The 72,089-nt window shown below is 37.0% G+C and overlaps 1 long non-coding RNA gene, 2 other non-coding genes and 1 pseudogene across 3 annotated transcripts; 1 reads left to right on the top strand and 3 right to left on the bottom strand.

Moving 5' to 3' along the window:
- Positions 1-27,822: 27,822 nt before the first annotated feature.
- LOC112740408 (uncharacterized) lies at positions 27,823-29,348 on the bottom strand. The gene is made up of 4 exons (XR_011871807.1): positions 29,131-29,348; positions 28,474-28,553; positions 28,273-28,366; positions 27,823-28,174 (listed from the first exon to the last, which is right to left on the bottom strand). It is a non-coding gene; the product is annotated as an uncharacterized lncRNA (long non-coding RNA).
- A 40-nt stretch (positions 29,349-29,388) lies between these two features.
- On the bottom strand, positions 29,389-30,490 carry LOC112742684 (protein NDL2-like; annotated as a pseudogene).
- Positions 30,491-41,122: 10,632 nt separating this feature from the next.
- LOC112746420 (small nucleolar RNA R71) lies at positions 41,123-41,226 on the top strand. The gene has a single exon (XR_003174306.1). It is a non-coding gene; the product is annotated as a small nucleolar RNA R71 (small nucleolar RNA).
- Positions 41,227-52,050: 10,824 nt separating this feature from the next.
- On the bottom strand, positions 52,051-52,158 carry LOC112746458 (small nucleolar RNA R71). The gene has a single exon (XR_003174341.1). It is a non-coding gene; the product is annotated as a small nucleolar RNA R71 (small nucleolar RNA).
- Positions 52,159-72,089: the final 19,931 nt, after the last annotated feature.

The raw sequence follows: 72,089 nt of genomic DNA, 5'->3' as shown, positions 1-72,089 counted from the left end.
TAGATCTTAATAGGATTTGGCGTGAGACTGCCTCTGAACTCTACAAGAATCACATCTATGGTTTGGGTTTGTTCTTCGCCAGCAGCCTCCATACCTCCACATTGGCGGCTTCATCTATCTCTGCCTCTGCCATTAGTCCTTCCAATCCCGAAGAAGTTGTCAATTTGAGGGGAGGAGGTGCAGAAGCTTACACACGAGCTTCACCAACAAGCTCAATAGGCTGAGAGGTACAAGGAGCTTCTTGCACACGTGGGAGACACTGTTGCCATCAGGGCGGAGCTGACGGAGAAGCTGGAGCGGCTAAAGCATTTGCGAGACCAGATGGCGATGTACAATGAGAAGATGCGCACTAGAGGTAGCGGCGCTGCTGGTGGGCACCGACATCAGTACCTAGTTTGCCGCCTTAGCAGGGGAAGACGACGACGACAAGTACCGAGATCTGTAGGATTTAGGGATTTAATTTATTCTATGTCTATTTCATTGTATTTTACTTCTTTGACATTTTATTATATTTAAGCCATTGATATTTAATAAAATTATTTGTTCATTTCTGATATTTAAAATTTGTGCACTAACTTTGTAAAAAAAAAAAATTAATTTGATTACTAGTTATGCAAAAATAAAAATTAAATACTGTCGGATTTATCGGCGGAATAATCCAACAGTAAATGGGCAGTAAAAAATATAATATGGTGCCAAAATTAGCGTTTAATAACTGCTTATTTTCATTGTATTAATTACAAAATCCAACATAAAATCTGCCGATAATTAGCTCGGACGAAATAATTCGCTAATAAATATTTTTCGGCGTCGTTTATACCATCAAATACTTTTCAACGATAAATCTGACGGTACTCACTATTTTTTTTATAGTGTTTCTTTTTCAAAAAAATCTAGAAAATATAAATTCTCTACAAGATTGCATATGCTGCAAACATTAAATGATTTAAAAGCATATTTAGATTTCAAAAATGTACTTAATACATAGAGTTAAATTGCTTACTCACTAAATCTATTATTTAACTCTTTTAACTAAAAATTTATCACACTAATAAAAATATTAACACATTAGTAATGTTCAACAATAACAACATTCTTTTTACTTGAGCCATTTTAATCTATAAATGGACTAACTGATTATTTTTGTTTTAGTCTAGCCCATACAAATTATAAGTTTATTATATATTTAATTATATATATATACTTTTTAAAAAAAATACTACTTACTACTACTACTAAGATATTGCAATGCACATTATAATTTATACATATTAAATTATTGACATATTAAATTATTGACATATAAATTTTTTTAGTGTCTAATATATCAAAATATATTAATTAATTCATCATATACATATTATATATAATAATGGACATTACAACTAATTTTTTATTAAAAAGAGTGGGTTGGGGGAGAGACCATGGCCCCTTAGTCTCCTTGTAAATTTGCCATTCTTTATAACAAAACTTTATCACGTACAGCGACGGATCTAGAAAATTCTGGTAGTGGAGAAAAAATTTATCTAATATGATAATAATTTTTATAATAAAAATAATATGTGTATATAAAAAATTAAATATTAAATTATTTATTAACCACTATATATCTATGTATAAATACATGTATTATTTAACTTATTTTTAAGGTATATTTTATATTTTAATATATATTTTATACAGATAATTATTTTTTATGTACATATAACATTATTATTGTTATGATTATATTTTGTTATTGTAAAATATGATTAGCCTTCAAAATATCTAATATACAAATTAAAACACTAAAATAGTAATTTAAATAATAATATATAATTTAAAATTCTATTCTTTTAGGTTTTATATTTTTAAAAAATTAAGTAATTTTTTTCTTAACATTACCATCAAAATTTCTCTCTTTCCATATTTATTACTAAACAATTATTTAAAAATTCACTTCCTAATACAATTAGTAGCCGACTCTTATTGATATTCATATTTAAAAAAGTTCTTTCAATTAATATAGTTGCTACGCAAAAATTAAAGCTAATTTGAAAAGAAGATAAATAATATTCTTTTGAGTTGATTTTTAAAAAAGAATACTAATTTCGTTTAAATCTGAGAATTGATCATTCTAACGAATATCTAATATAAAATTTTTAAATTGACGATTAAGTACCAAAAGTTAAGTAAAAAATTATTGTGGGGTCAAATTTAATAATCTAATGGAGGCAAATAAATATTATTATCATATACTACTAAAAAAATTTTCAAATTATAGTGGGGGCGCTTGCCCCCACACCACTCTACTTAGATCCGTCCCTGATCACGTATACTTGAAAGCCTAATTTTTATTTATCTTACTCAAATTATCAACTTTTAACATTTTTTTTTACATCTTTTTCTTTCTCCAACTTAAATAATTATTTATCTTACTCAAATTATCAACTTTTAACATTTTTTTTACATCTTTTTCTTTCTCCAACTTAAATTCTTCTATGTTATTTTGTTTGATTTTTTATAGTTTTTAAAAAAAAATAAGAAGAGGAAGAATAATAAAAAAAAAAAGAAACTAAAGAAAAAAATAAAAAGAAAAAAGAATAAATGAATCCTCCATGCCATCTTTAACTAGCATATTTAGACTAATATTCATGATAAAGTTAATATTGTTGTGATATGGATGCTCATTTAATAATTTATGATTTTTTCGCAACATGAATGATTCAATTTTTTAATGGTAGAAGGTTCAACTTCTCAAGATGAGCTGAACTTAATCAAATTTAAAAAAAAAATGAACTTTGTATATATATAAATAAATAACATGGTCTAAACAGAACACACAATATTAGCACAAAAACGCTTCTCCCTATATATGTACGCTCATCAATATAAGAAAGAGTGAATATATTATTGAGAAATATATATTATCTCAGTTATATTGAGATAATTATATTAGAGAATATTAATACTAGAGTTCTGCATTTACACTTTTCTATTTTATATTTATTTTTTTTTCTATTTATTTATTTATTTTACAACTACTTATCACATATATTAGATGTCAAAATTCATCTTGATTCAATGGATCATGAAGATACCATTAAGGTTGATAATAAAATATCTCAGAAGGATAAAGTTAAAGTCATGATCTTCCTTCATCGTCATCTTGATGAAGGACGACTGAAAAAATGAGTATCTCACGTTAAAAGATTCTTCAAATCTTTGGAAGAACCGTGAAAAAAAGTATAATCATTAAAAGGCAGTGATACTTCCTCAAACCTGATATGAATGGACACATTTGTGTTTACAGGATTTTAAATTCATAAATTAATATAATTTCACAATGTTTCAAATTACCTCACAAATGAAATTATGTGGGAAAAAAATAACTGATAATGATATGTTAGAGAAAACATTCTCGACTTTCAATACCTCGAATGTGCTCATGCACCAGTAGAATCGAGAAAAATTAAAAAAACATTCTGATCTAGTTTCTTACCTTTTTATTGCTAAACAAAGGAATGAATTGCTCTCAAGAAATCATGAAGAGCGTCTAACTAGCACCGCACTATTTTTTGAAGCAAATGTGGTAAATTATAACTCCAAAAGAGGCAAATAACAAGAAATCACTACAAGAAAAAGCCTTTTTTTAGACGCCAAAAATCGACGGCTATTTCTGCCGTCGATAATTTTCGACGGCTTGCTGTCGATATTAACCAAAAAAAAATAAAAATAAAATATTAAAATCGACGATCAGGTCGTCGATATTATTATAAAGTATTAATTTTTTTTCTATTATAGTCACATTATCGACGCGCTTGATGTCGAAAATACTTTTAATTTAAAAACGACGTATATAGTGTCTATTTTATTATTTAAAATATCGACAAAATTTTCGTCGATAATTTAAACGGTTTAGATCATTTTCTAAAATGAAATCAACGGTATAAATTTAATGTATAAAATAGACGATAAGAGCGTTGTTTTTTTTTTAATAAAAATCGACAAACGTGCCGTCGATTTTTATAACTACAAACACCTATACCCGCGTCCCCCTCCCTGCGTCCAAAGTGCAGAAATGCAATTCTCCCAATTTCCCTCGTTCAACCCCAAATTCACACCATTCTTTGCTTCTGTCGTCGCTCCGTCACGGTTGTGCCGCCATCGCTCCTCCTGCTCATGCCGCCGTCGCGCTCTATTGCTACCGTGCCGTTGTTGCTCCTTACATTTGCGCCACCGTCGCTCCTCATGCTCACGCCGCGGTAAGAGGTAAATCATTTGGAGTTTCAATTGACAAGATCAATTAATTTTCTCTTTATTGAAGAAACCTGAAAAGTTCTGTGATTGGTTGGGGTTGAAATTGATGTATTGATTATGTTAAATTTTCTCTTTATAAGGAATGATTTGCAGAAACTTCTGAATTTTGAATCAAATTCTTCAATGTGATCGAATTCGTTAAAATACATATTTGAATTTGTGGAATGGGTAGGTGATAAGCAAGAAGAAGATAATGGGAACGTCGCTGGTTTCGAACGTGAAGCGCGAGGTTTCGATCATGAGCAAGCTCAACCACCCGAACATCGTGAAGCTGCACGAGGTGCTGGCGACGAAGACCAAGATCAATTTCGTGTTGGAGTTCATTAAAGGCGGTGAGTTATTTGCTAAGGTTTCGAAAGGGAGGTTCAGCGAGGATCTCGCCCGCAAGTATTTCCAGCAGCTTATCTCCACCGTAGGGTACTGCCACTCGCGCGGCGTTTTCCACCGTGATTTGAAGCCGGAAAATCTCTTGCTTGATGAGAATGAGAATCTCAAGGTCTCCGATTTTGGACTCAGTGTCGTCAAAGACCAGGTCAGCCCCAAAATACTATAATTTGCATTTACAGCATCATTTTGTTCTTTTTGTTCAGTTAAATTGTTGGAGAATTTGATTTTTCACAAGCAATTTGAACAAAAAAATTTCTGTCAAAATTCTTCCCGTAATCAAATGCTAGAGCTCAAATTAGAGTTCAGGGTAATTAATGTGATAGATGGTGGATTTTAGAGTCCTGTGTTTAGGGTAATCAATGGTGCTGGAGGATTGCTTCTAAATTTATGAATTTAATTAATTTGTTACAAAATTAAATGGTTTATTGAAGAAAAAGTTTATTTGTCCCATCATGGTTTGGATTTGTGGTTGCAATTCTAGCTGCAGTAAAATTTGCAGTTGATGCTGCTGTAATTGTTGTAAAGGGCTACAAAATTGTAACATCAATGTCGTAATCTTGGTTGCAGAGTTTGAAATCATGGCTTGCACATTAATTTAGTAATTTATATTGAGGATAATATATGGGAACAATAATAATGGCTGGTTAAATTAAGATGCCTAGAGTCACAAACTCACAATGCTAATAAACAAAAGATTACATGTAAATGTGTCATAAGAATTAAGATACTGAGATACAAAGATACCGTGAAGGTGATGATGACAAGTCATCCTAGCCTATTTTAGCTAGTCTTTTTCTTTTGTTTTCATTAGAATTATGCACTTTCTTGAGCTACAAGCAAGCTAATTGAGTAGATTTTCATGTTTCCCTTGATTGAACCAACCATATATGAATTTATGCCATTTCATGAGGTTTTATGCTATATTTGTTGCATATTGTGAAAGAATGAATATCTCATGATTTTGAGCATAGCTTTGATAAGTTTGGTTGATTAATGATAGGTGAAGAAAGCTTGGAGAAAGGTTGAAGCAAAGAGGAATGGCTAGAAGTGAAGAGAGGACAATGGAATAAGTGAAATTGAACCAGGAGGCATGAAGTTAGCCCCAACGTTAGCCCCCTAACTTGGAGGCTAACGTTAGGCATGAAGATTACTCCCTGGGCTCCCCACGTTTGAGCCAACGTTAGCCCCCTAACTTGGAGGCTAACGTTGGCAAGAGAAGTTCTCCCCTGGGCACCAACGTTTGCGCCAACGTTAGCCCCCTAACTTGGAGGCTAACGTTGGCACATGAAGACACAAGGGAGGGGCACCAACGTTTGCGCCAACGTTAGCCCCCTAACTTGGAGGCTAACGTTGGCGCCACTAGCACTAAACAAGGCCAACGTTAGGGTCAAAGTTAGACCCCTAACGTTGGCACCAACGTGCATACCAGTAAATTTTGCTTGCTGCTATGAAAAGTTGGAGCCAAAGTTAGACCCCTAACTTTGGCTCAACCGTTAGGTCCAACTATGGCTAACTTCAAAACCGGTTCAATTGGTTCACTTTGGTTCTTCTTCAAACTTCAAGAGCAATCAACCAAGGCCTCTTTCAACCCAATTCCACCAAGAACAAAGGCCCAACTCAAGGCTTGAAGATCATTTTGGAAAGTGTATAAATAGGATAGAATTCAAGTTATTCAGGGAGCTTTTCCTTTTGGAATTTTCATAATAGTTTTCGGAGAGCTTTTGAGTGAACTTTACTTTCTTTATTGCTTTCAATTTCATTTTACATTTGTCTTGGATCTTGGATTGGAGAATTGAAGAAATTCTGTTTCAATCTCAATCTTGGATCTCTCTGTTTCTTTACTGTTAATTGAATTTCATTTCCGGTTAACTGCTCTTCATCTATTCTCTTTGCAATTTACAATTCCCTTCCAATTGTTCTTGTTGGATCTAGGAAGGCATTGAGATCTAGACTTGGTTTTCTAGTCTCTGGGTCCTGAGATCCAAATCCCCAATTTACATTCTGTTTCTTTCCTTTCTATGTTCATTTACTTTTCTGCTTCATATCCGGTTCAATCTCAATTCCCTTTCCCTCTTCTATTTAATGCAATTCAACTTTTCCTTGTTTAAATTCTGCAAATCCATTCCCCAATTCCCTTTACAATTCCAGCTGTTTACATTTCTTGCACTTTAAGATTCCGTAATTTACCTTTCTTGCACTTTAAGTTTCTGCTATTTAATTTCTTGTCCTTTACGTTTTAGCAATTTATTTCTTGTTCTCTTTACTTCAACGCAATTTAATTCTGCAAGTCACAAAACCATCAACCAAATCTTGATTCGCTTGACTAAATCAACCACTAAGCTAAAATTGCTCAATCCTTCAATCCCTGTGGGATCGACCTCACTCCCGTGAGTTTTTATTACTTGATACGACCCGGTACACTTGCCGGTTAGATTTGTGTGTTTTGGGAGAGATTTATTTTTCCTCCAAAATACTCATCAAGTTTTTGGCGCCGTTGCCGGGGATTGATTAGATTGACAATGATTAAGTGAGGTGGTGATCTAGATCAAGCACTTTTTCTTTATTTTTCTCTAATTTTGACTAACCCACTAACTGTTTGAAGTTTTGTCTCAACCGGCTACACTCAATTTTCAAGAGAATCAATGTGTTTTCTATTGATTGATTCATATGTCACAGGAAAGAAGAACATCCCAACATGAAGCCGCAACTCATTGCACTAATAGAGAACAATTGTTCTTATGGTGGAAATCCCTTGGAAGATTCTGAACAGCATCTATCTATTTTTCTGAGGATCTGTGATGTTGACAATAATGATGTCTACAAGCTCTTGCTATTCCCTTTCTCACTAAAGGATGAGGCAGCACAATGGCTTGAAACTCTTCCCCAAGGAAGTATCACTAGTTGGGATGGTCTGGTTGCCAAATTTCTAGCCAAATTCTCTACATCCCGACAAAACATCAAGATGAAAGAGGGAACACATCCATTCATGCAAGGAGAGGAAGAACCATTGCTCAAAGCATGGGAAAGATACAAGAAAGCACATGACAAAGTGGCTTTCCAAGCATTTTATGAAGGATTAACCCCAGAAATGAGAAGAGCAGTAGATCACTCCTCAAATGATTTACTCAAAGCAACAGCAACTAGTCAAGGAACTGCAAGGTTCAACGACAAGAGAACCAACAACCAACACTCATTTGAGACACCACAGAATGCAACTTTGGAGGAAGATACAATGAATTTTGAAGGAGTGAAGGCAGTCATGAATCAAAGCAAACAGCTACATCAACAAACTCAGCAACAATTGGAATCAATGGCCAGACAAATTGATTTTCTCCACTCCACCACAGTGAATGAACAATTTCCACCATGGAAGCCACACTCTTATTTCAGAATGAGAGAACCTCAACATCAGGAACCAAGGAACTTCAACTCCAACAACCAACTCACTAACCAAAATGCCTACCACCCACCACCCACATCTCACAATCCACCACAAGCACCACCTGAACCTCAAAGACTCACCAACTTGGAGGCCATGATAGACAAAATGTTGAAACACCAGGAAATGGTAACCAAGAACCAGGAAGCCTCCCTGAAGAGCCTAGAAAGACAGATGGGGCAACTCTCCAAGCAAGTATCTGTTGAGAGACCTTCAAGCTCACTGCCTAGTGATACAATCCCAAATTTGCAACAACATCACCACACAATCTCACAGAATTCTCAAAGGATCTCCAATCTAGAAAGTGGAGTAGAGAGAATGATGACACATCTAAAGAGGATGAACAAACACTATGAGGACCTACTCGGGGGAATTGGGAAGCAAATAGAACAATTAGCCAAAAACCACACAGAAACAAGTAAGAAGGAAGCAAAGCCTCACTTAGATGGACAATGGGACAAGGAGAAGAAGGCTCAGAATCTGAAATAAGCAAGCACAGAGGATGTCAAGCTAGTGACAATAAAAGAGCGCTTGTTGGGAGGCAACCCAACCTGAGGTAGTTTTCCTTTCATAACTATTTTAATAAAAAGGTTAATTAGTTTATCTACTTTGCAAAGAAGCTAAGTTTGGTGTTACACACCAAAACAATATAAGAGAGAATGAAGGATTCTAAGTTTGGTGTTTCACCAAAATCCCATCATAAAACACATTCTCATTTTCTGCATAATGCTGGCTTCAAGCATGATGGATGAACTAGTTAACTATTCTGCTGTTTCCTAGTTTTCAGTTTTGTCATTTTTGAAAAAGAAAAAGAGTTTTACACATGGTTAATCTGATGCACAAGAACCATTGGCAAGGTACTAAGTTTGGTGTTCTCACACCAAAGTAAGTACAAAGGCCCACAAATAAATCCTGCATGCTAACCATTGTTTCTAAGTGCTTGGGAAACAAGCAACTTTCAATATCATTGCAGAATATCATACAAGCCTTTGGAGAGATTTAGCATCATCAACCAAAGAAGCAAAAGATGAACATAAAGGGCAGCAATGATGATGATGAGAAGGAGGAAAGCAAGTGAACTCCAACAGGTTGTATTGTTAAGTGATTGTTTTACATCAAATATTGCTGTGATTGAAAGTTGGATTGTATCCTGATCTACCCTGCCTGTCTGCATAGCATAGTTTTTTTTAATTACCCCTGCTTGCCTGCATAGCATAGTCTTTCTTTATAATTCAATAAGCAAGGTGTCTGATCATTCACAACATTCTTATCTTCAAAACTTGTTTGCACTCAATTTTCAAGAAATGCATCACATGAAAGTTCTTTGAAAAGAAGGATTGAGGAATCAATCAGTTTTGAGGCAAGCAAAAGATTAGGAGAAGTGGTGGTTCTAGTTGTATGATCATGTATTGAGGTTGCATGCTTGTGAAAACTTACATGGGAGCTCATAGGCGGGACATGAAGTTCAAAGAAGTATTGTGGAGATTCTCAAAAATCTATTGATCCAAGAAGCAGCAAACAAAACAAAAAGAAAGAAAAGAAAATGCAAAAACAAAAAGAACATGGCCCAAGGTTCTGAGCATCAATTACTAGGCAGAAAAGAAAGAAGAAACAATGACTCAAAGAGTTGGTAGCCTAGTAAAATGCTTGTGGTTGAGTTGTGTCAAAGAAAGAGGCTTGAGCAAGTAAATCCTTAGGGGTGCTTTAACACCTAATACCTTAAAACCAACTGGATTAGGAGTATTGATTGAAAGCTTATCTAAAGAGCCGCTTTGAGACATGATACTTAGAGTCGAGGCCAAGGCACAGAAACTATAAGCTGCTTCAAGGTGATTACATATAAAGAGACCTCCATGATACCATTTGGATGGAAATCCTAAGACCTACGACTCTCAATATGTAAGGACTAGTGAGCACTGAAGCCCTTGTATGAGCATATGATTTAGAGTTCACCCCACTGATACTTGATCACTTCACTCACTGCACATTACAATTGTTCCTAAATCCATCTTAATTGAAAAAAAACCTTGGAGGATAAATCTATTTCTTGCTTGAGGACAAGCAAGCTTTAAGTTTGGCGTTGTGATGACAAGTCATCCTAGCCTATTTTAGCTAGTCTTTTTCTTTTGTTTTCATTAGAATTATGCACTTTCTTGAGCTACAAGCAAGCTAATTGAGTAGATTTTCATGTTTTCCTTGATTGAACCAACCATATATGAATTTATGCCATTTCATGAGGTTTTATGCTATATTTGTTGCATATTGTGAAAGAATGAATATCTCATGATTTTGAGCATAGCTTTGATAAGTTTGGTTGATTAATGATAGGTGAAGAAAGCTTGGAGAAAGGTTGAAGCAAAGAGGAATGGCTAGAAGTGAAGAGAGGACAATGGAATAAGTGAAATTGAACCAGGAGGCATGAAGTTAGCCCCAACGTTAGCCCCCTAACTTGGAGGCTAACGTTAGGCATGAAGATTACTCCCTGGGCTCCCCACGTTTGAGCCAACGTTAGCCCCCTAACTTGGAGGCTAACATTGGCAAGAGAAGTTCTCCCCTGGGCACCAACGTTTGCGCCAACGTTAGCCCCCTAACTTGGAGGCTAACGTTGGCACATGAAGACACAAGGGAGGGGCACCAACGTTTGCGCCAACGTTAGCCCCCTAACTTGGAGGCTAACGTTGGCGCCACTAGCACTAAACAAGGCCAACGTTAGGGTCAAAGTTAGACCCCTAACGTTGGCACCAACGTGCATACCAGTAAATTTTGCTTGCTGCTATGAAAAGTTGGAGCCAAAGTTAGACCCCTAACTTTGGCTCAAACGTTAGGTCCAACTATGGCTAACTTCAAAACCGGTTCAATTGGTTCACTTTGGTTCTTCTTCAAACTTCAAGAGCAATCAACCAAGGCCTCTTTCAACCCAATTCCACCAAGAACAAAGGCCCAACTCAAGTCTTGAAGATCATTTTGGAAAGTGTATAAATAGGATAGAATTCAAGTTATTCAGGGAGCTTTTCCTTTTGGAATTTTCATAATAGTTTTCGGAGAGCTTTTGAGTGAACTTTACTTTCTTTATTGCTTTCAATTTCATTTTACATTTGTCTTGGATCTTGGATTGGAGAATTGAAGAAATTCTGTTTCAATCTCAATCTTGGATCTCTCTGTTTCTTTACTGTTAATTGAATTTCATTTCCGGTTAACTGCTCTTCATCTATTCTCTTTGCAATTTACAATTCCCTTGCAATTGTTCTTGTTGGATCTAGGAAGGCATTGAGATCTAGACTTGGTTTTCTAATCTCTGGGTCCTGAGATCCAAATCCCCAATTTACATTCTGTTTCTTTCCTTTCTATGTTCATTTACTTTTCTGCTTCATATCCGGTTCAATCTCAATTCCCTTTCCCTCTTCTATTTAATGCAATTCAACTTTTCCTTGTTTAAATTCTGCAAATCCATTCCCCAATTCCCTTTACAATTCCAGCTGTTTACATTTCTTGCACTTTAAGATTCCGTAATTTACCTTTCTTGCACTTTAAGTTTCTGCTATTTAATTTCTTGTCCTTTACGTTTTAGCAATTTATTTCTTGTTCTCTTTACTTCAACGCAATTTAATTCTGCAAGTCACAAAACCATCAACCAAATCTTAATTCGCTTGACTAAATCAACCACTAAGCTAAAATTGCTCAATCCTTCAATCCCTGTGGGATCGACCTCACTCCCGTGAGTTTTTATTACTTGATACGACCCGGTACACTTGCCGGTTAGATTTGTGTGTTTTGGGAGAGATTTATTTTTCCTCCAAAATACTCATCAAGTTTTTGGCGCCGTTGCCGGGGATTGATTAGATTGACAATGATTAAGTGAGGTGGTGATCTAGATCAAGCACTTTTTCTTTATTTTTCTCTAATTTTGACTAACCCACTAACTGTTTGAAGTTTTGTCTCAACCGGCTACACTCAATTTTCAAGAGAATCAATGTGTTTTCTATTGATTGATTCATATGTCACAGGAAAGAAGAACATCCCAACATGAAGCCGCAACTCATTGCACTAATAGAGAACAATTGTTCTTATGGTGGAAATCCCTTGGAAGATTCTGAACAGCATCTATCTATTTTTCTGAGGATCTGTGATGTTGACAATAATGATGACTACAAGCTCTTGCTATTCCCTTTCTCACTAAAGGATGAGGCAGCACAATGGCTTGAAACTCTTCCACAAGGAAGTATCACTAGTTGGGATGGTCTGGTTGCCAAATTTCTAGCCAAATTCTCTACATCCCGACAAAACATCAAGATGAAAGAGGGAACACATCCATTCATGCAAGGAGAGGAAGAACCATTGCTCAAAGCATGGGAAAGATACAACAAAGCACATGACAAAGTGGCTTTCCAAGCATTTTATGAAGGATTAACCCCAGAAATGAGAAGAGCAGTAGATCACTCCTCAAATGATTTACTCAAAGCAACAGCAACTAGTCAAGGAACTGCAAGGTTCAACGACAAGAGAATCAACAACCAACACTCATTTGAGACACCACAGAATGCAACTTTGGAGGAAGATACAATGAATTTTGAAGGAGTGAAGGCAGTCATGAATCAAAGCAAACAGCTACATCAACAAACTCAGCAACAATTGGAATCAATGGCCAGACAAATTGATTTTCTCCACTCCACCACAGTGAATGAACAATTTCCACCATGGAAGCCACACTCTTATTTCAGAATGAGAGAACCTCAACATTAGAAACCAAGGAACTTCAACTCCAACAACCAACTCACTAACCAAAATGCCTACCACCCACCACCCACATCTCACAATCCACCACAAGCACCACCTGAACCTCAAAGACTCACCAACTAGGAGGCCATGATAGACAAAATGTTGAAACACCAGGAAATGGTAACCAAGAACCAGGAAGCCTCCCTGAAGAGCCTAGAAAGACAGATGGGGCAACTCTCCAAGCAAGTATCTGTTGAGAGACCTTCAAGCTCACTGCCCAGTGATACAATCCCAAATTTGCAACAACATCACCACACAATCTCACAGAATTCTCAAAGGATCTCCAATCTAGAAAGTGGAGTAGAGAGAATGATGACACATCTAAAGAGGATGAACAAACACTATGAGGACCTACTCGGGGGAATTGGGAAGCAAATAGAACAATTAGCCAAAAACCTCACAGAAACAAGTAAGAAGGAAGCAAAGCCTCACTTAGATGGACAATGGGACAAGGAGAAGAAGGCTCAGAATCTGAAATAAGCAAGCACAGAGGATGTCAAGCTAGTGACAATAAAAGAGCGCTTGTTGGGAGGCAACCCAACCTGAGGTAGTTTTCCTTTCATAACTATTTTAATAAAAAGGTTAATTAGTTTATCTACTTTGCAAAGAAGCTAAGTTTGGTGTTACACACCAAAACAATATAAGAGAGAATGAAGGATTCTAAGTTTGGTGTTTCACCAAAATCCCATCATAAAACACATTCTCATTTTCTGCATAATGCTGGCTTCAAGCATGATGGATGAACTAGTTAACTATTCTGCTATTTCCTAGTTTTCAGTTTTGTCATTTTTGAAAAAGAAAAAGAGTTTTACACATGGTTAATCTGATGCACAAGAACCATTGGCAAGGTACTAAGTTTGGTGTTCTCACACCAAAGTAAGTACAAAGGCCCACAAATAAATCCTGCATGCTAACCATTGTTTCTAAGTGCTTGGGGAACAAGCAACTTTCAATATCATTGCAGAATATCATACAAGCCTTTGGAGAGATTTAGCATCATCAACCAAAGAAGCAAAAGATGAACATAAAGGGCAGCAATGATGATGATGAGAAGGAGGAAAGCAAGTGAACTCCAACAGGTTGTATTGTTAAGTGATTGTTTTACATCAAATATTGCTGTGATTGAAAGTTGGATTGTATCCTGATCTACCCTGCCTGTCTGCATAGCATAGTTTTTTTTAATTACCCCTGCTTGCCTGCATAGCATAGTCTTTCTTTATAATTCAATAAGCAAGGTGTCTGATCATTCACAACATTCTTATCTTCAAAACTTGTTTGCACTCAATTTTCAAGAAATGCATCACATGAAAGTTCTTTGAAAAGAAGGATTGAGGAATCAATCAGTTTTGAGGCAAGCAAAAGATTAGGAGAAGTGGTGGTTCTAGTTGTATGATCATGTATTGAGGTTGCATGCTTGTGAAAACTTACATGGGAGCTCATAGGCGGGACATGAAGTTCAAAGAAGTATTGTGGAGATTCTCAAAAATCTATTGATCCAAGAAGCAGCAAACAAAACAAAAAGAAAGAAAAGAGAATGCAAAAACAAAAAGAACATGGCCCAAGGTTCTGAGTATCAATTACTAGGCAGAAAAGAAAGAAGAAACAATGACTCAAAGAGTTGGTAGCCTAGTAAAATGCTTGTGGTTGAGTTGTGTCAAAGAAAGAGGCTTGAGCAAGTAAATCCTTAGGGGTGCTTTAACACCTAATACCTTAAAACCAACTGGATTAGGAGTATTGATTGAAAGCTTATCTAAAGAGCCGCTTTGAGACATGATACTTAGAGTCGAGGCCAAGGCACAGAAACTATAAGCTGCTTCAAGGTGATTACATATAAAGAGACCTCCATGATACCATTTGGATGGAAATCCTAAGATCTACGACTCTCAATATGTAAGGACTAGTGAGCACTGAAGCCCTTGCATGAGCATATGATTTAGAGTTCACCCCACTGATACTTGATCACTTCACTCACTGCACATTACAATTGTTCCTAAATCCATCTTAATTGAAAAAAAACCTTGGAGGATAAATCTATTTCTTGCTTGAGGACAAGCAAGCTTTAAGTTTGGTGTTGTGATGACAAGTCATCCTAGCCTATTTTAGCTAGTCTTTTTCTTTTGTTTTCATTAGAATTATGCACTTTCTTGAGCTACAAGCAAGCTAATTGAGTAGATTTTCATGTTTCCCTTGATTGAACCAACCATATATGAATTTATGCCATTTCATGAGGTTTTATGCTATATTTGTTGCATATTGTGAAAGAATGAATATCTCATGATTTTGAGCATAGCTTTGATAAGTTTGGTTGATTAATGATAGGTGAAGAAAGCTTGGAGAAAGGTTGAAGCAAAGAGGAATGGCTAGAAGTGAAGAGAGGACAATGGAATAAGTGAAATTGAACCAGGAGGCATGAAGTTAGCCCCAACGTTAGCCCCCTAACTTGGAGGCTAACGTTAGGCATGAAGATTACTCCCTGGGCTCCCCACGTTTGAGCCAACGTTAGCCCCCTAACTTGGAGGCTAACGTTGGCAAGAGAAGTTCTCCCCTGGGCACCAACGTTTGCGCCAACGTTAACCCCCTAACTTGGAGGCTAACGTTGGCACATGAAGACACAAGGGAGGGGCACCAACGTTTGCGCCAACGTTAGCCCCCTAACTTGGAGGCTAACGTTGGCGCCACTAGCACTAAACAAGGCCAACGTTAGGGTCAAAGTTAGACCCCTAACGTTGGCACCAACGTGCATACCAGTAAATTTTGCTTGCTGCTATGAAAAGTTGGAGCCAAAGTTAGACCCCTAACTTTGGCTCAAACGTTAGGTCCAACTATGGCTAACTTCAAAACCGGTTCAATTGGTTCACTTTGGTTCTTCTTCAAACTTCAAGAGCAATCAACCAAGGCCTCTTTCAACCCAATTCCACCAAGAACAAAGGCCCAACTCAAGGCTTGAAGATCATTTTGGAAAGTGTATAAATAGGATAGAATTCAAGTTATTCAGGGAGCTTTTCCTTTTGGAATTTTCATAATAGTTTTCGGAGAGCTTTTGAGTGAACTTTACTTTCTTTATTGCTTTCAATTTCATTTTACATTTGTCTTGGATCTTGGATTGGAGAATTGAAGAAATTCTGTTTCAATCTCAATCTTGGATCTCTCTGTTTCTTTACTGTTAATTGAATTTCATTTCCGGTTAACTGCTCTTCATCTATTCTCTTTGCAATTTACAATTCCCTTGCAATTGTTCTTGTTGGATCTAGGAAGGCATTGAGATCTAGACTTGGTTTTCTAGTCTCTGGGTCCTGAGATCCAAATCCCCAATTTACATTCTGTTTCTTTCCTTTCTATGTTCATTTACTTTTCTGCTTCATATCCGGTTCAATCTCAATTCCCTTTCCCTCTTCTATTTAATGCAATTCAACTTTTCCTTGTTTAAATTCTGCAAATCCATTCCCCAATTCCCTTTACAATTCCAGCTGTTTACATTTCTTGCACTTTAAGATTCCGTAATTTACCTTTCTTGCACTTTAAGTTTCTGCTATTTAATTTCTTGTCCTTTACGTTTTAGCAATTTATTTCTTGTTCACTTTACTTCAATGCAATTTAATTCTGCAAGTCACAAAACCATCAACCAAATCTTGATTCGCTTGACTAAATCAACCACTAAGCTAAAATTGCTCAATCCTTCAATCCCTGTGGGATCGACCTCACTCCCGTGAGTTTTTATTACTTGATACGACCCGGTACACTTGCCGGTTAGATTTGTATGTTTTGGGAGAGATTTATTTTTCCTCCAAAATACTCATCAAGTTTTTGGCGCCGTTGCCGGGGATTGATTAGATTGACAATGATTAAGTGAGGTGGTGATCTAGATCAAGCACTTTTTCTTTATTTTTCTCTAATTTTGACTAACCCACTAACTGTTTGAAGTTTTGTCTCAACCGGCTACACTCAATTTTCAAGAGAATCAATGTGTTTTCTATTGATTGATTCATATGTCACAGGAAAGAAGAACATCCCAACATGAAGCCGCAACTCATTGCACTAATAGAGAACAATTGTTCTTATGGTGGAAATCCCTTGGAAGATTCTGAACAGCATCTATCTATTTTTCTGAGGATCTGTGATGTTGACAATAATGATGTCTACAAGATCTTGCTATTCCCTTTCTCACTAAAGGATGAGGCAGCACAATGGCTTGAAACTCTTCCCCAAGGAAGTATCACTAGTTGGGATGGTCTGGTTGCCAAATTTCTAGCCAAATTCTCTACATCCCGACAAAACATCAAGATGAAAGAGGGAACACATCCATTCATGCAAGGAGAGGAAGAACCATTGCTCAAAGCATGGGAAAGATACAAGAAAGCACATGACAAAGTGGCTTTCCAAGCATTTTATGAAGGATTAACCCCAGAAATGAGAAGAGCAGTAGATCACTCCTCAAATGATTTACTCAAAGCAACAGCAACTAGTCAAGGAACTGCAAGGTTCAACGACAAGAGAACCAACAACCAACACTCATTTGAGACACCACAGAATGCAACTTTGGAGGAAGATACAATGAATTTTGAAGGAGTGAAGGCAGTCATGAATCAAAGCAAACAGCTACATCAACAAACTCAGCAACAATTGGAATCAATGGCCAGACAAATTGATTTTCTCCACTCCACCACAGTGAATGAACAATTTCCACCATGGAAGCCACACTCTTATTTCAGAATGAGAGAACCTCAACATCAGGAACCAAGGAACTTCAACTCCAACAACCAACTCACTAACCAAAATGCCTACCACCCACCACCCACATCTCACAATCCACCACAAGCACCACCTGAACCTCAAAGACTCACCAACTTGGAGGCCATGATAGACAAAATGTTGAAACACCAGGAAATGGTAACCAAGAACCAGGAAGCCTCCCTGAAGAGCCTAGAAAGACAGATGGGGCAACTCTCCAAGCAAGTATCTGTTGAGAGACCTTCAAGCTCACTGCCCAGTGATACAATCCCAAATTTGCAACAACATCACCACACAATCTCACAGAATTCTCAAAGGATCTCCAATCTAGAAAGTGGAGTAGAGAGAATGATGACACATCTAAAGAGGATGAACAAACACTATGAGGACCTACTCGGGGGAATTGGGAAGCAAATAGAACAATTAGCCAAAAACCTCACAGAAACAAGTAAGAAGGAAGCAAAGCCTCACTTAGATGGACAATGGGACAAGGAGAAGAAGGCTCAGAATCTGAAATAAGCAAGCACAGAGGATGTCAAGCTAGTGACAATAAAAGAGCGCTTGTTGGGAGGCAACCCAACCTGAGGTAGTTTTCCTTTCATAACTATTTTAATAAAAAGGTTAATTAGTTTATCTACTTTGCAAAGAAGCTAAGTTTGGTGTTACACACCAAAACAATATAAGAGAGAATGAAGGATTCTAAGTTTGGTGTTTCACCAAAATCCCATCATAAAACACATTCTCATTTTCTGCATAATGCTGGCTTCAAGCATGATGGATGAACTAGTTAACTATTCTGCTGTTTCCTAGTTTTCAGTTTTGTCATTTTTGAAAAAGAAAAAGAGTTTTACACATGGTTAATCTGATGCACAAGAACCATTGGCAAGGTACTAAGTTTGGTGTTCTCACACCAAAGTAAGTACAAAGGCCCACAAATAAATCCTGCATGCTAACCATTGTTTCTAAGTGCTTGGGAAACAAGCAACTTTCAATATCATTGCAGAATATCATACAAGCCTTTGGAGAGATTTAGCATCATCAACCAAAGAAGCAAAAGATGAACATAAAGGGCAGCAATGATGATGATGAGAAGGAGGAAAGCAAGTGAACTCCAACAGGTTGTATTGTTAAGTGATTGTTTTACATCAAATATTGCTGTGATTGAAAGTTGGATTGTATCCTGATCTACCCTGCCTGTCTGCATAGCATAGTTTTTTTTAATTACCCCTGCTTGCCTGCATAGCATAGTCTTTCTTTATAATTCAATAAGCAAGGTGTCTGATCATTCACAACATTCTTATCTTCAGAACTTGTTTGCACTCAATTTTCAAGAAATGCATCACATGAAAGTTCTTTGAAAAGAAGGATTGAGGAATCAATCAGTTTTGAGGCAAGCAAAAGATTAGGAGAAGTGGTGGTTCTAGTTGTATGATCATGTATTGAGGTTGCATGCTTGTGAAAACTTACATGGGAGCTCATAGGCAGGACATGAAGTTCAAAGAAGTATTGTGGAGATTCTCAAAAATCTATTGATCCAAGAAGCAGCAAACAAAACAAAAAGAAAGAAAAGAGAATGCAAAAACAAAAAGAACATGGCCCAAGGTTCTGAGCATCAATTACTAGGCAGAAAAGAAAGAAGAAACAATGACTCAAAGAGTTGGTAGCCTAGTAAAATGCTTGTGGTTGAGTTGTGTCAAAGAAAGAGGCTTGAGCAAGTAAATCCTTAGGGGTGCTTTAACACCTAATACCTTAAAACCAACTGGATTAGGAGTATTGATTGAAAGCTTATCTAAAGAGCCGCTTTGAGACATGATACTTAGAGTCGAGGCCAAGGCACAGAAACTATAAGCTGCTTCAAGGTGATTACATATAAAGAGACCTCCATGATACCATTTGGATGGAAATCCTAAGACCTACGACTCTCAATATGTAAGGACTAGTGAGCACTGAAGCCCTTGTATGAGCATATGATTTAGAGTTCACCCCACTGATACTTGATCACTTCACTCACTGCACATTACAATTGTTCCTAAATCCATCTTAATTGAAAAAAAACCTTGGAGGATAAATCTATTTCTTGCTTGAGGACAAGCAAGCTTTAAGTTTGGTGTTGTGATGACAAGTCATCCTAGCCTATTTTAGCTAGTCTTTTTCTTTTGTTTTCATTAGAATTATGCACTTTCTTGAGCTACAAGCAAGCTAATTGAGTAGATTTTCATGTTTCCCTTGATTGAACCAACCATATATGAATTTATGCCATTTCATGAGGTTTTATGCTATATTTGTTGCATATTGTGAAAGAATGAATATCTCATGATTTTGAGCATAGCTTTGATAAGTTTGGTTGATTAATGATAGGTGAAGAAAGCTTGGAGAAAGGTTGAAGCAAAGAGGAATGGCTAGAAGTGAAGAGAGGACAATGGAATAAGTGAAATTGAACCAGGAGGCATGAAGTTAGCCCCAACGTTAGCCCCCTAACTTGGAGGCTAACGTTAGGCATGAAGATTACTCCCTCGGCTCCCCACGTTTGAGCCAACGTTATCCCCCTAACTTGGAGGCTAACGTTGGCACATGAAGACACAAGGGAGGGGCACCAACGTTTGCGCCAACGTTAGCCCCCTAACTTGGAGGCTAACGTTGGCGCCACTAGCACTAAACAAGGCCAACGTTAGGGTCAAAGTTAGACCCCTAACGTTGGCACCAACGTGCATACCAGTAAATTTTGCTTGCTGCTATGAAAAGTTGGAGCCAAAGTTAGACCCCTAACTTTGGCTCAAACGTTAGGTCCAACTATGGCTAACTTCAAAACCGGTTCAATTGGTTCACTTTGGTTCTTCTTCAAACTTCAAGAGCAATCAACCAAGGCCTCTTTCAACCCAATTCCACCAAGAACAAAGGCCCAACTCAAGGCTTGAAGATCATTTTGGAAAGTGTATAAATAGGATAGAATTCAAGTTATTCAGGGAGCTTTTCCTTTTGGAATTTTCATAATAGTTTTCGGAGAGCTTTTGAGTGAACTTTACTTTCTTTATTGCTTTCAATTTCATTTTACATTTGTCTTGGATCTTGGATTGGAGAATTGAAGAAATTCTGTTTCAATCTCAATCTTGGATCTCTCTGTTTCTTTACTGTTAATTGAATTTCATTTCCGATTAACTGCTCTTCATCTATTCTCTTTGCAATTTACAATTCCCTTCCAATTGTTCTTGTTGGATCTAGGAAGGCATTGAGATCTAGACTTGGTTTTCTAGTCTCTGGGTCCTGAGATCCAAATCCCCAATTTACATTCTGTTTCTTTCCTTTCTATGTTCATTTACTTTTCTGCTTCATATCCGGTTCAATCTCAATTCCCTTTCCCTCTTCTATTTAATGCAATTCAACTTTTCCTTGTTTAAATTCTGCAAATCCATTCCCCAATTCCCTTTACAATTCCAGCTGTTTACATTTCTTGCACTTTAAGATTCCGTAATTTACCTTTCTTGCACTTTAAGTTTCTGCTATTTAATTTCTTGTCCTTTACGTTTTAGCAATTTATTTCTTGTTCTCTTTACTTCAACGCAATTTAATTCTGCAAGTCACAAAACCATCAACCAAATCTTGATTCGCTTGACTAAATCAACCACTAAGCTAAAATTGCTCAATCCTTCAATCCCTGTGGGATCAACCTCACTCCCGTGAGTTTTTATTACTTGATACGACCCGGTACACTTGCCGGTTAGATTTGTGTGTTTTGGGAGAGATTTATTTTTCCTCCAAAATACTCATCAGGTGATCAAACTTACAGTGAGAAGCCAGGACATGATTTTGCTTTGAATGCAACCTATGATGATGTGAATGCTTCAAGCTATGATGCTCTACATTAATTTTATTCTCAAATTAGTATGATGTAAACTGTTCGCATTAATTTGTTGACGCTTTAAACACAATTAAATTTGGGACATTTTCCTCTTTCTAGTTTCTACTCTTCGGTTTTTGTTTCTCATGGTGAGGTTGGGTTATGCTGAGTAGTTCTCTGTTAAAACAAAAAAGAGAATTTCTCAAGAAGACCCTATTCTGAATAAATGAATTGGTTAATTAAAAGTTGCTAATACCGTGTACCGTATTTGCAGATGCATACCATATAGATATAAGATTGAGAAGAAAACTTGGTTGGGCAATTTAGATGAATTGGAAGTTCTGGTTATTAGTTCTTAGAAAGTCAGAAAGGCAAAGGAATGCTATTCTCAAAGGTACAGTGCACCCTACCTGTTATTAATTTATTTCTTATTACTCAATAATCCAAATGTTAATTATTTGTGTGGTTTTCAAAATGCTAGGGAGGGTGGGAACTTGATGAATCCAAAAAGGAGGCAGCTTTGCGAGAGACTATAGAGGAAGCTGGGGTGCGAGGCATTGCTGGGGTAAGCCTAAGCCTTAGCCTTTGCTTTTTGACTTTTTCTTTCTTTCTTACACCTTTGTAGTACTAAGTCAAAGTTTGTGTATTGTAGGGTAAATTGGGGAAATGGAGCTTCAAGAGCAAAACCCATGATACCTTCTATGAAGGGTACACTTGAGTTCTGGCCAGAGCAGAACATTCGTCAAAGAACATGGGTAAGTACTTGTGCAATCAATTGAATTGAATGTTTCAATTATTAATGTTTGAAGCTTTCTTGGAGTGTATTATCTGCAAGTCACAAGAAGTTTGTTTAATAGTTAATATACTCAGTAATGGCCTTCTTGGAGTGTATTATCTGCAGAACTTCCACCAAAAAAAAAAAGGAAGAAAAAATAACCATTGCTATTATTTTCAAATTTTGCTGGTTAATTTAACCCTGTCTTTATGTGATGCCATTGTATATTGGGTGCACGCCACAAGTTAACAATGAGGGCTTCTGTTGATGCGACAGGGAAGGAGATGCACTGCATATCCGGTAGTGAAGCTGAATGTGGTGCTGGGAGGAGCAATATGGCTGGAGCCTAACCCCATAAGCCTAAGTTTAGTAGTATTATTAGTTATTTACTTTAATTTGAATTTTTTGTATTATTGGTGGATTACAATTTAAACAAATATAAGTCTAAGTTTAGTTATTTATCTTGTCTTGAGTCTTTATGTTAGAGGATTATTTATTAGTTTGATAAGTTTGTAAACTCATTATCTAATATTTAGTATAAATTTTATTTTTATATTTAAAAGTTTATTTATCTTGTTATCTAATATTCTGTATAAATTTTATTTCTATATTTAAAAGTTTATCTGTATTAATTATTTATTATTTTTCAAATAAAAAATAATTAAAAAATATGGCTATTAAAATCGACGACCGTGTTGTCGCTTTTTAAATTTAAAATAGACAAAATATAGACAACGAATTTGTCGGTATCTAAATAATTAAATCGACGGCAATTGTGTCGATTTTATTGAATCAAATATCGACAGAAAAGCTGTCGATTTTATATAATAATATCGACGGTAAAATTATCGATTTTATTGATTCAAATATCGACAAAAATGGCGTCGATTTTAAATAATAATATCGACGTCCATATTGTCGATTTTAGTAAGGAGACAAAATTTCCAAACTCATATTATAGACGAAAATGCTGTCGATTTAATTAAATTATTATCGACGGCTACAAGAGCCGTCGATTTTATTAGAATTTTAAAAAATCGACAAGCTTAATAGCGACCATCTCAGACGTCTATTTTGCCGTCGATATTTAATATTATCGACGGCCAAGCCGTCGATTTGGCCGTCGATTTTAACAACGTTTCTTGTAGTGAAGAGATAATGGGTATATTTTCATGTTATGATCTTATTATTATTTATTTTTGAATAAAATGACAAGGACATATAATGAATATATTTGTCTTGCAGGTAGTGCAAGTTTGCATATCACTCTCAAAAGTAACATATATTTACTCATCTTATATCAAAAGAAGAATGTATTAATACTACTAGAGTAAAGTATTATTTTTGTCCCCAACGTTTGGGGTAAGTTTCAAAGTCGTCCCTAACGTTTCAATCATCCTATTTAAGTCCCTAACGTTTCAAAATTGGCTCAATGTTGTCCTGCCGTTAGGGATCCGTTAACAGAATTGACGGCGGGACAAAATTGAGACGATTTTGAAACGTTAGTGACTTAAATAAAACGGAAACGTTGGAGACAAAAACGATACATAGAAATAAATTTTAATTTTATCCTTCAATAATATCAATTTTTACTGTATATAATATTCAATTATTTTTAATCACATCTAAGTAAATTACACTTAATCACACTACTTTCATTCTAAATAAATTTTTTATATTATTATATTAATTTATAACTTTAAGTGTAAAATTATAAAACAATAAATTTATTTAGAATGAAAGTAATGTGATTAAGTGTAATTAACTTAGATGTGATTAAAAATAATTAAATACTATGTACAGTAAAAAATTGATATTATTGAAGGATAAAATTAAAATTTGTTTCTATGTATCATTTTTGTCCCCAACGTTTTCGTCCTATTTAAGTCCCTAACGTTTCAAAATCATCTCAATTTTGTCCCGCCGTCAATTCTGTTAACGGATCCCTAACGGCAGGACAACATTGAGTCAATTTTGAAAAGTTAGGGACTTAAATATGACGATTGAAACGTTAGGGATAAGTTTAGGACTTACCCCAAACGTTGGGAACAAAAACGACACTTTACTCATACTATTATTAGCTTAAGCAATGTGATAGAACGCTCCGAAAGAGCTATAATTCTATTTTTCACAGGAACAAAATTCATAATAAGTAATATACTATTGTCTACTAAGTTTCTAAGGAACTTGTTGAGTTCTAAAGATATTCGTCGAAACAGATATGAAATTGAAAAAATAAAAGAGAAAAATCATGAGTATTTATATATCACTAATTCATTATTCAAATAAAAATGTTATATTGAAAAGTTACCCTTATTTTCTTATGGGTTATATTATACTAAAATAAGTACAATAAAATCATATGCCATTATAAACCAGAAGTTTACTAGTCCAAATGAATTCATAATTTAGCATGATTGATTGGGTCATCTTAGAATAACCATGATGCAAAAAAATATTGAAAACTTCCATAAACATTTACTAAAAAACCAAAGGGTTCTTCAATCTAGTGAATTCTTATATGTTACATGTTCTCAAAAAAAGTTAATTGCAAGGCCATCACCAATAAAGATTGGATTTGAGTCTCCTGAATTTCTAGAAATAATTCTAGGAAATATATGTGGACCAATTCATCCACTAAATCTTTTAGATACTTTATGGTCCTAATAGATGTATCTTTGAAATGGTCACATATGTGCTTATTGTCTTCTCGCAACTTGACATTTGCGAGATTACTTGCTCAAATTATTTGATTAAAAGCACACTTTTCAGAAAATCCAATAAAAAAATTTTGTCTTAATAATGCTGGTGAATTTACTTTCTAAGATTTTGATGCTTATTATATGGCTAACGAAAAAAGTGTTGAATATCTAGTATCACATGTTCACATACACAACGGACTAGGAGAATCGTTTATTAAATGCCTCCAATTAATTGCTAGATGCTTATGACAACAAATCTCCCTATTTTTGTTTCGGGCATACGATTTTACATACTGCAACACTTATTCATTTGAGGCGAACAAATTACCACCAATTTTTATCCTACATATAGCTTTTGGCCAACAACCAAATATTTTTTATTTGAGAATATTTGGGTGTGCGATATATGTTCCAATTATTCCATCTTATCGCACTAAAATGGGACTCCAAAGAAAATTAAAAATTTGTGTGGAATATGATTCTTCCTTTATAGTGAAATATCTTGACATACAAATAGGAGATGTGTTTAAAGTTCGATTTTCAGATTGTTATTTTGATGAATCAATGTTTTCAACATTGAGGAGAGAGAATAAGCCACTTGAGAAAGAACTCAATTGGAATGCATCATTGTTGATGCATCTAGACTCATGATTAGGACATTGTGAACTAAAAGTTCAAAATGTTATACATTTGCAAAGAATAATGTAACACCCTAATATTCAAATTCTTATGTTCGAGTCATAAGTCAATGATATTATGGTGGTACGACTCTCAGGTGGATTTTTAATACATAATCATATATATATTGAAAGGAAATATTAAACGAGAAGCCTGAAAAAGAGTAAAAATAAAATCGCGAAGTCGTATCACTCACGTATCGACAACTTAAATATAAAGCGTGAAGTCGAAAGCGATATACAGTTAAAGACATAAAGGAGAGTAAGACAAGGACAGTATATAGATATATATCATAAGTAAATAGCCACTAGTCGTGACCCGCAAAGTTTAGACCGGCTAGGGTACAGTATGAAAGTAGTTGACAACAGTATCTCCTAATCTCTCCCAAAAGAAACATAAGAGCCTCTATAGGCAAGTTTAAAAGAATTCAATACATAAAACAAGCTTTTTCAAAATAAAGGTGGAGAGATTCTAAGCAAAATATAAGGTAGAGAATATAAAGATCTTCGCCATCTCTCAGATGAACCACAGCTCACCTCTGAGCACCTGGACTTGTATCTGAAAAATAAGAGATATATACGGAATGAGAACCTCCGACCCATGGGTTTCCAGTACAGTAAAAGTGCCAAATAAATACAATGCATTGTAATAAAAACTCACTAAGCATCCTAAACTTTCTTTCACCAAATATTCATCATATGTTCTCGCTAATCCATGAATAGGCAAATGTCATAAGGGAATGCTAAATCTAATTCATATTCCTCATGCTTCTCAACTTTCTAACTCTCCGACGATTCACAATCAGAATTATAAACAAAACCATCCCCAACCATTCTGTCTCAGCAATTCTATATCCTCACCTGGAGCAAGTGAAATCACTTCACTGCGTCTACCCAGGGAACTCATGATCTCATTATCAACCTGGAGCAAGTGAATCACTTCACTGCATCTACCCAGGGAACTCAAATTATCTCATTCAATAATCATCATTTTAAATTAATCATATCATTATTCCATTTCAACAAGAACACCCCTCAGTGTCAACCGACACAAGCATGAGAAACCTCTCAATTGAAGAAACACAATCAATATAGACAAGTAATACACAATTAAGGTACAAGTAAAACAGATAGAATATAGTCAGGTAACATAGCATATATGATATATCAATCCAAACAAATAGGCAAACCCAAATAATTCAAACATATACAAATGATGTATGCCTGCTCTATGGCTAATGAGTCTCATCTGTCAGTTATAAAGCTAACCCGAAAAGTCCTGGTAGCTAACCATTGGACTGTCCCTCTGTCGTGCATCCCCAACTCGAGTTAGTCACAAGCATAAACATAATCACACAACACCCACACTGGTGTTTATTCACAGGGGCGAGCTCGTCTGGAACTTTGACAGTGTCCGGCCACACTTATGACATAGGGTCAGCAGAATCTCGGATCTCAACCTGGAGCAAGTGGAGCTGACCTACTGGATCTACCCAAGAAAATCTGAAACTCAGATAATTTCACAAATCTCAAATCATACTCGACTGGGAGCAAGTAGGGGCTAACCACTATTTCACTACAAGAAAAATACCCATTCAGGTACACTTAAAAAGTGTAGCTAAAAGTGAAAAAAAAATGATGCCTTAGGCTACGGCTACGCTTTTTGGGCTACGGCTATGCTTTTTGGGGTGATTCCTATTCGGCCGTTGCCTATTCTCAAAGGCTACGCTTTTCTGCACCAAGGGCTACGCTTTTGGCGTTTGGGAAAAGGCAACGCTTTTCAAGTGATGCTATTTAGGACCAAAGGCTACGCTTTTCAGCTTTCATTCTTCCAGAATAGGCTACGCTTTTCAACGCTACTGCATCACTTGTAAAGCGTAGCCCCATTGTATACCATAGCTACTTTTTATAAGTGTAGCCTTAGGTCCCTCTTTTTTTTTGTATACTATAGCTACTGTATATAAGTGTAGCTTTAGGTCTCTTTTTTTTTCCTCTATACTATAGCTACTGTATATAAGTGTAGCCTTAGATCTCATTATATATATATAGCCTTAGATCTCATTATATATATATATATATATATATATATAATTTTCTAATAATTATTAATACAACATAATAATTAATAATATAATTACATGTATAATAATTTTGTATTTTTATTTAAATAAGTTGAATATTATAAAATAAAAATAAATACCTAATTATACTAAATAATTTATTTAAATAATAAAAATCTCAGTGCAGGACTTATGTAGCAAAAGGCATCCAAGCTTTTCAAATATGACAAAGGTTGCACTCCCTGAGGAATCAATAACTTTCACCTTAATTCTATACCTGTTTTTATAATATATACAAATGAAATAATCAACATAAATAAACCTCATACCAACACTATAACTTCAAGGAAAATAAATCAACATGCTTTGAAGACTTTTCACAATAGTATGACCCAAGCTTCAGAACAACTTCAGTGCCACATCTACATTGAGCAACAAACCAATCAGGTCCACCAATCACTCCCATAATTGTACCATACACAGCATAATCACCATCCTAAAAGAAAAGTAACAATAAAAAGGGCATTAGTATTTTAATTTGGACTTGAATGATGAACATAAAAAGAAAGTGAAAAATAATAAAAAATGACTAACCTCTTTACATTCCTTCAATTCTCCAATTGTCTTCCGAGGTGTAATCTCGAGAAAATCTTTTGCAAGTGAGTAATAGTGATCACGTTTTTTAGCACTATTTGATTTCAAAGATCATATAAAGAAAGCAAAATTTTAGATATTATGTAAAGGAATATAGCAATACTATAGCATAGCCATGAAGCTTTAAAAAAAAGGTTGAACCTCGTATTAACGTTGGAAAGGGGTTTCTGACTAATCAGAAATTTATCAAAGTTTTGTTTATGCTTAACGGTGCTATCAACCTGTTGCAATAATTCGGCACGACAAAAGGGAAATAGAAAATTTAGTTAGCAAAGACAGTAAACTTCAAGATTAAAAGAAATAGAGGAGTGGCGGCAAAGACAGCAGATGCTGGTGGTGCTGGGTGAGCAGTGAGAAGCAGTTAGAAGATGATGGCAACAAAAAAATCATGCAGTATAGAAATCATAGTAACAACCTAAATAGAAAATCATAGTTAAAAAAAATATGGAAAAAGAAAAATAACAAGAACATGAATCAACTAATAGAATCAACCAACAGAATAAAATCACAGTAATAACAAGTTAACTACAATAATTAAAAAAGAAAACTCAAGTAATAACAACATAAATTAGAGATGGATAGCACTCAAGATATAAGCAGAAAGACAGCAAATCAGAAATCTATGGGAATCTGCAGACTGTGTTTATAGAAATCGATAGCACTCAAGATATAAGCATAAACCTTCAAGCCTTGTCCCAATTGAAACTATTTGTGCTGACCTAACTTAGAATTTTAGGAACATGAAGCATAAATCAAAACACATGGAATTAGTTAACAGATAGAGTGAAGAGGAGGTACCTGTCACAAATTTGAACCTATTCCATCATAGATGCCATTCTTTGCTGATCAGCTTCTAGAAGTGATTCAAAACCAGCTAACATGCTCTTATCCATGATTCAACCAGGGATTTTGGAGAAGAAACTCAAACCCAAGGAACGAAATTGAAACCAGTTAACTAATAATAATATAGGATGAAACTAAAGACCAAAAAGAAATAGAAAGCAAATAAAACTTAACTAAAGATGAAGCAAACTTTTGTGTAGAAGATGAAGCCTACTAGTTCTTCTGGGAATTTGTGCAGCTTCCTCTGAATTCATGTTTTCTCTGATAAAATCAACAATGGAATCATCAATTTGGAATCAAAAGTGATCAGAAGCACTAATAAAAATTAAATAAGCACGAGTCACTAGAAGCACTAATAATATGCCTTATAATAAAAAATAATATGCATAATAAACTAAATTCACTAATGAAACCAGCAAGAGTGATCAGAAGCACTAATGAAACAGAAATAATAGAGTTGTTGTACAACAACAAAAAATATTCACTAACCCTTCGGCAAGCTTTAACTATATCTGACTCTGGGAATTGAGCACCACCTCGAATGTCCTATCACCATAAATAAAAGCAAATAACTCAGCCTCACTAAATGGAAGTAGAAAGAGGGAATTCGGATGCACAAAGTATACCTTGCTATAGTTCCGCTTCAGCAACATTTCCTTTGCCACCCCACACATGCCACAAAAATAGAGTAAATTTGACATGACCTGCATATGTTACCAAAATCATAAGAAAGAAGTAACATTTATTTTTACAAGACAACATAGTGTTTTAGGTATAGAAAAAGAACCTTGTTGCACAATCACTCAGTCCAAGATGGTTCTTTGCATAGAGGTGAAACAAGTATCAAACCAAGTACACGTTGTCTATACTTCATCTATTGTAAACAGTAAACACATAAAAACATTAGAAAAATTGAACGATCCATCATTGAAACTCTAATGTAATTTAAAAAGGGGAGAGGCTGCATAGCACCAACATAATAACTTACAGCAAATAAGGTAAGAATGTAAGCCCCGGCAGCTACTCCCATGCACATTACTGCACTAAGACTGCATACAAAAAGAATGTTGGGGTCAGATTGCCTTCTCAAAATGAACAACTACCAATATTCAAAGCCTAATGGAAATTGGTGTAAACTAATTTTCTTTATGTCATTAAATGGAAATCAATTACAGATTAAGCTTGAACTTACTCACCCAAAAAAGTTGAGAACCTCGGCTATTTGATCTGCTAGGTCGTCAACAGAAAGAATTGGATAATCTGGAACAATCTCAGGAGCTCCCAACTGCAACAACTCTTGAACAAAGTACAAGATGATAAGAAAGCAAGAACATAAAATATTATCAATGAAGGAATTTATAACAGTGAGGAGATATATACATCAAGTAACACTGCAAAACAATCAAACACAGCTTTAACATGATGAGCACAAAACAATCAAACACAGCTTAACATGATGGAAGCAGGAAATGAATGCTTAAATTACAAAAAGGTTGAAGAAACTGAGATCAAAGAACTTCAAAATCAAGAGGAGTAACATATTAAACCTTTTTTCTCAACCTTGTGCCTGCCATTCATGGCACTTTCCTGAAACAAAGATCACGAAAATATCAACAAGAGAATTTCAAGTCAGAGAAAATTGAGTAATCCAATGTCAATCATATAACACACGTTGAAGCACCGAAGCAAATCCTTGGCCTGTTCCGCATCATGATCCTCGGCCAGAGTAGTCCGTAAACCAACAACCCCTTAACCCAGCAGCCACAGTACCTGAAAACCTGAAAATAATTGGGAAATATCAAAACCAAAAACAAATTAAAAATAGAACATGATGCTTCTTAATTAAAAAACAAATAATCGCAGAACCTCCCCTAATCAGAACAATAATCAAAACCCCTAATCAGAAGTTCCAATCATCAAAATCCCTAATCAGAACAATAATTATTTACCTGAGTTTGAGCAGAGGTCAAAAAAGAGAAGAAGAAGAAGAAGACTAGCGGCAGAGAAGAAGAGGACGACTGGGGACAACACCGTCGTGACCGAGACAGGAAAATTAGTCATCGTTGAGGGTCAGAGAAGCGCCGTCGCACTTCGCGTTCGTTGTCACTGAGGGCCGTCAACTCATCATCACCGAGAGGCGAGAAGCAGCATAGCACCGTCGTGACTCTGAGGCTGGTGAGTGGTGACGAAAGCCATGACGGTGGCTGGTGAGAGACAAATAGAGGGTTGAGAGGGAAAGGGTGATGGCAAATGGTGAGAGGCGCGGCAGAGAGAGGGCTGAGATAGGAAATGTGGCGACACCATTCGTGAGCCGTGAGGGGGACTGAGGGTGCATGGCTGCGTCTTGTGGTGCTGAGAGAATAGGGTTGTGTGCAGACCCTAGAGTGTAGTATGTGATTTGGTGAAAAGGAAACAAAAAATTACTAAGTGTTTGTGAGTTGTGTTAAATTTTTTTGTACTAGATACATTAGGCATCACTTTTAAAATGCACCAAAAACTTAACAAATAGGCTACCCTCTAAAAGCGTCTCCTTTGATACGAAAAGTGAAACTATAGATATCAACCTACGGCTACGCTTTATAAGTGATTTCTATAATACCTAAGGCTACACTTTTTAAATGATGCCACAATTGTGTATCCTTTTCTCTTATAAAAAGGCAACACGGAGAATAGCGTAGCATATTTATAGAATAGGCTACGCTTTTCAAATGTAGCTTAAAAAAAGTGTGGCTGAATGGGTATTTTTCTTGTAGTCTACATCTACCCCAGGAGTCTGAATACCAAACCAGGAGCAAGTGGAATCACTCCACTGCATCTACCCAGGCAGGTATATCTCACCACATCCTGGAGCAAGTGGATCAATGCCACTGCATCTACCCAGGCAGGTATATCTCATCACATCCCAGAGCAAGTGGATCAATGCCACAACCCTTGTGTCCACCTGGGGAGCCTCTATACTAACCAACCTGGAGCAAGTGGGGCGCAACCAGAACCATTGCATCTACCCAGGAGGTACGTTCTCATATGCCCAGGAGGAACCAAGGAGGATATTCTAACCTCCCACCATCTCGCTGGGTGTGATTTTACAATACCAGGAAGAATAAGGAAGGGGATCCTCACCTTCCTTCATCTCTCTGGGGTTGCACTTTCGAGAAAGAGAGCCCAAGATAAAGCAATCATTCAAAGCCATATTTTCACTTCTAGCCATAAATCAAAATTTATCATAGCCATCCGGCTCATAACATAACCCATAACGAGCTAATAATCATTATTAAATACAACCCTTTGGCTCACGGCATACACCACACTTCCATCATCACCCTCAGTAACTCATACAATCATCATTACTCATCATTCATCATTGATTCTCACTTTACTTCCTCCACAAGTTACCACATGTCCTAGCTTCTTTTCATTACTAGGCATACTATAAGGCTTTAAGACTTAAAGGGTGAGAATAAAGGCTTAAAAGTCTAAAATTCGGCTTTAAAAACTCAAAATCAACTTTTACTGGAAACAGGGTCACGCGTGCGCGTCGCCCACACGTGCGCGTGGAAGTAAGAAAAACAAAGTGATGAGTGTGCGTCGCCCATGCGCACACGTGGATGGTAGAAAAGTAAGGTGAGGCGTGCGCTTCAGCCACGCATACGTGTGGGTGCGTTTTGTGCTCCTCGCACAAAACCAGCACAATTCCAACGCAAATCTCTGGATTTTCTATGGGGCATTTGCATCAGTGCAGCGACGCATATGCGTCGACCAGGTGCACACATGAGAGAGTAAAAATCGTGAGTGACGCATGTGCGTTGGCTATGCGTGCGCTTGATGCGCATAAACGTGTTATGCTACGATTTAGGAAATTGCACGATCGGCAAAATTCCTTCCGGCAAGTGCACCGGTTATCGTCGTCAAGTAAAAACTCACAATAGAGTGAGGTCGAATCCCACAAGGATTGGTTGAGTGAGCAATTCGGATTAGAAGTGTGTTCTAGTTGAGCGGAATCAAGATTTGAGATGAGAATTGCGGAATGTAAAATTGGCGGGAAAGGTAAATGACAAGAAAATTAAATGGCTGAATCTTAAATTGCATGAATTAAAGAGCAAAATGTAAATTGCTGAAATTAAAAGGGAATGGGGATGATTGCAAGAATTGAATTGCAGAATGTAAAGAGAAAGTGGAAATCAGAAATGGGGAATTCATTGGGTTTAGGAGATATTGAAATCTCCGAATCAAAACATGTAAATCTCTTCCTCAACCAATGCATTCATTGAATTTTGCTTGGCAATCTTATATGATTGGATCCCAATTCCTTGGCTCACCAATGCTCTCTAAAAACAAACAAATTCCCAATCCCTTGGTTTAAATGTTCATAAGAAGAGATGATGCTTGATCACTGATTATACCACACAATTTCATGAACCACAATTTGGTAGGATTACATGTCACAATATCCATCCAAACCCCAATCCAATCCACTGTGAGAAAGCTTCTCTAGCATGAATCCTCCATTCCTTTCCCAAGGCTCCGAAGGATTCCAAGTATGAGTAGTCTCTTTCCCAAGACAACTACTCAATGGAATTAAATCGAGAAGCTTTCTAACAAAATTCAAGAGAAAAGATTGAAGAAGAAGATAAACTATTATTGATTCATTGAATTACAATAGAGCTCCCTAACCCAATGAAAGGGGGTTTAGTGAATCATAGCTCTGAATTCAATTACAAAGAAAAAGAAACTAGCTAAAAATGAATGTAAAAGTCCCTTCTAACTTAACTTCTATCCTATTTATACACTTTCTATATTGAGCTTCAGTTGTGCTTCTTGGGCTTTGAGGCCTCTCCTTGCTTTCCTTTTGTCTTGGGTTTATGATCCATAATCTTGATGAGGTTGTTGATCCAAATCCTGTAACATTTATTGAGCCAACTTAGTGATAATCAAATAATGGCACATGACTCAATAAATGAGATTTCAAACTCATCAATCCCTCAGGCCCAATCCCATAAACCATGATATTCAATTGGGTTTCATACCAAAGTAAGTTTAAGTTAATAATTGTGCTCAAAGACTAACTTAAATCACAATATTTTTGGCCCAGAAACCTTTTTTCAAGAGTGGCGTTTAAGTTGTAGTTTAAGCTTAAACTGCAACTTAAACGCCAGACACTTCCAGTGATGCCATTTGTAGAAGCACGTTTAAGCTTCAGTTAAGGTTAAACTGAAGCTTAAACGTGGAAATGGAAGAAGGTAGCCCTGGAGAGTCATGTAGTCGAACACGTTTAAGCTTCAGTTTAAGGTTAAACTGAAGCTTAAACGTGGAGATAGGAAGGGCAGCCCTGGAGGTCGAACACGTTTAACCTCCAGTTTGAGGTCAAACTGGAGGTTAAACGTGGAAGCTTGGAATGGTGGCCCTGGAGGTGTCGAACACGTTTAACCTCCAGTTTGGGGTCAAACTGGAGGTTAAACGTGGAGATGGAGAGAGCAACCCTGGAGTGAAAAAACTATCGAACACGTTTAAGCTCCAGTTTGAGTCAAACTGGAGCTTAAACGTGGAATGGCCCCTGGTACTCTTCCTGGTTCTGGCGTTTAACCTCCAGTTTGAGGTCAAACTGGAGGTTAAACGTGGAACTCCTCCCTGGGTGGCATACTCATTCTGGCGTTTAACCTCCAGTTTGAGGTCAAACTGGAGGTTAAACGTGGAATGCTCCTTAAGTGAGGCTTTTCATTCTGGCGTTTAACCTCCAGTTTGAGGTCAAACTGGAGGTTAAACTTCAATCCCAGCATTTCTTATCCTTCATGATTTTGGCGTTTAAGCTCCAGTTTAGGCTTAAACTGGAACTTAAACTCCACATGTGATATTCAAGCTTCCTTTATTGATTTTGTTGCTTCCTTGCTTAGCCTCTTCTTCCCTGAAATCATCCAAACAATTGCATCAAAGTCTTGCAAAATTTCATGAGAAATCTTTCATTCATAGCATTTAAGTAATATAACTAAAACTCATGGAATTTGCATCGAAATCATATTGTTTGGATGGTTCATTACTTTGTTCTTCATTTAACCATTTTTGGTTACTTTAAGCTCAAGAAAATGCATAAAACAACTAAAACTAACAGAAAAATGCTAGTGAAACTAGCCTATGATGCCTTGGCATCACAACACCAAACTTAATACTTGCTTGTCCCTAAGCAAGTCCTGAGTTATTTGAGAAGACAGTATGAACAGAAAGTAATTACATTGGCTATATTAGCAAGCATTTGAAGTTCATCAGAAGGGTTCTATGCAGAAAGTTGCAGCATCACTTTTTCATACTTATCAGGTAGGATTATCACTTTTTCATTGCATCCATCAAAAATTGCTATGGCCTCCTGTTATTCTTATGTCTTTGGCACTTTTCTTTTGTTTTTTTCTTTTCTTTTTCTTAGAGCTTCTTTTGCTCCTTGTTTGCTTAGTGTCATGTGTTGCACAAGCCTTTGGCCTTTTCTTTTTCTTATCAGTGCACTACACATATCCACTTTAGGCATTTTAGTTCACATTCCTTCTTGAGACATTGGTGCCCAGCACCTCTTTGTGTGACTAAATGTTTTGTATTGAGGTTGCTCTTGATAATGGACTTTTGGTTGATAATCCCGGGTTAGTTAACCCAAGTTACCAAGTGTTGAAACACTCCTCAGAACCTAGTCATCCAAGCATATCCTTAATACATAAACACCACAGGCATTTGTCTCAGAAGTTCAAACCATTGGTGCCTAGCTTATTTTCTCAATTTTTTTGCTTTTTGGTTGCCTTTTTCCGTGGCTTTTTCTTTTCCTTTTTCTTTCTTTTTCATGGCCAAAGACATTTATTCATCAAGATCCATAGACAATTTTTACTTCTACATAAAAAATGATAATTCTACACTCTAATTTTAGTGATGTGACTAAACAATCAAGCATGCATACCACCACTTAATTCTACTTGATTTGTCACTAATTTAGCCAAGTTACTTTTGTTCAAGCTTTTCTTTTATTTTTGGAAACAGAACAAGCATGGCAGGCACTTGTTTAAGAAGGTGAAGTTATATCCAAACATCTAAGCATTCACTTTATTCAAAGCAATTAACAAACACACATACTAAAAAAAACGACTCATAAAAAAAAAAGACTCCACCTAACACTTAAATGACTTATGATGAAAACACGTTCATAAAGACAATTCACCAATTATCATTTGATTATTAAGGAACGAGACCACCTCTTATTTATTGCTTGGTTCTTCTTAATTCTTGGGATCCTGCTTCTTCTTGCTTCCTGCCTCTTTTTGACCACTTGTGCTTCCTTTGTCTTTTCTTATGAGCTTTTTCCAGAATCCAGCCTTTTTCATCGTTTCTTCCACTCCTTTTTCAAGGATCATTGCCTTGTTTATTTCTCCTTCTTTCCTCCCTTTGAAATACTCATCATAAGCTGGGAATGCTGGGTCCATCTTGTGTAGATGTTCCCCTATGTAGATAAGCTTGATTTGCGAACTGATGTTGTAGTCAGCTTGGACTGAGTATCTTGCATTCTGTAAAGTAGTGGCTTCCTTGATTGCCAAGACATTGGCATCTTGGTGTTGGCATATGTGGCTGAAGGATTCCTGTAAGTGTAGATTTTGTTCCCTTTGCAGATCAAAGAATCTTGATTCAAAGTTCCTTTGCATATCCATCATTTTTAGATGAAAGTCTTCTTGTCTTTCCTGAGACCTCATGTATTGTTGAGACATTCCTTCCATGATTTCCTGCATTCTGCTCATATCCATGGGGTCTCTGGGAATTCGTTGTCTTCTTTCAGGAGTTGCTTGCTCTTCTTGCTCTTCTTCTCTGTCTTCTCCTTCCTGTCTTGCTTGTTCTGCTTCTTGCTCGGCTTCCACTTGTTGCCCTTCTTCATTTCTTCTTCTTGTATGTCTTGGAGGAGTTGGGCCAAGAGTCATTCTGTGTGCAGTTATGGCCAGCCCAGGATATAGCCAATTAGGTCTTTCATCCTCAAGTGGTACTTGGGCATCGATGCATAGTCTAATGATGGTGCTAGGGAAATGAAGCCAGGATTCAGGGTCACTTTTCTCACTAAACTCTTGTATCTGTTCAGCAATGAGTTTATGAACTTTGATCTCTCCTCCAACCATAATGCAATGTAGCAAGATGGCTCTTTTAGGGACTATTTCTGAAGAGTTTGCAGTGGGTAGGATGGATCTCCTAACTATTGCATACCACCCTTTAGCTTCAGGTGTTAGGTCTCCTCTTCTCAAGACTCTTGGAGCCCCTCTTGTTTTTCTCACCCATTCAGCTCTGATGGCACAAAGGTCTTCAGCAATAGTTGTATAGTCAGGTTCTCCTCTCATCCTTTCTTCATAACTTGCTTGGCTGAAATGTATGTTTTTCAGGCCAAGAGTTTTCATGATTGCTTTGGGACTGAAGTCAACTTCCACCCCTCTCACATAGCTTTTGTATGTGGGGTTCTTGGTTTGATCCTCCCTTACTGCATTTGCATAAAACTCCTTCACCAAGTTGATGTTGATTCTAGTGATTGGCTTAGTTAGGAGCTCCCACTTCCTCTTTTTGATCTTTTCCCAAACACCTGGGAACTCATCCTTTTCAAGTTCAAAGGGGACCTCAGCTAGTACCGTTTTAGGTCTCATCCATTCGGCTTGAATCTCATGGAACACTGATCTGTATCTCCATGCATCGAATCCCCTGTTTTCCTCCATTGGCTGCTTGTCTTTTCTTCTTTTGTGGCTAGATGAAGCTGCCATTTTGGTAAGTGACAACTAAAGTTGACAAGGTGAAGCAAGAAGTGTTGTTGGAGGTGTGGTGAGATTGTTTTCGGCAAGAGATGGTTATGCTATGATGAAGGAAAAAGTGTATGAAGGAGGATTGATGGTGTGGGACTCGTTCCCCAAGTGGTTCTTTATAGTGCCCATGAGTGAAAAATGAACGGCTAGGGTGGTTTGTGAAGGGTGGCTTGATGGTAAATATATGAATTGTAGATAAGGACGATTGGCTTTTCATTTTCTTGGAAGTATTCTGGATGCATTAGGTTGTACATGTAGCTTTCTTTTCTTGCAGAACTTCCTTTTCCCATGTGTTAGTTTCAAAGATTTATGAATTTTCTTTTTGACCAAGCACGTACCTCCCTTTGTCTTTTTCCTCCATTTTTGTCTTTTCTTTTGTACCTGCACAAACAAACAAATTTGCTATCATTTTTCGGTCCATGTGAATTATGAATAGTATTTGCACATGTAAATCAATGCTTGTCTTTATGAGCTTATAGCCGTGACTTCTACATGTATGCACACTTATTATTTGGACACCAAACTTAGTTTTTGGTTAAGTCTCCTGATGACATGAAATCCATATTGGTTGTCCTTAATGAGTGTGCATATTTCTAATAAATCATAGTCACCTTGGCTCCTTGATTCTAAACAAAGTGACTACCCTAAGTAATTGAAACTAAAGCATTAAAACATGTGAATGGTATACTTGTCATGAATTTTGAAATCCAGAGGAACTTCTTGCTTTTCATAAACTGTGTTCAAAAAGAACACCAAACTTAATGTTTGGTTGTGCACCTTGAATGAAAGATGGAATTCAATTTGAGTAAGATTTGGGAGTGCCATCAGGCACACCAAACTTAGAGACCAATTGTAATTTACATGCACGGTTTAGTGCACTTAATCAATAGTTGTCCTGAGGATTCAAGTTCATGCATAAGAAACCATGCTTTATTAGATGTAAAGCAAAGCACTAAAGATTAAGGATACTAAAAAAAATGGGTTGCCTCCCATGAAGCGCTTCTTTAACGTCACTAGCTTGACGGTTGTCCCTTGTTAGGGTGGATTGTAGTGCTTGACGTCCTCTCCTCTCACTATGAAAACGTCCCCTCTTGATTCATTCATGACCTCTAAATGTTCCATAGAAAGAACTTTCTTGATTGTGAACACTTGAGGGAGCTGGGAAGGAATGGTCTGGAGGCCAGGTGGGATTGGCAGATAATGACTTGAGATCACTTTATCTCCCGGAGAAAAACCTTCAGTGGGAATTTTCTTGTTTCTCCATCCTCTTGGAAATCTCCCTATCACTCTTCCCTTTCTCTTGAGGATTTCTTCATTGACCTTTATGTCAGGAGGATCCTTCTGATCTGTTTCCACTGATTCTTGTGGCTCTAACTCTTGCAACTCTTGTTTGCCTTCCAATGACTGTTTTAGAGTCTCAGCTGCTGGATTACTTTCCCCCAAACACGGATGGCTACTATCATCTTTAGGCTTTTCAGATTCTGGTTCAGGCTCAGATGCAGGTTTGAAGACTTTGAAAATGAGCTGTTCATCATGTATTCTCAGAATTAGTTCTCCTTGTTCTACATCTATGAGCGCTCTAGTAGTGGCTAGAAATGGTCTGCCCAGAATGATAGGGTGTAAATAGCTTTCCTCCATGTCCACAATGACAAAGTCTGTGGGGAAATAATAATCTCCTACTTTCACCAGCACATTTTCAACTACCCCTTCAGCTTGCTTCTGAGTTTTGTCAGCCAGTTGTATGATTACATCAGTGGATCTCACCTCGTTCAGTTGTAGCCTCTTCATAAGAGTTAGAGGCATCACATTTATGCTAGCTCCTAGATCACAGAATCCTCTGTCAATTTTTGTTTCCCCTATGATGCAAGGGATATGAAAACTTCCTGGGTCCGTTTTCTTAGAGAGTGTGTCCTTCTTGATGAGAGCACTGCATTCTTTGTTCATTGTTACCGTTTGTCCTCCCTTCAAAACTCTTTTCTTGCTTAACAATTCCTTTAAATACTTGATGTGTGTGGGCATTTGATGAAGAATCTCAAGAAAGGGAATATTGACATGCAGAGAATTAAATGTCTCTAGAAACCTTGAATAGGTTTTCCTTTTTTTCACCTCCTCCTAACCTCTCAGGAAATGGTGCTTTTGGTTGGTATACTTCCATCATGCCTTTTTGCAGATCCTTGGCTTGCTCAGTTCCACTTTCCTGCTTAACTTCTTCCACATCTTCTTTCAAGATTTCTGGTTCCTGCTGTGAGGACCTGATTCCTTCTTCTTCTGAGACTTCCTTCAATATGGTGATGGCCTTGCACTCTTCCCATCTTACTCTCTTTTGTTCCCCCTTAGGATTCTTTTCTGTGTCACTAGGGAACACTGCAGTTGATTTGGGTGCCTGTTGAGATAGCTCTCCTACTTGAGATTCCAACCTTTTGAGTTTTTCACCATGGTTTCTTAAGGTAGTTCTCACATCATCCCTGAAGCTCTTCAATTCAATTATGTCTTGGCTCATGGTTGCCATCATTCCTTCCATCCGGTTTAATTGATCTTGAAATTGTTGGTTCGGATTAGGTTGGGTATGTTGATTATTTTGGCCATGATATGATGATTGGGGGTAAGTGTTTTGTGTGGCTTGGTATGATCTTTGGTTGGAGTTTTGGTATGTGGAATTGTTTTGTTGGTTGTGGTTGTAAGGTTTGTGGTTTTGTGGTTGGGTTTGTTGGTTTCCCCACCCAAAGTTTGGGTGGTTTCTCCAGCCTGGGTTGTAAGTGTTGGAGTGTGGATCATATGATTGCCTTTGTTGGTTTCCCACATAGTTAACCTCATCCCAATCACCTCCTTCAATGCCTACTTCCTCTTGATCTTGTGTGTGTATTGCAGCCACTTGCTTTGTTTCTAATTGCCTGGTAAGCTCTGCTAGTTGCTTGGCAAACACCTTGTTTTGGGCTAGAATTGTATCGACATGGTTCAGCTCCATGACTCCCTTAGTGTTGTGCCTTTCTGATGCATAGTAGTACTCATTCTCAGCCACTGTCTCGATCACTTCAATGGCTTCTTCCACGGTCTTTTTCTTGTTCAATGAACCTCCTGATGAATGGTCTACAGCCTTCCTTGATTCATAAGAGAGCCCATCATAGAAGATGTGCAATTGCACCCAATCATGGAACATGTTTGGTGGGCATTTCCTTGTCAAGTCCTTGAATCTCTCCCATGCCTCGTAGAGAGTTTCACCATCTTGTTGTCTAAAAGTCTGGACCTCAGATCGAAGCCTATTGACCTTTTGTGGAGGGTAGAAATGTGCCAGAAACTTGCCTTCCACCTCATCCCATGTGGTTAGACTCCCCCTTGGGAATGATTCCAGCCACTTAGCTGCCTTGTCCCTAAGTGAAAATGGGAACAAGAGCAGTTTATAGGCATCTTCCTGGACTCCATTGGACTTCACAGTGTCACAAATTCTCAGGAATTTTGTGAGATGTTGGTTTGGGTCTTCATTAGCACTTCCTCCAAAGGAACAATGATTTTCCACCAATGATATTAACTGTGGCTTGAGCTCAAAATTGTTGGCCTGAATGGGTGGTTTCTGGATGCTACTACCACAATTCCCAGAGGTTGGGTTTATGTATGAACTAAGAACCCTCCTCTCAGGAATGGCATTGTTTCCATCAGCTCTCTCATGGTTGTGAACTTCTCTATCCATGTTGAGATCTAGAGCTTCCTCAAAATTGTCCTCAGATTCTCCTTCAGATTCCTCTTCTCCCACTACTCTCTTCCCTCTTGCTTCCCTTCTAAGTCTATGAAGGGTCCTTTCCGGTTCGGTATATGGAGGAGTTGATGTCTCTCCTCTCCTACCTGTCATACAAGAACACAGCTCAAACACAAACAGGTAAAATACTCTTGGTTAATGGAAGAGTATGGTCAGCTCAATTGAGGAATTAATTCAAACAGTTAGTGAGTCAGTGAGTTAGTTGCATGAATTTAAAGGCATAAAGAAGGAAAGCATGTAACCAAGTGCAGAAATTAAAATTCAACAAGTATTTAGAACAGAATTAACAAAGCAAGAGAAAATTGCTCAATCTAGTTAGCTTCCAATTTGAGAATTGTCAATCGAAAACCAATCCCCGGCAACGGCGCCATAAACTTGATGCGCATAAACGTGTTATGCTACGATTTAGGAAATTGCACGATCGGCAAAATTCCTTCCGGCAAGTGCACCGGTTATCGTCGTCAAGTAAAAACTCACAATAGAGTGAGGTCGAATCCCACAAGGATTGGTTGAGTGAGCAATTCGGATTAGAAGTGTGTTCTAGTTGAGCGGAATCAAGATTTGAGATGAGAATTGCGGAATGTAAAATTGGCGGGAAAGGTAAATGACAAGAAAATTAAATGGCTGAATCTTAAATTGCATGAATTAAAGAGCAAAATGTAAATTGCTGAAATTAAAAGGGAATGGGGATGATTGCAAGAATTGAATTGCAGAATGTAAAGAGAAAGTGGAAATCAGAAATGGGGAATTCATTGGGTTTAGGAGATATTGAAATCTCCGAATCAAAACATGTAAATCTCTTCCTCAACCAATGCATTCATTGAATTTTGCTTGGCAATCTTATATGATTGGATCCCAATTCCTTGGCTCACCAATGCTCTCTAAAAACAAACAAATTCCCAATCCCTTGGTTTAAATGTTCATAAGAAGAGATGATGCTTGATCACTGATTATACCACACAATTTCATGAACCACAATTTGGTAGGATTACATGTCACAATATCCATCCAAACCCCAATCCAATCCACTGTGAGAAAGCTTCTCTAGCATGAATCCTCCATTCCTTTCCCAAGGCTCCGAAGGATTCCAAGTATGAGTAGTCTCTTTCCCAAGACAACTACTCAATGGAATTAAATCGAGAAGCTTTCTAACAAAATTCAAGAGAAAAGATTGAAGAAGAAGATAAACTATTATTGATTCATTGAATTACAATAGAGCTCCCTAACCCAATGAAAGGGGGTTTAGTGAATCATAGCTCTGAATTCAATTACAAAGAAAAAGAAACTAGCTAAAAATGAATGTAAAAGTCCCTTCTAACTTAACTTCTATCCTATTTATACACTTTCTATATTGAGCTTCAGTTGTGCTTCTTGGGCTTTGAGGCCTCTCCTTGCTTTCCTTTTGTCTTGGGTTTATGATCCATAATCTTGATGAGGTTGTTGATCCAAATCCTGTAACATTTATTGAGCCAACTTAGTGATAATCAAATAATGGCACATGACTCAATAAATGAGATTTCAAACTCATCAATCCCTCAGGCCCAATCCCATAAACCATGATATTCAATTGGGTTTCATACCAAAGTAAGTTTAAGTTAATAATTGTGCTCAAAGACTAACTTAAATCACAATATTTTTGGCCCAGAAACCTTTTTTCAAGAGTGGCGTTTAAGTTGTAGTTTAAGCTTAAACTGCAACTTAAACGCCAGACACTTCCAGTGATGCCATTTGTAGAAGCACGTTTAAGCTTCAGTTAAGGTTAAACTGAAGCTTAAACGTGGAAATGGAAGAAGGTAGCCCTGGAGAGTCATGTAGTCGAACACGTTTAAGCTTCAGTTTAAGGTTAAACTGAAGCTTAAACGTGGAGATAGGAAGGGCAGCCCTGGAGGTCGAACACGTTTAACCTCCAGTTTGAGGTCAAACTGGAGGTTAAACGTGGAAGCTTGGAATGGTGGCCCTGGAGGTGTCGAACACGTTTAACCTCCAGTTTGGGGTCAAACTGGAGGTTAAACGTGGAGATGGAGAGAGCAACCCTGGAGTGAAAAAACTATCGAACACGTTTAAGCTCCAGTTTGAGTCAAACTGGAGCTTAAACGTGGAATGGCCCCTGGTACTCTTCCTGGTTCTGGCGTTTAACCTCCAGTTTGAGGTCAAACTGGAGGTTAAACGTGGAACTCCTCCTGGGTGGCATACTCATTCTGGCGTTTAACCTCCAGTTTGAGGTCAAACTGGAGGTTAAACGTGGAATGCTCCTTAAGTGAGGCTTTTCATTCTGGCGTTTAACCTCCAGTTTGAGGTCAAACTGGAGGTTAAACTTCAATCCCAGCATTTCTTATCCTTCATGATTTTGGCGTTTAAGCTCCAGTTTAGGCTTAAACTGGAACTTAAACTCCACATGTGATATTCAAGCTTCCTTTATTGATTTTGTTGCTTCCTTGCTTAGCCTCTTCTTCCCTGAAATCATCCAAACAATTGCATCAAAGTCTTGCAAAATTTCATGAGAAATCTTTCATTCATAGCATTTAAGTAATATAACTAAAACTCATGGAATTTGCATCGAAATCATATTGTTTGGATGGTTCATTACTTTGTTCTTCATTTAACCATTTTTGGTTACTTTAAGCTCAAGAAAATGCATAAAACAACTAAAACTAACAGAAAAATGCTAGTGAAACTAGCCTATGATGCCTTGGCATCAGCGCTCCGGGGTACGTTTTACCAAAAATTTTACTAAATTAAAAAGCTGTAGAAGTTACATTTTTAAACCCCAAATTTCCAACACACATAACTTCTTCTACAAAATTCCTTTTTTAACCATTTCCAAACCGTTGGAAAGATCGTTGAATAAACTTTCATAAAAATTCGATTTAGAAGAATTCCTAAGTTCGAGGACCGAGTTACGGACCGCCGAAGTTGGTCAAAAATAAGTTTTGACCCAAAAAAGGAAATTACCAATTTTTCCAATGTTCACAAGCCAAATTCATTTCCACTCATCCAAATGGCCACAACCCAACCACATTCATATAATTACACTCAACCAAAATCAAACGTACCTCATCTACACAGTTTCACCCAAAACTATCAAATTCCACACCTCACTTCCTCAAACCTTATTATTTAATAACCAAACCAATTATTCACACATTCAATTTCTAAAATCCATCCAATCTCTTATATCATCACACAATAGACACATCAACTTACCTTCCTTACCTCTTTCCGGCCTCTAGCCCAAGATTCACAGCCTCCACCCCAAATTTACAATTTAAATGCATATTCCACAAACCAATATTCATTATCCAATTCATCAAATCCTCAACACACCAAACATACAAATTCACACAATTCTCAATCCAATCATTAATTTACATTACATATCAATTATGCATATTAGTACCAACCATTCACACAATCCAAAGTTAATCCTAGGGGCATCTAGCCTAGGAATTCTCATCACACCACACGGTACTTAAATGAAACTTAAATCGTACCTCTTGTAGCCAAAATACTTGAGCTTCTTCTTATAAGTCTCTACCAACCCTTAGCTCCAAGCCTCACCAAAGCTCCACAAGCAATACCAACCTCCCAATTGTGCACCAAAATCACCAAATACACTAACATAACCAATTTTCACACTTATAATCAACCTAGGGTTCATGAAATTGATAAATCACAAGGGTTTGAGTACTTCTTACCTCAGTCTCTATGAAATAGGGATAGAACCTACTTAGAATCCATGTTAGAGTATCCCTAAACAACCAAAATTACAAGATTTTAACAGTAACTACCTAAAAACACGTAACAGTAGGGAATTTCGAAAACTAGGCAGAGATGAATAGAATACTCACTACAAAACTCAGATAGAATTGAAGAGGATGAGAAGAGCGATGCGTGGCTACAAACGGCTCGTCAATCGGAGTTTCGGAGAGAAAGTTATGATGATTTGAAGTTTGATGAAGTTGGGATTTTCTCTCTTCTTCCTCTCTTCTCCATTTCAGCGCCCCTACCCTCTTTCTTCAAGGTTAATGAGCTGAAATGCTCATAACTAATGTTTATATATGTTGGGTCTTGGGCCCACTTTGGTCCGGTTCACTTGGTTTATTCCGTTGGCCCAATTTTGGGCCAAAACCTCTAAGATTAGAGTTTTAAATCGTATTTTAAATATTTCTACCTTTCCTAATTTTAAATCCTAATTTCTTAACCTTATTTACATATAATTAACTTTCTCAGCCACAGTACCAGACAGATGGCAGCCGGTACTGCCGGTCAAATTTTCAATGCGCATTTTTATCCAGAAAACTATGTTTTCCGACTCAGAAAAATTCACTGAATCCAAATATCATATTTAAATTATCAAATTCAGAATGCTAAATTTTCTAACCATATTTTCTCCTATTTAATTTATTATTTAATTAATTACGGTTTGACCAGATTTTATAAATAACAAATAAATTGTCTGATACATTTTTTTATACAAAGAGGATAATAAAAATCTACATACCAAATGTAAATGTCCAAATTCGAATTGATATTCCAGTTGAACAAATGGCTATTGAAACAAGCACACGCTAGAAGCGCAGTAGACCAACTAGTTCCAAAAATAAAAATCTTCGAAAAAGAAAATAGGCATTTAATATTATCGGGGCAAATGATACTCTTGCTGAAAAAGATAAAGACATAGAAAGGATACCAGCAATTGTCCAAAATTTTGATATAATTTTGAATCAGAAGGCGTTTAAGTACCTGAAAATTCAAAAAATTGTGAAAATGATGAGATCTTGATAAATTATATTTTTACAAGAAACAAATAAATTCAAATAAGATAATTGTTAATGGAATATTTATGTATAATGAGGCATTACACATCATGCATAAAAGTAAAGATCTTGTGCCAAGAACAATTGAAGAATATCAACAAAGAAATAATTGGTCAAAATGAGAAGAAGCTATGAAGGTTGAGTAAGACTCATGTGCAAAATGTGAAGTCTTTAGACCTATAGTCTGTATACCAGAAGTTGTAAAACCTAATGAATACAAATGGGTATTTGTGAAAAAATAAAAAGAGAAAAATAAAGTTGTATGCTACAAAGATCGACTTATAGCACAAGGTTTTCATAAAGATTCCGTATAAATTATGAAGAAACCTTTTTTCCTATAATAACAGATGCAATAACATTATGTTATTTGATTAGTTTATTCGCATATCATAAGCTACATATGCATCTAATAGATGTGGTGACAATTTATTATATGGATCATTAGATCATAATATCTATATGAAAATTCCTAAAGAACTAAAGATATCTAAGCCATCTAATGAATATTCACAAGGGTTATATTTAGTCAAATTGCAAATATCTTTATATGGTCTAAAATAATCTATACGGATGTGGTATAGTCGTCTTACTGAGTATTTGACCAAAAAGGAATTCAAAAATGATGATATATGTCGATGTATTTTCGTAAAAAAATCCATATCTGAATTCATTATAATTGCTATGTACGTTAATTATTTGAATTCATTGGGACCTTTGAAGAGATTCCAACAATTACAAAAGCTCTAAAAGAATAGTTTAAGATGAAAGATCTTGAAATGACTAAATTTTTTTCGATCTATAAATCGAACATACAAATAATGGAATCTTTATTCATCAAACACCTCATACAGAAAAGATCTTGAAGAAATTTATATAGATAAGTCACATATATTAAGTACTCTAATGATCGTAAGGTCTTTGGATGTGAAAAATGATCAATTCCGTCCTAAAGAAGAAAATGAAGATATTCTTAGTCCTGAGGTACCATATCTTAGTGCTATTAGAGCATTAATATATCTTGCTAATAATATACGACCTAACATATTATTTTCTGTGAATTTACTAGCAAAGTATAATTCTTCTCTGACATAAAAGACATTGGAATGGAATCAGACAAATTTTTTAATACCTTTATGAAACAGTTGATATGGGACTATTTTATCCATATAAATTCAAGTCACAATTAATTAGCTATACAAATGTAGGATATTTGTCTGATCCGTATAAAAGAAGATCTCAAATAGGATACTTGTTTATATATGGTTATACAACTATATCATAGAGGTCCACAAAACAAATGATAGTAATAACATCCTTTAATCATGCTGAAATACCAGCGACATATGAAGCAAGTCGCAAGTATTTTTGCCTCAAGGGTTTGATTCAATATATTTTATGATCATACGGATAGACTGATCAGAAAATAGCTCCAACTATTTTGTTTGAAGATAATACAGCATGCATTGCTCAACTTAAGGGTGGATATATATAAAATGATATGACAAAGCACATTTTCCAAAATTCTTCTTCACTAATGACCTTCAAAATCAAGGAACAATTGATGTCCAATAGATCCGCTCAAGTAATAATCTGGTAGATTTATTTATAAGTCATTTCTAAGATTCGCTTTTGAAAAAGCAGTACATCAAATTAGGATGTGCCAACTTTGAGATATTAAATAATATTGACAAGAGGGAGAGACTGTACTCTTTTTTCTTTAGTCAGATTTTTATCACTATTGAATTTTTCTTGACAATATTTTCTAACGAGGTAGTTGATGAGCGGATAATTTATGCACTTTTTGACATTATTTTTACATAGTTTTTAGTATGATCTAGTTAGTTTTTAGTATATTTTTATTAGTTTTTAATAAAAAATCACATTTCTAGACTTTACTATGAGTTTGTGTGTTTTTCTATGATTTCAGGTATTTTCTGGCTGAAATTGAGGGACTTGAGCAAAAATCAGATTCAGAGGCTGAAGAAGGACTGCAGATGCTGCTGGATTCTGACCTCCCTGCACTCAAAGTGGATTTTCTGGAGCTACAGAACTCCAAATGGCGTGCTCTTAATTGCGTTGGAAAGTATACATCCAGGGCTTTCCAGCAATATATAATAGTCCATACTTTGCTCGAGTTTTGACGACGCAAACTGGCGTTCAACGCCAGTTCCATGTTGCATTCTGGAGTTAAACGCCAGAAACAGGTTGCAAAGTGGAGTTAAACGCCAAAAACAGGTTGCAAATTGGCGTTCAACTCCAAGAGAAGCCTCTACACGTGTAAAACTCAATGCTCAGCCCAAGCACACACCAAGTGGGCCCCAGAAGTGGATTTCTGCATCATTTACTCATTTCTGTAAACCTTAGTAACTAGTCTGATATAAATAGGACCTTTTACTATTGTATTAGACAATCTTTTGATCAGTTTTATGATATCTTAGACCTTTATGGGGGCTGGCCACTCGGCCATACCTAGACCTTGTTCTTATGTATTTTCAACGGTAGAGTTTCTACACACCATAGATTAAGGTGTGGAGCTCTGCTGTTCCTCATGAATTAATACAAAGTACTATTATTTTTCTATTCAATTCAAGCTTATTCCGATTCTAAGATATTCATTCACACTTTAATATGAATGTGATGATCATGACAGTCATCATCATTCCCAACCTATGAACACGTGCCTGACAACCACTTCCGTTCTACCTTAGATTGAATGAATATCTCTGGGATTCCTTAATCAGAGTCTTCGTGGTATAAGTTAGAATCCATGGACGGCCATTCTTGAGATCTGGAAAGTCTAAACCTTGTCTGTGGTATTCCAAGTAGGATCTGGGAAGGGATGGCTACGACGAGCTTCAAACTCGCGAGTGCTGGGCGTAGTGACAGACGCAAAAGGATCAATGGATCCTATTCCAGTATGATCGAGAACCGACAGATGATTAGCCATGCAGTGACAGTGCATTGGAGCATTTTTACTAAGAGGACAGGATGTAGCCATTGACAACGGTGACGCCTAACATATAGCTTGCCATAGAAAGGAGTATGAATGATTGGATGAAAACAATAGGAAAGCAGAGGTTCAGGAGGAACAAGCATCTTCATACGCTTATCTGAAACTCTCACCAATGAATTACATAAGTATCTCTATCTTTTATTTATATTTTAATTATATTTTAATTATCTTTTAATTATTAAATCTCCATAATCAATTGAATCTGCCTGACTGAGATTTACAAGGTGACCATAGCTTGCTTCAAGCCGACAATCTCCGTGGGATCGACCCTTACTCACGTAAGGTTTATTACTTGGACGACCCAGTGCACTTGCTGGTTAGTTGTGCGAAGTTGTGACAAAGAACTAAGATTATGAACGTGCGTATTATGTTTTTAGCGCCGTTACCAAGGAATGAACCGTCACGATTTCCGCGCACCAAGTTTTTGGCGCCGTTGCCGGGGATTGTTCGAGTTTGGACAACTGACGGTTCATCTTGTTGCTCAGATTAGGTAATTTTATTTTAATTTTAAGCTTTTTATTTTTGTTAATTTTAATTTTGAAAATAATACAAAAAAAAAACAAAAAAACAAAAAAATTAATAAAACCATAAAATCAAAAATATTTTTGTGTTTCTTGTTTGAGTATAGAGTCAATTTTTAAGTTTTGTGTCAATTGCATGTTTATCTCTTTCTTGCATTTTTCGAAAACTCTTGCATGGTGTTCTTCATGATCTTCAAGTTATTCTTGGTAAGTCTTCTTGTTTGATCTTTAAAATTTCTTCTTTGGTGTTTCTTCTTGTTTTTCATATGCATTCTTGAATTATTAGTGTCTAAAGTTTGAAATTTCTAAGTTTGGTGTCTTGCATGTTTTTCTTTTCTTAAAAATTTTCAAAAATATGTTCGTGATGTTCATCTTGACATTCGAAGTGTTCTTGGTGTTCATCTTAACATTCATAGTGTTCTTGCATGCATCATTTATTTTGATCCAAAATTTTCATGCATTGAGTCTTTTTGGTGTTTTTCTCTCTCATCATTAAAAATTCAAAAATAAAAAAAATATCTTTCCTTTTTTCCTCATAAATTTTCGAAAATTTGAGTTGACTTTTTCAAAACTTTTTAAAATTTAGTTGTTTCTTATGAGTCAAATCAAATTTTCAATTTAAAAAGTATCTTTTTCAAATCTTTTTCAAAAATCAAATATTTTTCATTTTTTTCTTTCATAATTTCGAAATTTTCAAATTGATTTTCAAAATCTTTTTCTTATTTTTATTTCATATCTTCGAAATTAATGCTAAAAATTAATGTGACTGTTTCAAAATTTTTAAGTTTGTTACTTGCCTGGTAAGAAAGGTTCAATCTTTAAACTCTAGACTCATATCTTTTTAGTTTCTTGTTAGTCAAGTAATCAACTTTAATTTCAAAATCAAATCTTTTTAAATTTCTTTTTCAAATCTTTTTCAATTTAAATTTCAATCACATCTTTTTCAAAATTTAAATTCAAAATCTTTTCCATTTTCTTATCTCTACAAAATTTGATTTTCAAATCTTTTTCAATTAACCACTTAACTTTTTGTTTGATTCTTATCTTTTTCAAAACTACCTAACTAACTCTCTCTCTCTAATTTTCGAAAATCCCTTCCCTCTTTTTCAAAATTCCTTTTTAAATTAACTAATTATTTTAAATTAAATTTAATTTGATTCAATTTTCCTTTCTTAATTTTTGAACTTTAATTTTTATTTTTTATTTTAAATTCAATTTAAAAACAAAAATACTTTTATTTTAATTTATTTAATTTTCGAATTTCGCTTCTCCTCATCTCTTTCTGTTTATTTATTCATCTACTAACACCCCTCTTTCAACCAAGAATTCGAACTCATTCCTCTCCCTTGTGTTTGGATTCTTATCTTTTCCTTCCTCCATTATTCTCTTAAAAGGAATCTCTATACTGTGACATAGAGGATTCCATATTTTTTGTTTCCTTCTTTTTCATATGAGCAGGAACAAGGATAAGAACATTCATGTCGAAGCTAATCCTGAACCTGAAAGGACTCTGAAGAGGAAGCTAAGGGAAGCTAAAGCACAACTCTCTGGAGAAAATCTGACTGAAATTTTCGAAAAAGAAAGAGACATGGCCGAAAATAATAACAATGCAAGGAAGATGCTTGGTGACTTTACTGCACCAAATTCTAATTTACATGGTAGAAGCATCTCAATCCCTGCCATTGGAGCAAACAATTTTGAGCTTAAACCTCAATTAGTTTCTCTGATGCAACAGAATTGCAAGTTTCATGGACTTCCGTCAGAAGATCATTTTCAGTTCTTAACTGAATTCTTGTAAATATGTGATGCTATTAAGACTAATGGGGTTGATCCCGAGGTCTACAGGCATATGCTTTTCCCATTTGCTGTAAGAGACAGAGCTAGAATATGGTTGGACTCTCAACCTAAGGATAGCCTGAACTCTTGGGATAAGCTGGTCACGGCTTTCTTAGCCAAGTTCTTTCCTCCTCAAAAGCTTAGTAAGCTTAGAGTGGATGTTCAAACCTTCAGACAGAAGGAAGGTGAATCCCTCTATGAAGCTTGGGAGAGATACAAGGAACTGACTAAAAAGTGTCCTTCTGACATGCTTTCAGAATGGACCATCCTGGATATATTCTATGATGGTCTGTCTGAATTATCTAAAATGTCATTGGACCATTCTGTAGGTGGATCCATTCACCTAAAGAAAATGCCTGCAGAAGCTCAAGAACTCATTGACATGGTTGCAAATAACCAGTTTATGTACACTTCTGAAAGGAATCCTATGAGTAATGGGATGCCTCAAAGGAAGGGAGTTCTTGAAATTGATACTCTGAATGCCATATTAGCTCAGAATAAAATATTGACTCAGCAAGTCAATATGATCTCTCAAAATCTGAATGGATTGAAGGAATCATCCAACAGTACTAAAGAGGCATCTTCTGAAGAAGAAGCTTATGATCCTGAGAACCCTGCAATAGCAGAGGTGAATTACATGGGTGAACCCTATGGAAACACCTATAATCTCTCATGGAGAAATCATCCAAATTTCTCATGGAATGATCAACAAAAGCCTCAACAAGGCTGTAATAATGGTGGAAGAAACAGGTTTAGCAATAGCAAACCTTTTCCATCATCCACTCAGCAACAGACAGAGAATTCTGAGCAGAGTCCATCTAGCTTAGCAAATATAGTCTCTGATCTATCTAAGGCCACTATGATTTTCATGAATGAAACAAGGTCCTCCATTAGAAATTTGGAGGCACAAGTGGGCCAGCTGAGTAAAAGGGTCACTAAAACTCCTCCTAGTACTCTCCCAAGCAATACAGAAGAAAATCCAAAGAGAGAGTGCAAGGCCATTGATTTAACCATCATGGCCGAACCTACAAGGGAGGAGGAGGACGTGAATCCTAGTGAGGAAGACCTCCTGGGACGTCCAGTGACCAATAAGGAGTTTTCCTTTGAGGAACCAAAAGAATCTGAGGCTCAATTAGAGACCATAGAGATTCCATTGAACCTCCTTCTGCCCTTCATGAGCTCTGATGAGTATTCGTCCTCTGAAGAGGATGAAAAAATTACTGAAGAGCAAGTTGCTAAGTACCTTGGTGCAATCATGAAGCTGAATGCCAAATTATTTGGTAATGAGACTTGGGAAGATGAACCCCCCTTGCTCACCAATGAATTGAATGCATTGGATAGGCAAAAATTACCTCAAAAGAAACAGGATCCTGGCAAATTCTTAATACCATGTACCATAGGCACTATGACCTTTGAGAAGGCTCTGTGTGACCTGGGGTCAGGAATAAACTTAATGCCACTCTCTGTAATGGAGAAACTTGGGATCTTTGAGGTGCAAGCTGCCAGAATCTCATTAGAGATGGCAGACAACTCAAGAAAACAAGTTTATGGACAAGTAGAGGACGTGTTAGTAAAGGTTGAAGGCCTTTACATCCCTGCTGATTTCATAATCCTAGACACTGGGAAGGAAGAGAATGAATCCATCATCCTTGGAAGACCCTTCCTAGCCACAGCAAGAGCTGTGATTGATGTGGATAGAGGAGAACTAGTCCTTCAACTGAATGAGGACAACCTTGTGTTTAAAACTCAAGGATCTCCTTCTGTAACCATGGAGAGAAAGCATGAAAAGCTTCTCTCACTGCAGAGTCAACCAAAGCCCCCACAATCAAACTCTAAGTTTGGTGTTGGGAGGCCTCAACCAAACTCTAAGTTTGGTGTTGAACCCCCACAGTCAAACTCTAAGTTTGGTGTTGGGAGGTCCCAACAATGCTCTGAACATCTGTGAGACTCCATGAGAGCTCACTGTCAAGCTATTGACGTTAAAGAAGCGCTTATTGGGAGGCAACCCAATGTTATTTAATTATATCTATTTTATTTTCCTTTTGTTATTTCGTGTTTTATTAGGTTGATGATCATGTAGAGTCACAAAACTACTGAAAAATAAAAAAACAAAATGAAAAACAGCATTAAAAATAGCACACCCTGGAGGAGAGCAGTCTGGCGTTTAAACGCCAGAAACAAGCATCTGTCTGGCGTTTAACTCTAGAAACAAGCACTAAGCTGGCGTTTAACGCCAGAAACAAGCATCTGCCTGGCGTTAAACGCCAGAAACAGGCTACATTTGGGCGTTTAACACCAGAAATAAGCAGCAATCTGGCGTTAAACGCCAGGATTGCACAGCATGGGCGTTTTACACGCCTAATTGGAGCAGGGATGTTAAGTCCTTGACCCCACTTGATCTGTGGACCTCCCAGAATCCCCTCAAGATCTGTGGACCCCACAGGATCCCCACATATTCTTCTCTCCTCTTCACACCTTTTCATAACTCTCTTCCCCAAATACCCTTCACCAATCACCTCAATCACTCTTTCCTATCACCTCTTCACCACTCACATCCATTCTCTCTTCCCCATATACCCTACACCCACCCACACAAATTCAAACCGTCACTCCTTCCTTTTCACACATCATAACCACCTAAAACCCTCCTTGGCCGAATACACCTTCTCCCTCCATCTCCTCTATTTTCTTCTTCTTCTACTACTTTCTTTCTTCTTTTACTCGGGGACGAGCAAACCTTCTAAGTTTGACATGGTAAAAGCATTGCTTTTTATTTTTTCATAACCATTTATGACACCTAAGGCCAGAAAAATCTCTAAAAAGAGGAAAGGGAAGGCAAAAGCTTCCACCTTTGAGTCATGGGAGATGGAAAGATTCATCTCACAAGCCCATCACTAAGAAAAGGATGGAACAAGCAAGAGATCATGGACCTCAACAAGAGCATGAGGAAATTCCCCACCATGAAATCCCTGAGAAGCCTCAAGGGATGCACCTTCCTCCACAAAACTATTGGGAGCAAATCAACACCTCCCTAGGAGAATTAAGTTCTAACATGGGACATCTAAGGATGGAGCATCAAGAGAACTCCATCATTCTTCATGAGATTAGAGAATATCAAAAATCTATGAGGGAGGAGCAACAAAGGCAAGAAAGAGACATAGAGGAGCTCAAAAGCACCATTGGTTCTTCAAGAAGAGGAAGACGCCACCCTCACTAAGGTAGACTCATTCCTTAATCTCCTTGTCTATTTATTTTACTGTTTTTTGATTTTTTGAGCTTTATGTTTTATTTATGTTTGTGTCTTTACTAGATGATCACTAGTGTCTAAGTGTCTATGCCTTAAAGTTGTGAATGTCCTATGAATCCATCACCTCTCTTAAATGAAAAATGTTTTAATTACAAAAGAACAAGAAGTACATGGTTTCGAATTCAACCTTGAAACTGGTTTAATTATTTTGATGTGCTGACAATACTTTTTGTTTTCTGAATGAATGCTTGAACAGTGCATATGTCTTTTGAAATTGTTGTTTATGAATGTTAAATATGTTGGCTCTTGAAAGAATGATGAAAAAAGAGACATGTTATTTGATAATCTGAAAAATCATAAAAATGATTCTTGAAGCAAGAAAAAGCAGTGAATACAAAACCTTGCAAAAAAAAAAAAGAGAAAAGAAAATGGCGAAAAAAAAAGAAAGAAAAAGAAAAAGCAGGCAGAAAAAGCCAATAGCCCTTAAAACCAAAAGGCAAGGGTAATAAAAAGGATCCAAGGCTTTGAACATCAGTGGATAGGAGGGCCTAAAGGAATAAAACCCTGGCCTAAGCGGCTAAACCAAGCTGTTCCTAACCATGTGCTTGTGGCGTGAAGGTGTCAAGTGAAAACTTGAGACTGAGCGGTTAAAGTCGAGGTCCAAAGCAAAAAAAAGAAGAGTGTGCTTAAGAACCATGGACACCTCTAATTGGGGACTTTAGCAAAGCTGAGTCACAATCTGAAAAGGTTCACCCAGTTATGTGTCTGTGGCATTTATGTATCCGGTGGTAATACTGGAAAACAAAGTGTTTAGGGCTACGGCCAAGACTCATAAAGTAGCTGTGTTCAAGAATCAACATACTGAACTAGGAGAATCAATAACACTATCTGAATTCTAAGTTCCTATAGATGTCAATTATTCTGAACTTCAATGGATAAAGTGAGATGCCAAAACTATTCAAGAGGCAAAAAGCTACAAGTCCCGCTCATCTGATTGGAGCTAAGTTTCATTGATATTTTGGAATTCATAGTATATTCTCTCCTTTTTATCCTATTTGATTTTCAGTTGCTTGGGGACAAGCAACAATTTAATTTTGGTGTTGTGATGAGTGGATAATTTATACGCTTTTTGGCATTATTTTTACATAGTTTTTAGTATGATCTAGTTAGTTTTTAGTATATTTTTATTAGTTTTTAATAAAAAATCACATTTCTGGACTTTACTATGAGTTTGTGTGTTTTTCTGTGATTTCAAGTATTTTCTGGCTGAAATTGAGGGACTTGAGCAAAAATCAGATTCAGAGGCTGAAGAAGGACTGCAGATGCTACTGGATTCTGACCTCCCTACACTCAAAGTGGATTTTCTGGAGCGACAAAATTCTATATGGTGCGCTCTCAATTGAGTTGGAAAGTAGACATCCAGGGCTTTCCAGCAATATATAATAGTCCATACTTTGCTCGAGTTTTGATGACGCAAACTGGTGTTCAACGCCAGTTCCATGTTGCATTCTGGAGTTAAACGCCAGAAACAGGTTGCAAAGTGGAGTTAAACGCCAGAAACAGGTTACAAACTGGCGTTCAACTCCAAGAGAAGCCTCTACACGTGTAAAGCTCAATGCTTAGCCCAAGCACACACCAAGTGGGCCCCAGAAGTAGGTTTCTGCATCATTTACTCATTTCTGTAAACCCTAGTAACTAGTCTGATATAAATAGGACCTTTTACTATTGTATTAGAAAATCTTTTGATCAGTTTTATGCTATCTTAGACCTTTATGGGGGCTGGCCACTCGGCCATACCTGGACCTTGTTCTTATGTATTTTCAACGGTAGAGTTTCTACACACCATAGATTAAGGTGTGGAGCTCTGCTGTTCCTTATGAATTAATACAAAGTACTATTGTTTTTCTATTCAATTCATGCTTATTCCGATTTAAGATATTCATTCACACTTCAATATGAATGTGATGATCGTGACAGTCATCATCATTCCCAACCTATGAACGCGTGCCTGACAACCACTTCCGTTCTACCTTAGATTGAATGAATATCTCTGGGATTCCTTAATCAGAGTCTTCGTGGTATAAGTTAGAATCCATGGATGGCCATTCTTGAGATCCAGAAAGTCTAAACCTTGTCTGTGGTATTTCGAGTAGGATCTGGGAAGGGATGGCTGCGACGAGCTTCAAATTCGCGAGTGCTGGGCATAGTGACAGATGCAAAAGGATCAATGGATCCTATTCCAGTATGATCGAGAACCGACAGATGATTAGCCATGCAGTGACAGCGCATTGGACTATTTTCACTGAGAGGACAGGATGTAGCCATTGACAATGGTGACGCCTAACATACAGCTTGCCATAGAAAGGAGTATGAATGATTGGATGAAGACAATAGGAAAGCAGAGGTTCTGGAGGAACAAGCATCTTCATACGCTTATCTGAAACTCTCACCAATGAATTACATAAGTATCTCTATCTTTTATTTATATTTTAATTATATTTTAATTATCTTTTAATTATTAAATCTCCATAATCAATTGAATCTGCCTGACTGAGATTTACAAGGTGACCATAGCTTGCTTCAAGCCGACAATCTCCGTGGGATCGACCCTTACTCACGTAAGGTTTATTACTTGGACGACCCAGTGCACTTGCTGGTTAGTTGTGCGAAGTTGTGACAAAGAACTAAGATTATGAACGTGCGTATTAAGTTTTTAGCGCCGTTACCAAGGAATGAACCGTCACGATTTCCACGTACCAGTAATCCTCATGACAAAGGATATTGTACTATTTTTTTTAATTAAAGTTTTTTCCATCGTATTTTTCTTTAGTAAAGTTTTAGTGAGGCATAATTCCAAATAGATATCTAAGAAGGAGTGTTGTGATATGGATGTCCATTTAATAATCTATAACTTTCTTCACAATATTGGCAGCTCAATTTTTCAATGGTGTAAGGCTCAAGTTTTTAAGATAGACTAAACTTAATGAAATTTAAAAAATGTGAACTTTGTACGTATATAAATAAGTAACAAGGTTTGAGACAGAACACATAATACTATCACAAAAACACTTCTTTCTATACATGTTCGCTCATCAATATATAAAAGAGTGAATATATTATTATATTATCTCAGTTATATTGAGATAATTATATTAGAGAATACTAATGCTAGAATTCTCTATTTATATTTTTTTATTTTATATTTATTTTTTTATTTTTTATTAATTTATTTTACAATAAATATGTATTTTAATTGTTCAATTTGACAAGTTATCATTAGTGGCGTCCAAAGAACTTTCTTCTATCCCATCTTTTAGAAGGATAAATAGTTCTAACAGATGGATTACTAAATGACAGGAATATTAATTTGTATATTACCAATTTAATATCATAATTAGTACGTAATGAGGGTCTAAATATATTACATATATATAGCTAGTAGTAGTTATCTCATCTTATCTTATCTGACTAAGATAAATGAGATATTCGAATGTTGGTTAGAGATTGTAGGACCCGTTTGTGCCGTCATCTTCTTATCTTGTTTGGCTAAGATAAGGGAGGTATATGAATTCGAATGTTGGGTTAAGATATTGGAAGTTATTGATCGTCTTTAAGCCATGAGGATGGCCCAATCTTGGGATTGCCATGTTCAGTAACCGTTCTGAGGAAGGACCCAGAGATTGGGGTCCGGAACAGTTGCCCCCGGAGCATCAGAGCATGCTTGCTTGGTCTCAATGCTAAGTTTTTGGGGAGCCTGATGCCAGGGGATCTTGGCTAGTTTCACAAGCCATTTTTAGTTTGTTTTAGAGTAGTTTCATACATTTCTTAGGCAATAAGTAAGTATTTGGATGAGAAATTCATGCTTGTCTTGATTCAATCAAACATTGTTAATTTTGTGCATTTTCATGAGATTTATGCAAAGAATTGTTTGATGCTATGAATGATACATTATCTTGTAATTAAGGCAATACTTTGATGCATTTTGTTTGGTTAATCATAGGTGGAAAGGAAGCTAAGAAAAGGGAAGGCAAAGAAGCAACAAGAAGGCCACGAAAAGAAGCAAAAGGAAGCAACGTTGGAGCCAAAGTTGGTACTCCAACGTTGCTGGAAACGTTGCTCCTCACAGCCTGAAGGGGTCTACTTCAAACAAGAATAACTTGAGCTACAAAGCTCCAAATGAGGTAATTCTAAAGGCATTGGAAAGTAGGAATCCAGAGCTTTCCAAGCATTTATGGCACTACATGGTGGACACTAAAATTGAGGGAGAAAACAGCCCCAAAAAGTGCATAGATGAACAATGTACCAACCTGTAGTAAGGCTAGCTGACCTCTGCACCTTCAATGAAGTATAACTCGAGCTGTGGAGCTCCAAATGATACGCTTCCAAAGGCATTGGAAAGTAGACATTCAGGGTGTGTGTGGTTCAAGTATTATTTTGTTATAAAGATTCCATTCCCATGAGAATCAAATATACCCAAGGGGAAGGTGGGAATTGAAATGATAGGATTTTGATTCCCTGGAATCAAACTTGTTTAAAAATAGCTTTTCAAAATTTGAACCAAACATAGGCATATGATATTTCCATCTTAAAATTTCTAGAAATTATTTATAATTCTCCCAACCACACACACCATCAGGGCTTTCCAACAATATATAATAGTATGGGGTGGACAATACGTTTGAACTACCGAATCTGGCATTTTTACCAACATTGGTGTAAACGTTGGTGTGCCAACGTTGCCTCCAACATTGCACACCGACGTCAATGACCCTGTCCCCTTCAAAGGAGCATAACTTGAGTTGCAGATGTCCAATTAAGGTGATTCCAGCGGGGTTAAAAGCTGACATTCAGAGGGTTCCAACCATATATAATAGTCTATAGTGGGCATGAAATTGGCAACATTGACAAGAGGACAAAGTAATATCCCAAGGCTTGATGTGCAACATTTAGTTTTGGAATTTGAGAATTTAGCATCCACGCGCACGCGTAGGTGACGCGCACGCGTAGGTGACGCGCACGCGTGGATGTGCCAACGTTGGAGGGAGCGTTTGTATTCCAACGCTAAGGCCAACGTCCGTGAGAAGCTTTCAATGAATGTATTGATTGAGGAAGAGATGAAAACAAACTTGATCCGGATAATTATCACATCTCCTGACCCCAATGAATTCCCATCTCTAATCTACCCATTCTTTTATATTTTGCTTCTTTAATTTCATGCTAAACCCCCATTCCTATTTAATTTCTTGCAATTTAATTTTCTCGCCAAATTTACATTCTGTAATTCTCAACCAAATTTGATTTCGCTCATCTAGCACAATTCTCCAATTAACATTGATCAACCAACCAATCCCTATGGGATTCGACCTCACTCTATAGTGAGTTTTTACTTGACGACAATCTGGTGCACTTGCCGGTAGGAAATTGTTGAGTGATAGTTTTCGAGTGAAACAAGTTTATGGCGCCGTTGCCAGAGATTGGTTTTGTATTGACCATTATTAAATTGGAGGATAACTAGATTGAGCAATTTTTCTTTTCTTTTGTAAATAGTTTTTGTTTCAGCTTGTTGATATTATTCTCTTCACTTTAATCTGTTTATGATATTGCCTCACTAAGAATCCCTCATTTGTGATAATGGAGATTCCAATTTCTTTTGGTGATTATTGTTTGAGACAAAGCTTTTTGCAAGAAAGAAAGGAGCACCCATCATCTTTTGGTCTGTCAAAATTCATGAGAAACTTTCCACCACCACAGAATGATTCACATCATTATGCTCATGGTGGATGGGAAAATCAAGAACATGAAATGGGGTACTTTCTAGAGCCACAAAATAGTTCATATTGCTATGATAACTACCAAAATTTTGGCTGGTATTTTAATGCTGCATACCCCATTTATCAAGGACTATCATCTCATAATTGTCCAACCAATGCACCTCCAAAAAATCTCTTAGAAGTTGTAATAGAAGAACTCTCCAAGAGATACCTCTTCATTGCCCAACTCAGTGAGTTTTTAAGGGAAAATGTAAGAGAGGTCATTCAAGATATGGAAAACTCAAGGAGAAACCAAGAAGAGCAAGTGAGACAACTAGCACAACATTTTGTTAAGGAACCAACCAATGTATTCCCTTGTCCAGGGGAAGAATATCATGCCATCAGTCTAAGGAGGAGAGAAGTGCTTAATGAGGATGAAAATGAGGAATTGGTAGAGCAAGTGAAAGAGATCCTTATACCAAGTGAGTCACCAGTCCAAGAAGTTCTTAATGAAGAGGATGCTCCAACTATCCAACAATACCCAAGTCTTGAGATCAAAGATGTGAAGGAAATAAATACAAGCACCAAAAGGAGGATTATGACCGAGAAACAAAGGATCATTGATGACAAGTCATCTTATGCTAGTTTTACAAGCATTTCTAACTTGTTTCATTAGGTTTTATGCACTTTCTTGCACAATAAGTAAGTGATTGGAGTGGATTTTCATGATTATTTTGAATCAATCAAACATCATTTATTTTACATAAAATCTTAAGGTTTATCCTAGAATTAATTGATTTTATGAATGATGCAAAGATCTTATAATTTTGGTGAGACTTTGATTGGTTGTTTGGTTGCTTGTAGGTGAAGAAATGAAAGAAAAGAATGAAGAATCAGGGAAGCGTTGCGTTTAGAAAAGGAACGCCACGCTCAAAGAGCAATGGCTAGCGTTCACTTTGGAAGTGAACGCCACGCTCACTTTGTCAACGTTTTCGTGGAAATCAAGCTTGGAAGCAAAGGGTAGCGCTCAAAATTAGAGCGTAGCGCTCAATAAGTCACCTTTTTCGTGACTTTCACACTTGGAGGCAAAGCTCCTTATTGTCCGTACACACTAGCAGCGCTCAAAGAGGTAACGTAGCGCTCACTAAGAAAGCGCTAGTATGAAAAATTGTGCACCCTGGAGGCAAGCATAGGCAGCACTCAAAAAGCCAGCGCAGCGCTCATTAGAAGAGCGCTAGTGAGGACCAAAGAAGCACCAAATGGTGCAGCGTGCAACAAGGGAGCGCAGCGCTCACAAAGAGATAACTGGCTAGTGAGAAAGGCACACGTGAGGAAGCATGCAGGCAAAGTGAACGTAGCGCTCATTGACTTAACGGAGCGCTCCACTGGAAGGAGCAACCAAGCAAATCTGGATCCACTTCTTCAAGGCCAAATCGAAAGCCCATTCTAATTGCTCAATGACTGAAAATAGAAAGTGTATAAATAGGATCAAATTTGATTTGAAGAGGAGCTTTACTTCACATTTTTTGTTTTACTTTTACTTTTTGCTCTCTTTAAATTTTCTTTGGAATTTGCGGAATTGGGGATTAGATCTAAGCTCTCTTTCTGTTTGTTCTTTCTTCTGCAACTTTTATTTTCTATTTTGGGTTTTGAATTCAGATTGAAGAACTCCACTAAAATTCTTCATCTGAGAATCATCTTTTACTTTTCCCTGTTATAGCTCTAAGAACTGGAAATTAGATCTGAATCTTCCTCTCTGCTTTCATTTTACTTCTTCTGCAATTTCTTCTTTTCTGTTTTTGTCAAGAGAGTAATTGAGATCTAGATTTGCTTTTTGTTTTTGTTACTTCACTAAATTTGTCAATTTCTCTTTAGGATTTCATAATTGATCTAAGTCTTCTTGCTGTTTTGATTCTTCTGCAATTTTTCATTTCTGTTTTGCTACTGAGATCCTGATCTGAATCTCTTCATCTCATAGTTCCCTAATTTACTTGAATTTACATTTTCCAGCTCAATTTTGAATCCCAGTACCCAAATTCCTTTATTCTTAATGCAATTTAAGTTTCTTGTCAATTTAGATTCAGCAATTTAAATTTCTTACACTTTAAGTTTCAGTTATTTACCTTTCTTGCATTTTAAGTTTCGGCTCTTTTACTTTCTTGCACTTTAAGTTTCTACAATTTACTTCTTCTGCACTTTAAGATTTTGTCAATTTACCTTCTCCCTTTTATTTTCTTGCAATTTTACTTCTGTTAATCAAGTTTCACTCAAATCATCAATTATTCACTTAACTAAATTCATCACCTAACTAAAGTTGCTCAATCCATCAATCCATGTGGGATCGACCTCACTCTTGTGAGTTATTACTACTTGATGCGACCCAGTACACTTGCCGGTAAGTTTGTGTGGAATCGTTTTTCCCTCATCAAGTTTTTAGCGCCATTGCCGGGGATTGATATAGAATGACAATGATTAAGTAGGGTGATAATCTAGATTAAGTATTTTTCTTTATTTTTGTCAAGCACACTAACTGTTTGAGATTTTGTTTCAACTAACCTTAACCACACTCTATCAGTAGAGTGTTTTCTTTTAGTTTTCTGGTTTTGTTTGTGTTGTATGCCAGGAGGTAGAAGAGGTGCATCCACCTCTTTTTATTCTGAGCTAGAGAGGACGTTACTGAGATTGAGAAGAGAAGCAAGAGGAAAGGGAGTTATAGGAGAAGCAGAATCGGAAGAAGATGATCAAGAGATGGAGAGTAACATCCCAGATCCACCTGAGGATATGGCTAACAACAATGGCCAGCCTCAGAGAAGAGTCTTAGCCTCCTACACTATCCCCAACCCAAGGAATTATGGGAGCAGCATCTTAACCTCCAATGTCCATGCCAATAACTTCAAACTCAAGCCTCAATTGATTACCCTGGTTCAAAACAATTGTCAGTATGAAGGAAGTGCTGCTGAAGATCCAAACCAACACCTCTCTGTATTTTTAAGAATCTGTAACACTGTCAAAACCAATGGAGTCAATCCTGACATCTACAAACTCTTGTTATTCCTATTTTCACTGAGAGACAAAGCCTCACATTGGTTAGAAACATTCCCTAAAGTGAGCATCACCAGTTGGGATGATTTAGTTAGCAAATTTCTAGCCAAATTCTATCCACCCCAAAGAGTCATTAAGCTCAAAACTGATGTGCAAACCTTCAGACAGCAAGAAGGAGAATCATTGTATGAAGCTTGGGAGAGGTATAAAGCTCGAATCAGAAGGTGTCCGGAAGGAATGTTCAGTGAATGGGTGGAGTTGCAGAATTTCTATGAAGGCTTGTCCTTGCCCTCTAGGAAAGCTTTGGATTATTCATCAGGAGGATCTTTGCAAATGATGAAAACTGCTCAAGAGGCACATGATCTCATAGACATGGTGGCCAATAATGAGTACTTCTACTCCTCTGAAAGGCAAGCAGCTCCAAAGAAAGGTGTGTTTGAACTTGAAGGAGTTGATACCATATTAGTTCAGAACAAACTCATGCACCAGCAGCTCCAACAACAAATTGAATCAATGTCAAAGAGGATGGATGGATTACAACTTGCAGCAGTGAGCACAGCTAACCAACCACCAGTGGTGTGGGGGCAAAATAAGGAAAACTATGAAGAGCAGCAGCCTGAACAAGTGCAATACATGCACAATCAAGGTTCTGGACCAAATGATTTCCATGAAGACACTTACAACTCATCTTGGAGAAATCACCCCAATCTGGAATGGGGAGAGAACCAAAACCAGCAGCCTTGGCAGAGAAACTCAAACCAAAACAATTCCAGAAACACAAACCATCAAAATACTAACCAAAACCAATACAGAAAACGACAAAACAATCAACCCCAACCCAACTACTATCCACCCAACAACCCATCCACTAACCAAAATAACTATCATCCACCCTCAACATCCCATAATCAACCACAACCACCCCAAGAATCTCAAAGGATCTCCATAGTCAACCACAATCAAGGTTCATAGTTATTTTATTAATAAAAGCACCTGAGGTTCTCTGTATGTATTCAATCTGCTGCATTAGGCAAGGAACTAAGTTTGGTATTCACACACCAACTTAAGTCCAGAAAATCACAAGCATGCATGCATACTAACCATCTTTCAAGTACTTAGGGAACAAGCAACTTCTAATAACTTTGTAGGAATTCAATCAATCTCTTGGAAAAACTATGCACCATCATCCAAGGAGACAAAGAAGGATGCAAAAACTATGGATGATGATGACAAGAAAGAAACAAGAAGACACCAAGAGGTTGTATTGTACTTAACTGTCTCTGATTTGTAGTGCTTGAATTGGAAGTATGATTGTATCCTATTTTCATGAACCTTTACATTTTGTTTGTCTTTGCTTGTTGTCAATTTTAGGCTGCTAGTCTAAGTACCTACTTCATTTTCATTCTGCTTGAATTGTATGTTGTGTCCTTGAGCTTAATAAAAGAAACTATGAGAATTTACTGTGAAAGACAATAGTGAAATCCAAAGTGCAGAATTAAGTCCTAGTATTGTGGTGGTATTTGTTAGCTAAGTTGGTTCATCAATAAGGTACAAGGCTAAGATATCTCTTGAATTATGAGCTTGAAGTGCATTCTATGAGACTTAAATGAGTTAATAAGATCTAAAAACAAAAAAATAAAAAAAGAGAATGAAAAAGAAAGAAAAGAGCAAATAAAGCTAGGCACCAATAGTTTGAACCTTAAGGCATGTGTCTGTGGTGTTTCTGTGCAAGGATCGGCTTGCATGAGTAAGTTCTTAGGAGTGCTTTATCACTTGATAACCTGGGTTAACTAACCCGAAATTGTCAACTGAAAGTCCACTATCAAGAGCAACCTTGTCACAAAACATTTAGCAACCCAAAGAGGTGCTGGACACCAAGGTCTAAGGAATGAAAAAAATAAACCATGTGCCTGTGGTGTGTATGTGCTGAGGAGAGACTTGGGTAATTAAGTCCTTAGGGGTGTTTCAAAACCTAGCACCTTGAACCAACTAGTTCGGGAGTGCTGGCTGAAAGCCTATTCTAAAAGTTGTCTCATTACAAAACACTTAGCTACCGAAAGCAATAAGCTCTAAAGAAGGAAAGAAAACAAAAACAGAGAAGTTAAGGATCAAGAATAAGAGTCTCATAGAAAGACAATAGAGTGAGAATTCAAGAGCATATGAGAGCCTAGAAACCAGCATTAACATGAACTTAAATTGCCATGCATGAAACTCCATGAACCAAGGGTTTGAATTCTCTGAATAAGGACTTGTATCTCTTGTATTTTCAAGTTATATCACTTGCTTGAGGACAAGCAAGATTTAAGTTTGGTGTTGTGATGCCAGGGCATCTTGGCTAGTTTCACAAGCCATTTTTAGTTTGTTTTAGAGTAGTTTCATGTATTTCTTAGGCAATAAGTAAGTATTTGGATGAGAAATTCATGCTTGTCTTGATTCAATCAAACATTGTTAATTTTGTGCATTTTCATGAGATTTATGCAAAGAATTGTTTGATACTATGAATGATGCATTATCTTGTGATTAAGGCAATACTTTGATGCATTTTGTTTGGTTGATGAAAGGTGGAAAGGAAGCTAAGAAAAGGGAAGGCAAAGAAGCAACAAGAAGGCCATGAAAAGAAGCAAAGGGAAGCAACGTTGGAGCCAAAGTTGGTGATCCAACGTTGCTAGAAACATTGCTCCTCACAACCTGAAGGGGTCTACTTCAAACAAGAATAATTTGAGCTACAGATCTCCAAATGAAGTGATTCCAATGGCATTGGAAAGTAGGAATCCAGAGCTTTCCAAGCATATATAGCACTATATAGTGGACACTAAAATTGGGGGAGAAAACTACCCCAAAAAGTGCATAGACGAACATGGTACCAACCTGTAGTAAGGCCAGCTGACCTCTGCACCTTCAATGGAGTATCACTCGAGTTGTGGAGCTCCAAATGATGCGCTTTCAATGAAATTAGAAATTAGACAGTCAAGGCTTTCTAATAATATATAATAGTATGGGGTGGACAATACGTTTGAGCTTCCGAATCTGGAATTTTTACCAACGTTGGTGTAAACATTGGTGTGCCAACGTTGCCTCCAACGTTGCACACTGACGTCAGCGACCCTGTCCCCTTCAAAGGAGCATAACTTGAGTTGCAGATATTCAATTGAGGTGATTCTAGTTGGGTTAGAAAGCTGACATTCAGAGCCTTCCAACCATATATAATAGTCTATAGTGGGCATGAAATTGGCAATATTGACAAGAGGACAAAATAATGTCCCAAGGCTTGATGTGCAACATTCAGTTTTGGAATTTGAGAATTTAGCATCCACGCGCACGCGTAGGTGACGCGCACGTGTGGATGTGCCAACGTTGGAGGGAGCGTTTGTAGTCCAATGCTAAGGCCAACGTCCATGATAAGCTTTCAAAAATTAGAGTTGGGAACTTTGCATTGACGCGTACGCGTCAATGACGCGTACGCGTTGACATACTTTTTCAGCCCAACCACGTGCACGCGTACGCGTGGACCATGCATATGCATGACTGTGAGAACGTTGGTACTCCAACGTTGAGTCAAACGTCGATGACAGCAACCAGAATCCATTTTTCAAAGGAACGTTTGGCTCAATGTTTTCCCAAAAATGTTGACTCCAACGTGGTTACCAGAACTCTGCAATTGAGCAATCTCTCTTCTCTGCATAACTAAGAATCACTCCTAACTGCTTCATCCAAGGCCCACATCCAAAAACTTGATCCAATTGAAGATGAGAAGATGTTTATAAATAGAAGAATTGTTGAAGATTAAAAAGAGCTCTTGGGAGGCCATGAAGGGGCTCTGGGGGTTCAGATCCTGATTTCGTTTTTCTGCATTTTTCTTTTAGTGTTTTGTACTTTTTTTACTTTTCTGCACTCTTCTTTCTCTGTAATTTGAATTGAGCTATGATGTACTAAACCCCTTTTCATTGGGTTAGGGAGCTCTGTGTAATTCAATAGATCAATATTAGTTTTTATTCTTCTTCTTCTTTCTTTTCTCTTGATTTTACTAGAAAGCTTTCGTTCTTCATTCAATTGGATAGTTGTCTTGGGAAAGAAGCTATTCATAATTGGATCTCCTTGGAACCTTGGAAGAGGAATGAAGAGATCATGCTAGAAATGCTTTCTCACATTGGATTAGATTGGGGTTTGGATGGATATAGTGACATGTAATCCTACCAATACTTTGATCTATGAATTTGTGTGGTATAATCAGTGACCAAACTTCATCTCTTTCCATGAGCACTTAAATCAAGGAATTGGGCAATTGTTCATGCTTAGAGAGATTAGATTTCCAAGGAATTGGGATCTAATCACCTAAGATTGCCAAGGAGATCAATGAATGCATTGATTGAGGAAGAGATGAAAACGAACTTGATCCGGAGAATTATCACATCTCCTGACCCCCAATGAATTCCCATCTCTGATCTACCAATTCTTTTATATTTTGCTTCTTTAATTTCATGCTAAACCCCTATTCTCATTTAATTTCTTGCAATTTAAAATTTTGTCATTTAATTTCTCGCAATTTAATTTCTGTCATTTAATTTCTTGCAATTTAAGTTTCCCGCCAAATTTACATTCTGTAATTCTCAACCAAATCTAATTTCGCTCAACTACCACAATTCTCCAATTAACATTGATCAACCAACCAATCCCTGTGGGATTCGACCTCACTCTATAGTGAGTTTTTACTTGACGACAATTCGTTGCACTTGCCGGTAGGAAATTATTGAGAGACAGTTTTCAAGTGAATCAGAGCCCGGTTCTCTGTAGTTCGGGAGACTGTGAGGAGTCTGGAGAGGACGTGACGTCATCCTGCGCCAATTGGCAGGATGTTGGTGAGTTTCGCTTTTCGTGAGTTGGAAAGTCATTAGCTTAGACCTTAACGCCACTTTTGTTGACAAGTTTGGTTTTCTATTATCGAGATGCCGTGAGGGGCCTAGAAAGGGCATGATGTCATCCTGCGCCGATTAGCGGGATGTTGGTGAGTTCAACTTTTCGCGAGTTGGAAGAACGTCAGCTCATGCTTGTTTTGTGTGGCTTTTTTGGGCCGTTATTGTGAACTTATTTTAGGCCTCTTGGTGGGCCGATTTCAATACTTTGCTTATTTAGTTTATTTGGATATCTATTTTGTTGGCCTCAGAGGTGATCAATTTCTAGGGGAGTCGTTTAACTTATTTGGATATCCAACTTGTTGGCTTTGTGGGTGATCTATCCTCGAGTCACCGTTTTTTGTTATTTGGATTTTTGTTTGTTTATTTGGATATCAATTTCATTGGCCTCGGGGTGATCGATCCCCAGGTCGCCGCTCTTTTTTATTTAATACCCGTTTTATTATTTAGATATTCATTCCGTTGGCCTCGGGGTGATTGATTCCCGGGTAGCCGTTTATTTATTTGGATATCTGTTTCGTTGCCCTCGGGCGGATCGTTTTCCAGGTAGCTACTTACTTATTTGGATATACGTTTTGTTGTTTGGATATCCATTTTGTTAGCCTCGGGGTGATTGATCTCCGAGGATTGCCCCTTTTAGTTCGTGCCGTCGGATGGGACAACGCTTTTGAAAGATTAATTTCATTTGAGGTTTGTGCCTCATAAAAACTTCTGGATGTGGGTAGGAAAGAGTGCCTGGTAAGAAAATATACAATTAAACAACTTAAGCAATAAATGAAAGTGAAAAAGGCAAAATATAAAGGGTAAATAGATAGTCTTAAACGACCTCGATCTTGTTGCTTTGGAAAAATGTTTCTACGTATAGTAGCACCGTAAGTTGGTGGCATTCCAGATCTCGAGAGCTCGGTCCCATCTAGTCTTTCGAGCCTGTAGATTCCTTTTTCGATTACCATCTTGATTTGGTAGGGCCCCTCCCAGTTGGGCGTAAGCTTTCCTTTTTCGGAAGTGGGGGGGACTGATGTCTTTTCGTCGTAAGACGAGGTCTCCTGGTTCGAAGTCTCGTTGTACCGTGCTACGATTATACCTTAGACTTATTCTTTGTTTTAGTCCTAGCTCTCGTACGTATGCTATGCTCCTGACCTCGTCTACAAGATCTCGCTCTACTTCTTCGTCGTTTCCTCCCATGGTTCTGCGCGGGCTGGGGTCTTAGCATGCATTGAGGTCGGCGAGGAAGATGCCTGCCGCGTCTCGAGATCTCTTGTGGAGGGCCAAGCTGGTGTTATCGCACTCTACCGCCGCTTTCCGGTCCTGGTGTATCGTTCCAATGGTGCCATTATTGGCCTGGAATTTCATGATTAGGAACATGGTGATGATGACGGCAGATAGGTCGTTGATCGTCTTTCTTTCGAGGATGTTGTTGTAGGCAGTAGAGTCCTTGAGGACCACGAATTCGGAAAGGATGGTCTTCCTCTGGCTTCCGGTTCCGATGGTTAGTGGTAATATGGAACCATCTGGTTTAAGGAAGTTGTCTTTGAGTCCGGTCACCCCATTGCGGTGGCTTTGCAGATTTTCATTTCAGAGCAATAGGGGGTAGTACCTGCAAAGACACTCCGACGATCAAGTCAGAATGAATCTGAGAAGTATAAAATGTGTGGGAGGAATGACATACCTGAGGGGGCCTCTGGCTCCCCTTTATATAGCTAGTGGTAGTTATCTCATCTTATCTTATCTGGCTAAGATAAGGGAGGTATTCGAATTCAAATGTTGGTTAGAGATTGTAGGGCTAGTGATAAACCACTATTTTATGGTTAATCTTGTACTTAATTGAGTGGTTTTTATCAACTCTTTACCCACTTATTCATACTATTCGCATGTTTTACATTTTCCTTCCTGATTTTGTGCTATGATTGAAAACATGCTTCTTTGGCCTTTAAATTACTAACTTTAATCCTCTCTTATTATCATTCGATACCGTGATATGTGTGTTAAGTGATTTCAGAGATTACAGGACAGGAATGGCTCAGAGGATGGAAAGGAAGCATGCAAAAGTGGAAAGAATACAAGAAGTTGAAGAAATCGCTAAGCTGTCCAGCCTGACCTCTTCGCATTCAAACAGCCATAACTTGAGCTACAGAGGTTCAAACGACGCGATTTTAGTTGCATTGGAAAGCTAACGTTCGGGGCTTCGATTTGATATATAATATGCTATAGTTGCCCTTACGCTAGGTAACGCGAACACGTGCTCCACGCGGACGCGTCGCAGTGACGAAAATCAACATGGCAGATTTCTTCTCCAACGATTTCTGGGCTATTTTTGACCCAGTTTTTGGCCCAGAAAACACATATTAGAGGCTATAAAGTAGGGAAATCTATTCATTCATGATCACCAGCTCATAATTCATAATTTTTAGTTTTAGATGTAGTTTTTAGAGAGAGAGGTTCTCTCCTCTCTCTTAGGTTTTAGGATTAGGATTCCTCTTAAAGGAATTAGGATTTCTTATTATTTCAACTTTATTATTTCAACTTACAATTTCTTCCGAGTTCCAGGTTCAATGTCCTTTTTATTTATTTTATCAATTTAGCTTATGAACTCTTTATATTTTTGGATTAATTTCCTTTTATTAAATACAATTGAGGTATTTCAGATTTATGATTCTTATTTAGCTTTTTATATTCTTGGCTTTAATTGATTAACTGGAAGCTCTTGAGTTATCAACTATCCGTGATTGGTTGTTATGTCGGCTAAATTGACTGGTATTCCACTAACTCTAGTCTTTCCTTAGGAGTTGGCTTGGACTTGGAAATCTAACTAATTAGTTCACTTGACTTTCCCTTGCTTTCATAGGGGTTAACTAAGTGGGATTAACTTCCATTTTCATAGGAGTAACTAGGATACGACTTTCGAATTTTCATACCTTGCCAAGAGTTTTATTAGATATTAATTTATTAATTTCTGCAATTTATTTTCCTTGTTATTTAAATTACGTGTTCCTCACTTTCAAAACCCCCAATTTACAAGACTCATGACCAATAATAAGAACATCTCCCTGCAATTCCTTGAGAAGACGACCCGAGGTTAAATACTTCGGTTATCAATTTCAAAGGGGTTTGTTACTTGTGACAACCAAAATATTTGTAAGAAAGGACTTTTGTTGGTTTAGAAGCTATACCTGCAACGAGGATTTATCTGCGAATTTCTAGACCACGCAAAAGTTCTCTCTTCAAAGAACACACA

This window comes from Arachis hypogaea, chromosome 14, assembly GCF_003086295.3.
Source record: "Arachis hypogaea cultivar Tifrunner chromosome 14, arahy.Tifrunner.gnm2.J5K5, whole genome shotgun sequence".
Taxonomy (NCBI): domain Eukaryota; kingdom Viridiplantae; phylum Streptophyta; class Magnoliopsida; order Fabales; family Fabaceae; genus Arachis; species Arachis hypogaea.
This window is presented reverse-complemented; position numbering and strand designations above follow the sequence as displayed.